This window comes from Sorex araneus, chromosome 10 (genome assembly GCF_027595985.1).
Source record: "Sorex araneus isolate mSorAra2 chromosome 10, mSorAra2.pri, whole genome shotgun sequence".
NCBI classification, from domain to species: domain Eukaryota; kingdom Metazoa; phylum Chordata; class Mammalia; order Eulipotyphla; family Soricidae; genus Sorex; species Sorex araneus.
In genome coordinates, this window is record NC_073311.1 from 48,610,922 (window position 1) to 48,681,251 (window position 70,330).

At 50.0% G+C, this 70,330-nt stretch overlaps 2 protein-coding genes and 1 non-coding gene across 3 annotated transcripts in view; all 3 read right to left on the reverse strand.

Annotated features, from left to right (window-relative positions):
* The window catches only part of RTCB (RNA 2',3'-cyclic phosphate and 5'-OH ligase), an 18,407-nt gene extending 7,247 nt beyond the window's left edge, over positions 1–11,160 (reverse strand). Inside the window, exons 1-7 of the mRNA XM_004619681.2 lie at positions 10,930–11,160; positions 8,638–8,716; positions 6,261–6,328; positions 4,980–5,079; positions 4,144–4,300; positions 2,605–2,761; positions 1,204–1,363 (exon numbers count right to left, since the gene is read on the reverse strand). Of these exons, the coding sequence (XP_004619738.1) occupies positions 1,204–1,363; positions 2,605–2,761; positions 4,144–4,300; positions 4,980–5,079; positions 6,261–6,328; positions 8,638–8,716; positions 10,930–11,022 (814 nt within the window). The 5' untranslated portion in view covers positions 11,023–11,160. The remainder of the gene's footprint in view (positions 1–1,203; positions 1,364–2,604; positions 2,762–4,143; positions 4,301–4,979; positions 5,080–6,260; positions 6,329–8,637; positions 8,717–10,929) is intronic.
* On the reverse strand, positions 5,592–5,723 carry LOC129399218 (small nucleolar RNA SNORA9). The gene has a single exon (XR_008626993.1). It is a non-coding gene; the product is annotated as a small nucleolar RNA SNORA9 (small nucleolar RNA).
* Positions 11,161–14,537: 3,377 nt separating the features above from the next.
* Positions 14,538–59,774, reverse strand: BPIFC (BPI fold containing family C). The gene is made up of 15 exons (XM_055118534.1): positions 59,651–59,774; positions 55,528–55,648; positions 51,518–51,646; positions 48,642–48,797; positions 48,455–48,518; positions 42,920–42,980; positions 37,192–37,283; positions 35,307–35,483; positions 33,875–33,928; positions 32,070–32,240; positions 31,093–31,160; positions 22,415–22,457; positions 18,638–18,701; positions 16,583–16,659; positions 14,538–14,950 (listed from the first exon to the last, which is right to left on the reverse strand). Exons 1-15 carry the CDS (start codon positions 59,772–59,774, stop codon positions 14,828–14,830), a joined length of 1,524 nt encoding a protein of 507 aa, XP_054974509.1. The 3' UTR covers positions 14,538–14,827.
* Between the last annotated feature and the right edge of the window lie 10,556 nt (positions 59,775–70,330).

A 70,330-nucleotide genomic window follows, 5' to 3' on the forward strand; every position in this document is an offset into this window, starting at 1 on the left:
CAAGGCAGGCTTTGCAGAGACCCAGGCTGGACACCAGCACTGCTGGGAGCCCCCACCCCCCAAGCCCAGAGAAGGCCCTGAGCACCTCTATGGTGTCCCTTAACAAACAATTTCAAAACCATTCTGTAAGAAAAGAAGTAAAGGGGCTGGAGTGATAGCACAGTGGGGAGGGCGTTTGCCTTGCATGCAGCTGACCCAGGTTCAATTCCCAGCATCCCATCTGGTCTCCTGAGCACCGCCAGGAGTAATTCCTGAGTACAGAGCCAGGAGCAACCCCTGTGCATTGAAGGGTGTGACCCAAACAGCAAAAAAATAAAAATAAAGGTGTCAAGAGAGGTTGGAGAGTGGGGAGGACGTTTGGCTTGTACTTGGCTAACCTGGGTTTGACCCCTGGTATCCCATATGGTCCCCTGAGCATGCCATGAATAATTCCTGAGTGCAGCGCCAAGAGTAAGCCCTGAGCACCACGGGGTGTGGCCTCCCAAAACAAAACAAGACAAACAGCATCATTTAAAAATAAAACCACAGAGAGACAGAACAGTAGACAAGACACTTGCCTGCAGCCGCCCCTGCTTTGGTTCCCAGCACTGTGTATGGTCCCCCAAGTACCCCCCGGGCCACTCTTGAGCAGAGAGAAGAATAAGCTGTAAGCCCTACCTGCTGTGGCCCCCAAACCAAATAAAACAGTGAACGAGGAAGTGTTAACACGTTTTGAAAATGAGAGTATTTTAACACTTTGAGGCTGCAGATGTTTTCCCTTACGCATCACATTCAAAGGCTTTTTAATCTGTACTTTCCCTTTTCCTAGTTTTTGGGGCACACCTGGCAAAGCTCAGGCATTACTCCTGGCTCTGTGCTCAGAATTACTCCTGGTGGTACTCAGGGGACCATATGGGAATCTCCAAACCATCCCCCGACCCTTAGTCCTATTAGGGGGAAAAAAAAACCAACAAAAGAAAAATTCAGGTGCTGTGAGGTTATTGGATTCTCGGGCCACAGCTGCCAGGTCTGAGAATCGGGTGAGAGCCCAGAGAGCACTCCCATCACGTTCTCTCCTACGTCTCCACACGGATTCCCCTGGAATGGGACATTTCTGAGCTACCTGCTGGAGAGACCAGGGCGGGGTGGTGGGGAGGAGAAAGCAGCGGTTCAGTATTTTCTATGACACTCTAGGACCGAGCCCAACATCAGGTGGGAACGTACCTGTGGCGACCTGGTGGCCCAAGCCCCGGCTTCCGCTGTGGATCATCACACACACCTGCCCCTTGTGGTCAATGCCCATCTTCTTGGCGGCGTACTCATTGAAGATTTCATCCACAACCTGGATTTCTGCATAGTGGTTGCCTGCGCCCAGGGTCCCCAACTGAAAATATGAGAATGTCCAGTGAAAGAGTCAGGACAAATCTATGCAGGGGCCGGGGCGACAGTATAGCGGGTTTGCACACAGCCAACCTGGGTTTGACCCCCCGGCACCCCCTCCGGTCCCCCAAGCATCACCAAGAGTAGTTCCTGAGTGCAGAGCCAGGAATAACTTGAATATTGCTAGTGTGGCCCCACCACCCTAACTCCCCCCAAGAGAAAAGAACAAATCTACTTAAAAGGCACACAGGTAAGAACTACCAACGCCGTAACAGATGGGCTGCAGTGTCTCACACAACAAACTAAATGTAAGCCTCGGGAATTTAAAGCAACAGACCAGACAATAAGAACTAGAGTTGGGGCTGCATCGAGGGTAGGATATTTGCCTTGCACATGGCTGGTGCAGGTTCGACCCCCAGCACACCCTAGGGTCCTCCGGGTCTAACCAGGAGTGACCCCCGAGTGCGGAGCCACGAGCACTGAGCTGAGCACTGAGCACTGCTGACCCCAAAACAACAAAGAAAAGCAAACAAGGATAATAGTGTTTAACCCTGGTTAACTGTTGTCATTATCTGCTTGTGGTACATACATTAAAAAAAAAAAAAGTTATTTATAAACCAAAAGTGATCATCAAGAGGTTCTGAGCAAAATTTTTTTTTTTTGCTTTTTGGGTCACACCCGGCAATGCACAGGGGTTACTCTACACTCTTGAATTACCCTTGGCGATGCTCAGGGGACCATATGGGATGCTGGAATACGAACCCGGGTTGGCTGCGTGTAAGGCAAACGCCCTACCCACTGTGCTATCACTCCAGCCCCGGTTCTGAACAAATTTTCAAGCATTTTGAGAGGGGTTGGAGAGACAGCTCAAAGGGCTGAGGACCTGCTTGCAGGAGGGGCTCAACCCCAGGCACTGCACAGTTCCAAGCACTGCTGGGAACAGGCCCTGAATCAGGAGAAACTGCTACGGACTCCCTAACCCCGCCTGCAAAAAACCCTCAATGTCACCAAGACCCACGTCCAAACTATTTTTGCAGGAATGGAGCGACAGGACACTGGCTAAGGCATGTGGCCAGCCCGGGTTTGATCCCCAACACCACAAAGGGTCCTCGGAGTAGCATGAGGAATGATTCTGGAGTGCAGAGCCAGCCCTGAGCACGTCTGGGCGTGGCCCCCAAACCACCACCAAACACCTGTCGGCGTTAAAAAGTATAAAAGAATAAACTCGGCGCCCGGAAGTGTTACCTGAGGCAGGCCTCTTTTCTTGGCCCTGGCAGACACCTTGTTGGGGTCGGCCTGCAGCATCCTCCCGTACTCCTCACAGTGCTCCTTGTCCTCCGCCCAGGCGTAGCCTTCCCGCAGGGACCAGTCCACGCCCATCTCCAAGGCCTCCTCCAGGTCTCTGCGCGAGTCGGAAGGGGCCAGTCAGGGACAGCCAAGAAGGCCGACAGGTGGACAGACAGGTCGCAGAGCGGAGGCCACGCACCGCTTCCTGTGTATCTCTGTGCCGCGTTCTGAGAAGGACCACGCGGCTCGACTGCAGCTGCATTCTGAAGCTGAGGGGCACACGTGCCCTCCTCTATCTATTTAATTTTCAGCTTCAGAAATATGTAATACCGTTTTCCCGGCTGGGGAAATAGCTCAAAGGGCCTTGCCCGCTGGATGCCCAAATTTGATTTGTGGCTTCGCATCGTCGCCTGTGTTCAGCTGGGGGTAATATCTGAGCACTAAAACAGGAACACCCTGACCACCACGGGGTATAATCCACCTCCCACGCCGCCCCCCCTCCCCCGGCCGAAAAAAGTAACACTCAGCTGAAAATCACATTCAGTGCAATCATTCAAAAAGGAAGCCTGCTGGGCTGGAGTGATAGTACAGCAGGTAGGTTGTTTGCCTTGCAAGCAGCTAACCCGGGTTCGATTCCAGCATCTCATATGGCCCCCCAAGCACCACCAGAAGTAATCCTGAGTGCAGACCAAGGAGTAACCCTGAGCACTGCTAAGTATGACCCCACAAAATAATAAAAATAAAATAAAATGAAGAAAGTTTTCTTCTTCTTTTTTTTAAAAAAGGAAGGTTGTACTAAGTAGACTCACTGATCTAAGGCAGTGTGGTTCAGAACAAGCTCTGAAGCCACAGGATCTTCACCGAGACTGACCATACTTTCTATGGACTGTCTTACCTCTAAACCTCAGTTTCCTTTCTTGAAAATTACGGCTACAAGGTATCATCTAGGTGAAATGACATGTTCAAAACAACACGACATCTTACATATAAGATAAAGTGCTTACATAAAGAGCTCAATTAAAAATTAGTGGATGATATGGTGACTTAATAAAAGAATTAAAAAAAAAATTAGTGGATGGCATTCTAAAATATTACTCTGTGTCAAAGTCTGTAAGAACGGGGGCCGGAGTGATAGTACAGCGGGGAGGGCATTTGCCTTGCATGTGGCCACCACTGTTCATCCCAAGCACTGCCAAAGTGCTCATCCAAATGAATGCCAGGTAAGTAATACAGGAGTAATCCCTGAGTGCTGAGCCAGGAGTAATAACCCCTGAGCATCACCAGGTGTGACCCCAAACCCAAAATAAATAAATAAAGAAGAGTTTTTGAGTGTGAACATGAGCTGATAATGCCTGCTGTAAACAGGCTGGTCCTCCTATTCATGAAACCAGCTCATAGCCGCTTCCTGGAAAGCGCAGGGCAGCCCCCCTCTCCCAAGAGTCTGTGGGGAAGAGGTGAGGCCCCTGTGGCTCTCTCTCTGGAAAGATGCGCTCTTACTTGGCATTCATCGGGATGACGCCTTTGGAGCCGACACCGACAGGGATGTGGTCAAACATGGCCTGGGCCAGCTGCTCCTTGACGGGCTGCACGTCGCTCTCGTCCAGGTTGGTTCTCAGCAGGCGCACCCCGCAGTTGATATCGAAGCCGACACCACCTGTGAAACACAGCCAGTTGGTAAACACAGTGCAGCCGGGCGGCTGAGCAGCAGCTCCCACAGTTCCCGACCACTGCTCTAGAGCTAAAAAGGAGATTGTTATTTTACAGGTGTTTATTGATTCTTTCAGGCAGGCCTTGGTGTATGGCAGGGGTGCAGCCCGGCCCTCCCGGTCCCAGCTCAGTCGCTTTTCCTCAGGCAACACTGATTCTATCACCAGTGTTCACTGCTTTGTCTTTTTTTTTTTGGCTTTTTGGGGCACAAGTGGCAATACTCAGGGGTGACTCCTGGCTCTGCACTCAGGAATCATTCCTGGCAGTGTTAGGGGACCATATGGGACGCCAGGGGGGGTCAAACCTGGGTGGGCCACGTGCAAGGAAAACGCCCTACCTGCTGTACTATGGCTCTGCCCCCTGGTTTGTCATTTTATTTGATTTCGTTGATCAATTTTTATATCCTTATATTGTATCCAGAGGTGACCTAATGCAATTCTTCCCCTTTATCTCTGATTTATTTTGCTTTATGTAAATTCAAGGATTTTATGGAAAATTAAATTGGGGCTGCAATTTTCTCAGTACCGAAAGGAAAATAAATGACAGAAGATCAGGAGGCTGAGAGATGGGCCCAGGAGCAGGGCTGCTCTCCTCAGAAACCCGGCGTGCAGACGCGGCTGCCTCACCTGGAGACACCACTGCTTCGGGGTCGCTCATGTCAAAGGCCGCCATGTTGCCAATAGCGAACCCGTACCCTGAATGGACATCTGGAAGCCCGATAGATCTCTGAAAGAGAATTTTAAAATAAAACAAGTGAGACACACAACTTCTCCACCTGAACTGCTGTTGAAGGGTCAGATACTAAGTCTCAAATAGGCTGTGGGCTGAAGCACTCTCCACAGCTAGTCTCATGAAACCTCTGCTGGTGGAAATCAGGTGTAAAGCTCTTCCTTATAAAGCAAATGGGGGCAGCGGGAAGCCTTGTGAGGCCTGACTCTGAACCAAGGACCCCTGAAAGAGAAAAGCCTCAATCTAACACGGTACTTGGAGGATCTCCTATCATTCACAGCAAACTGTGATCCATTTGATCGTATGCAGAGTATATCATTTCTGGGGTCACAGAAGGATGCCCAGGGAATGCAGGTCAGACCTGTGAGGTCACATGGAGATACCTGGACACAAATTCCTAAATGCACAAGTCACATCTTCATTACCATCCCCCACAAATGCCAAGCACAGGACTTGGCAATAGGCCCCAAACACTGACCTGACATGCTTTTTTTTTAAATCTTTATTTTTCATGTCTGAAATTTCTATAACCTTGCTCTGGATGGAGCAGGGCAAGGCCTCAAACCGTTCCATAATGTTCTTGCAAGCACTGTAGGAATGCACAGGGTCACTCCAGACCCCAGCACGCTGGAGGCTTGCAGCTGACATGCTTTAACATCTGCTGTTAATGGAATCTGAATAAGGGCTGTCCGTGCTGTCCAGGTCTACCCGTTGTCACCATTCCCTCGCCATTCCAGTCATGTCCAAGCTGTTACTCTTCCACCCCTCTCCTCAGTCCTAACCCTTGAACTTCTGACCATTCCTTTTTAACCATCCTTAGAAAGGCGGCCAGTGCAGCCTGTAGCTGCAGTACACATCAGAAATAATAATGTAAGATGATAAAGAAAGCAAAAACAGCCAGGGATGTGGTATGCCCAGTAACCAGCACGACAGGAAAAAAAAAAAATTCATCCAAAACCCAACATATACAAAATCCCCAAACCAATCAAAATGCCTCCACCAGATGACAGAACGACTTTAAAGGTGCTCCAATGTTTTCGGATTCTAGCCAAAGCAACCAGAAGCTGAGCTGTGCCCCAGGGTCTGATGATTTCTAGAACCCAAAGCCACCACGCATCCATCCGTCCAACAGTGTTTCCGAGTAGGGGAGAGGTTAAGAGTGCAGGGCGCGGACTCACATGAACAATCCCAGGCAGGGCTGCCACGTTGCCGATCTGCTTCATAGCAGGCAGGAAGCCTCCAACCCCTGAACAACAAACATTCCAAGTTAGAGACAAGAACACATTGGTCTTTTAGCTTTAAGTCTAATTGTGTTTCTAGACTGCACCGAATTAAGGAGTGGTGAGGGTGACTAAAACAAGAAGCCCCAAAGGATGTCTGAGATAGAGGTGGCGAGGGAGCTGCTCCCAGAAGGCAGCAGACCCCTAGGGTGGGGGGGTGTCAGTACCCTGTGTGCCCACCCCCGAGAACCTCTTACAAATGCCACACTGGGAGTGGCAAACCCAATGTGGTCAATTAAAAAAAAAAGTTTCCTTGGGGCCAGAGCTTGCCTTGTGTGTGGTAAAGTGTTTGCCTTGCACATGGCCGATCCAGGTTCAATCCCTGGCATCCCATATGGTCTCCTGAGCAATGCCAGGAGTGATTCCTGAATGAAGAGCCAGGAGTTAGCCCTCAGCTTTGCTGGGTGTGACCCCAAAACAGACAATCAAAAAAAAACAAAAGGAAAAAACAGGAGCCTGAGATACAGTATAGGGGTTGATTTGCATGATGCCAACCCCAGTTCAATCCCTGAGCACCATAGGTGTGGCCACAGTTTCCACCCCCATTCTCCTCAAAAAAGCAAAGACAAACATCTGAAATCACCTGAAGTTAGAAGATAGCTAGGGGCACGCATACCCTTGGAAGTGCAGGACCCCCAAACATCACTGGGTCTGGCCCTGGTGGTCCCCAGTACAGGGCCTAAGAAATACAGAGTCCTTGGGCCGAGTGTCGAAGCACCTGGCCAGGTTGGTGAACGATCACTGAGAGTGGTCTCCAGGCCCAAGACCACTTAGTTCTGGTCCCCATCTCCACTGGTCCCCTCCTCCTCCAAAGAGAGGAAAAGAAATCAAAGCTGGTTTACTGTAAGAACTAAGGAAGGGCGGTGTGGGGTTGAGACCCCGACAGGCAAATGCACCGCTCCACAGTATGTGCCAGAGAGACAGTACAAGGGTTAAGACATTTGCTTTGCAGTGGCCAACCCAGGTTTGATCCCTGACACCACAGATAATATTAATGCCCCCCCTCATCCCCCCAAGCAATTCCAGATCAGTGACCCCAGAGTGCAGAGCTGTGAGTAAGCCTGGAGTACCACAGCGTATGGTGCCCCACACTCCAAAACAAAACATTTGAAAGAGCAGTCAGGGCCATGCCTCTACTGTCAAGAGCAGGCTTTGCATGTGTGGGGCTCTGGGAAAAAAATGTCAACAAAAATCCTTACTGTTTTTAACTTTCTCTTTTATACACAACTGGGGTTTGGCGAGGCCAGTCAGTGTACAGCTAATAATACTGACTTACTACTGAACACAATGGCCACTCAACACCTTTATTGCAAACCACAACACCTAATCAGAGAGAGAGAGAACAAAAGGGAATACCCTGCCATAGTGGCAGTGTGGGGTGGGGGGAGACGGGACTGGGGAGAGGGGGAGGGATGTTGGGTTTATTGGTGGTGGAGAATGGGCACTGGTGAAGGGATGGGTTATCAAACTTTGTAAGGGAGAAACATGAGCACAAAAATGTATAAATTTGTAACTGTAAAAAAAAATAAATATTAAAAAAATTTAATAAATAAATAAATAAAGATAAAAAAAAAAATAATACTGACTTACTAAGAGCCTGTGCATACTCGGATGAACTACAGTCAGACTTTACTGAGCCTTAACTCAGGGTCTACAAAATGGAGACAGGATCCCCTTAGATATAGAAGTACTTAGCACAGTGCCTGGCACCTAGTAAGCAGTTACTGGTAGTTCTTGTTACTCTTGTCTTAGTTTTGCTGAAAGAATTAACTAGATTCTCCCAGTTTCAAAAGAATTCTACAAGGCCAGGTTGCTACTATGGCTAATACGGTTATCACACACAAAAAAAGTAACAGTGGCTTTCTGGTCTCATTTCAAGTACTGACTGTTCCTTGACTATACTTTTATGTAACTTGGGAGGGGTGGGTCTCCCACACCCAGCTGTGATTAGGGTTCACTCATGGAGGCGCTCAGACTAGACGCCGCATAGAGATAAAGTCCAGGCTGGCTGCGTGCAAGGTCAGCGCCTCACCTGCTGTACCAGCTCTCCAGTGTCAATGTTTGTTTTGTGCCATTCAGTGGTGCTCAGGGGGCCTGGGGACCTTATGGGGTGCTGGGTACTGAACCTGGGCTGGCCACATGCAAGGCAAGCGCCCTACCCTCTGTACTATTGCTCCAGTCCCAACTTTTGTATTTTTAAATGGTGATTATCTGAATCGCCATCTTTTTTCCAGGCCACAGGGAAGACACTTCGTGCCCTACTCTAGATACACACCACCACCTCGGCAGGCATTCCGCAATTCTTCGAACATTAATTTTTCCAGAGAATCGTTCACATAGAAAACGCCTTCAACCTGGGTCCAAAGAAAAAGGCAAAATTATTCCTGAACACATATACAAGATACACATGCACAGAATGGACTACAGACACCGCAACACGCACTTTGCTTTCTCTTATAAAACCCTTCAGACTACCTTAAACGCTTTTTACCAAAATCGTGAATAGTCCCATCTTTCTTTCTTATTTTGATTTTTGGGCCATACCCAGCAGCGCTTGGGGGACCATAAGGGATGCCAGAGATCCAACTTGAGTCAGCAGGTGTAAGACGTATGCCCTACCCATGGCTGTACTACCTCTCCAGCCCCTAAAGAGTTGCATCTTTATGTATTGGTTTTTGGGCTCATCCAACAGTGTCCAGGGGTTACTTCTGGCTCAGCACTCAGTAATCACTCCTGCCAGTGCTCGGGGGACCATATAAGATGCCGGGGATTGAACCTGGGTCGGCTGAGTACAGGGTAAATGCCTAAATAATTACATTTTTAAATACAGATTAAAAAAAAATTTTTTTAAACAATGCTCACAAATTGTTTTGCATATTCTTACTCAACGTCACACTTACAGAGTCTGAAGGGAAAACACCTTGTGTGTAGTGCTGCACAGGTCAAGGCAGTTACTCTGCATGTGACCAAGCCAGGCTTGATCCTCAGCATCTCACACTGTGCCCTGGGCACTAACAGGAGTATCCCTGACCAAAGAGCAAGGAGTAAGCCTGTGCTCGCCCAGGTGTGCCCCTGGAACCAAAATAAACTAAAATGTGTGTGCGTGCGTGACTTCTTCCAATTATGCTCTGATATCAAAAGTCTCAGTATTTGTAAAATACTGACGATGTTAATATAGATGATTCAAAACTTCAACCTCTAAACGTGAGGATGTAGTCACGGAGCTTTCCTGTACATTTTCTTGTACGGAATACCAAGCGTTATTCATGGCACGCCACTGTGTCCAGTGTTGATCTGCACAGCTGACAACGCCTTTGAGAAGCAGTGAGGACTTCAATTCTAACCCGCAGCTAACTGCCTGCTCTGTTGTATGATTTACATAATAATCTTGAGAGGGGATAGCAGCTTGGTAAAAGGGAATGCCCGGTCCAATTATGTAACACCGGAAAGGCAGGAACATTTTTTTTAAATCAGTGATCAAACACTATAAAGGAGCTACACGTCACACGCACGCTCCAGCAGAAGACTTAACCCTTTACTAACGGGGCAAGACCTGGAGAGGCAGCTCAAAGGGCTGGCGCCCATGCTCTGCACCCTGCAGCCCGAGTTCGAGGGTTCGATTCCCGCGCGATGTCCAATCCGGGGTCCTATGACTGAATGAAAACTTCCTAACCACAGGGGGAGGGGTGTGATGGGGTGTGTGTGTGGGGGGAGGGGAATACTGGGGACCTTGGTGGTGGGAGGTGTGCACTGGTCGAGGGTTGGGTGATCAATCACTGCATGACTGAAACTCAAACAGAAAAGCTTTATAACTGTATCTTACGGTGATTTTAAAAAGAATCATAAAATAAACATTCTGAAAAAAAATTTAAAAATATTAAAAAGGGGCTGGAGCAATAGCAGAGCGGGTAGGGCGTTTGCCTTGCACACGGCCGACCCGGGTTCGATTCCCAGCATCCCATATGGTCCCCTGAGCACCGCCAGGGGTAATTCCTGAGTGCAGAGCCAGGAGTAACCCCTGTGCGTCGCCGGGTGTGACCCAAAAAAAGCAAAAATAAGTAAATAAATAAAAATAAAAGGAAAAGAAAACTTCCTAACCTTTCTGCTTCCCTAACAGGACCTCCCCCGAGAGAGCTTGAAGAGGCTGCACCGGGGTCTCCGGGACGTCGGCGAGCCGCACCCCCGCCCCCAGGAGGTCGGTGCCCCGGAGGGAAGATTTCAACTCTCGGCCCGCGGGGTGGGGGCGGGGCGGCGCGCACTTCTCGGACCCCCAGAACTCCCGGCCCCACAACTCCGCTCACCAAGGCCACGCACACTGAACACCTCTGCAACCACGTTACCGAAACTACAACAGGGAATTTTTTTTTTTTTTTAAAGAAAGAAAAAAACCACCTCAACGGCCTAAGCGAGAATCTCGCGGCCCGACCCATCCAAGCCGCCTTCTCGCCCAGTCCCGGCTGCGAGGACGCTGAGGCGGGGCGGGGAGCCGGAGCCCGGGCGCGGGGGGCGCTCGGGGGGCGCTCGGGGGGCGCCGGCGTCCCCCGCCGGGGAGGCCCCGCCGCCTCACCTGCATGTTGGGCACGAAGCCCTTTTTGATTCTCCAGCAGTTCTTATTGATCTTTTCCAGGAACTGCAGCTCATCGTTGTAGTTGCGACTCATGGCGGCCACGACGGGGGCGACCAGGCCCGGGGTCCGCTAGGAGGATGAGGAGGAGGAGGAGGAGGAGGAGGAGGAGCTGCAGCCGCTACCTCAGCCGCCGCCGTCGCCGCGCCGCGTCCGTCCCGAGGCGGCACCTCCTTCCGCAACCCGCCGCGCAGGCGCAGTGCGCACGCGGCCGGCGCCGCGACGGGCAGTGCCGAGGCTCAAAACTCCGCAACCCAACGCGCGCGCGCTCTCCTCTCTTGCTGTTTCTCGCTCTTCCTTCCCCCCTCCCCGCCTCCGCTCCTCTTCTGACGTTTCTGGGATAACTGCCCCTACTTCCTGGGTTTGCTCAAGGAAACCCAGCCGTATGTTAGTGTCATCTAATTGTTTCCTCTTCTAGAAGTGCTTTTAAGATGAAGTCATGGAATTTGCTTAGAAGTGGATGGACATGCAGAATATCCTGCTAATTGAAATGAGTCCAAAGGAGAGGGACAGGCATAGAATGACACACGTAAATGACTCATTTGTGGAATATAGAATAGATATAGAATATGTGACTCACACCAAGGACAGAAGAGACAAGGGCCAGGAGGATTGCTCCATGGTTTGGTAGCCTGCCTCATGAGCTGAGGGAGAAGGAAGCTGGGATAGAGAAGGGATCACTAAGCCAATGATGGTTGAAGGGATCCTTCGGGAAGGGAGAGGTGGGCTGGAAGTAGATAAAGGACCGAACATGATGGCCTCCCAGTATCTATTACAATCCATCATACTGGAAAGTAGAGAGAGAGAGTAAGAAGGATTTTTTTTTTTTTGTAGGAGTACTGCTATTTACTCAGCCATTGATTAAACTGATTGAATTGGGCATGGATTCCACATTACTTAAAAAAATTTTTTTAATTGGATATCCATGAGATAGACCATTACAAAGCTGTTCATAATTGGGTTTTAGTCATACAATGAACGAGCGCCCATCCCTCCACCAGTGTACATTTCCCACGACCAATGTTCCCCATTTCTCCACCACCATCCCCCAACCTCCCACACCCTACCCCCTACCCACTTTCCTTCTTGCTCTCTCTTTCCTTTTCCTTTCATGCATTATGGTTTGCAATACAGGCGCTAAGAAGTCATGATGCTTGTTCAGGGCATTCGGTATTTTTATCAGGACGGTAAGGCTGGAGTAGCTTTTCAGTTGGGTGGATGCTTTGGGGTGTGGATGTGACTTCTGAGGCTTCCGGAAGTACAGGGAAGTGTGGGGAGGTAGCCTATTCCAACCCCAAGAAAACCTGGAGATTTCAGTCACAAAACCTGCATACCAGAATTTTCAGCAGATAATATTTTGGTGAGGTCCATCCTGAGACATGGAGTCAGGCTAGGGATATGGTAGCAATTTCGGATTGTGGAAGCAAGTAGCTGCTGGGGGCTTTGCTTGGGCAAGTCCCAGGCCAACCTGCCCCCCTCTGATTTACCCCAGTCTGTTCAGCCATGTGTGGGTCTGAGATTAACTGCTGCTTTTGTCTCTTTCGAGATTTATTGATGCAAGGCCAGTAATAGAGTGCTGGAGTTGGTTTGTGGAGGTGACTGCCAATGCTTCCATGAGTATTGGGAGGTGGGCGGAGGTAGCCCATCCCAACTCCAAGAAATCCTGGAGATTTTAGTCACAAAACCTGCGTGCCGAAATTTCAGCAGATTATATCTTGGTGAGGTCTGTCCTGAAATGGTGGAGTCAGGCTGGGGGTATGGTGGTGATTTTGGATAGTGGAAGCAAGCAGCTCCCAGGGACTCTGCTTGGGCGGGTCACCAGCCAATCCTGCCTGCCCCCCCACCCCGATTTACTCCAGTCTGTTCAGCCATGCACAGGTTTGAGATTAACTGTGGCTTTTGGTCTCTTCGAGATTTATCTATGGGTCTCTGAAATAAGGCCAATAAATGAGCTTGTAGCTGAGCTGGAGGTGGTTTGTGGGCATGGTTCCCACATACCTAACTTTTGGCTGTTTAATTTCTTGGTAAACTGGGTCCCAAGTTGTTGGGTTCTGGCCAAAGGCACAGCGACAATTTGGGGGTATCATAAAGCCTGAGGTCACAATCAGGCTGCTGATGCACTCACCCCACAGGTACAGGTTGACCTGTTGGCAGCATCATACCCCCTTAAGAAGGAAACTGTCTGCCATAGAGGCAGGGACGGTAGGGTGGGGGTGGCAGAAGGGATACTGGGGACATTGGTGGTGGAAAATGTACACTGGTGGAGGGATAGGTGTTCAATCATTGTATGACTGAAACTCAATCATGAAAGCTTTGTAACTGTATCCCACAGTGATTCAATTTCTAAAAAAAAAAAAGTGCTTTTAAGCACTTCAGAACGCACTGCATCTGCACTAGGTCCAGTTGCTCTAACGAAATGTTTGGAATTATCATTCCCCACAGATGGGAATTGGGAAAAGATGTCTGCAGTGGTGAAAAAGAAAAGTGTGGATACATAGTGTAGCTGAAATACAGTGGCTTTGTAGGTCCCCAGTTCAATTCTTTTCAAGCTGGAGAGACAACTGAAGGGGTTGGACATGCAGAGTGCATGGTTAGAGTAATGGCTGAACCTTCTGCTTGAATAGCTAGTCCTACCTTAGGTTAAAGAAGAGCATTTCTGGGGCTGAAGAGCAGACTCGGGAAGTTAGGGTTAGGTGCTCCTAAATGCATGATCTCACGCACCACAGGGCACCGCGTCGCACCAAACATGAGGAACTCAGGGTGGAGCCCCCGCCATGAGACCCCGAGTTGCTGCCCACGAACGAGCCCTCTGACTGCTGATCGAGCTGCTTATCATCCATGATCCCAGAGACTCAGAAACAAAGCTTGGAACACAGCGGCTTTGGGCAGAAATCCCTCCAGATTTAATTATTAAAACTTCAGAATTCCAAAATCTTGTGGCTGCAATAACGGCCTCACATCATCATGTGCGATTCATAATCAGCAAAAGAAAACAAATTGTCTAATGTTGCCTTCTCGGCAGATCTGAGTGTTGGGGTAAAATCCCAAATAATAACGATGGGTTTGGTGTCGAAATGTTGACTGTAGTCAAAGTAGAGAGAGAGAGTAACGTGGAAATCGTCTGCCATACAGGTAGGGGGAGGATGTGGGATGGGGGAGATACTGGGGTTTTTGGTGGTGGAAAGTGTGCACTGGTGAAGGGTCGGGTGTTTCATCATTGTATGACTGAGACTTAAACCGAAAACTCTGTAACTGCTCTCAAGGTGTTTCGATATCAATCAATCAATCAATCAATCAATCAATCAATCAAGTCTTGAGATCTGCATCACCTCAGCTTTGGGTGCTGTTAAAACTTTAAGCCCCCCCCTGTGTTCCCTCTATTCTTATGGAGATAGAAAATGCAGAGATAGGAAAATTTTCAGATAAAAACACAAGGTTGACTTTGATAGAAAACAATTTTAATTAAATATCGGGGACAGTAACAGTAAATACAAAACAGGAAATTCAAAACAGCGAAGGGGCATGTGGGCGGGCACGGGGAGGGCTGCAGGGTCTCCACGGACACCGACTGGTGCAAGTATGCGCCTGAAGAGCTTCAGTACCTGCTTGCACCTGGCTCCAGAATCTTACCGACATGGAAACACACAGCAGACATTCAACAGCAACACACACTCAAACATCCCGCCCCACCTAAGTCGCTCTTCACCCAGCTTTCCTCTCTGTACATCCCTGAGGGTTGGAGAAAGAACACTTTCACTTTCGGCCTCCAGGCTTCACCGTGGCTTCACCATTAGGCGTGTCCCGAGGCGGGCACTCCCAGGAGTCCTTCCGGAACCTGCCGTTAGGGTGCTGGCTTCTTCCTCCACAGCTCGTGAAACAGGGGTAGGCCTTCCCAGCCATAGAAACTCGGCTGTTGCTTCGAGGACGTTTCATGCTTCAGGTCCGTGGAAATCAAAAGGAAGCCCTGAGGGGTAGGATAAGGTAATGTCACACTCTGGGCCTGGCCCGCCGTGGCCCGTCCAGGTCCCTCTGAAGACTTCATGGTCAAGTGAGAGCCCTCTGCTCTCCCCGGGCCCCTTGAGTCAGTCACTAGACTGTGGAATAAGCCACTGTAGCCACGACTCAAGCCACCGAAGAAGGAGGAGGTGCAGGCTACAGGAGTGGAGAATCCACCCGAATCTTACTGCTATCTTTGCAAGCTTGACGAGACCCCCCAAAGGAAGTGAACAAAGGTGTTCTGAAGTTTGTTTCAAGAACGGAAGCAGGACTGGAGACTTAGTGCAGGGCGTGATCCCTGGCATCACAGACGGGCCTCTGAGCACCTCCAGGAGTGATCCCTGGGCATTGGGTCACGAATAAGTCTTAAGAACTACCGGGGATCAAACATCAAACAAACAAAAAATTGATCAGTTCATAAAGAACTGGGAGCTCAGAGTGGGGTCTTTACTAGGGGCAAAAGTTTGTGGGAGTATGGGAAGGATCAGTGTGGCCTTAGCCAATGCCCTTTGACAGCCGTTAAGATACTTCCCCCATCTTCATCTTAGTCTCCTCATCTGTACAATGGGACGAAGAACCCCAGCATCACAGGTTGCCTGATAAAACGAAATAAAACAAGCCACACTGCCTTCTAGTGGGGTGAGGAAAAGTTTGACTACAAAGGGGAATCTGCCTCAGTCTATTTTGGGGGAGGTATGTGGGTCAAATCTGACTGTGATCAGGGGCCTGAAAATACAGTGAATAGAGCGTTTGTTTGCCTTGCACACATTGGCCCAGGTCTGATCTTCGGCATCCCACATGTGCTCTGGAGCTCACCATCAGCGATCCATGAGTGCAGAGCCAGGAGTAAGCCCTGAACGGCGCCGGGTGACCCAAAACCAAAAAGCAAACAAAGAATCTGACTCCAGGGTTACTTCTTGCTCTGTGTTTAGGGAACCACACACAGGGTCAGGATTGAACCACCACCAGCCTTAGGCAAGATGGCACCTTAAACCCTGCACAATTTCTCCCCACCAGTACCACAGGAGGCTGGGGGTGGGGTGGGGGGTGGTGGAGGAGGATGCAGACCCTGGAGCACTACCCTGACAGAAGCCCCTAGAATAGAGAAGGCCACTCACTGACAGGACTTGGGCCTGGAGTAACTGACCTTGGTTTTTTTTTTTTTTTTTTGCACTTTTTGGGTCACACCTGGGTTACTCCTGGATCATGCACTCAGGAATCACTCCTGGCCTCCTGGCGGTGCTCAGGGGACCATATGGGATGCTGGGAATCGAACCCAGGTCGACCGCATGCAAGGCAAACGCCCTACCCGCTGTGCTATCGCTCCAGCCCCCTGAAGCTTGCAACCCTCATATTGATATACAAACGTATTGAATTGTCATGGGTTGTCTTGCTTGGCAAATGTTTGGACTCTTGACTTCGAACTCAAGTTAGAAGTCAGTGCTTCTCACTGCTAACTGCAAGCAACATTGTTTGCAAAAGTCCTCAGGCCCGTGCGGTGGGGGAAAAGGAGCAGAACAAATGTAAACCAGGAAGAAGCCAGAGAAGCAGAGTTATTTTCCAACCAAAGGAAGCCCGGAGAGCAGGGTCAAATGCTTACCTCAAGGACTTCAATCTCCGATTTGGTCAGGGAGATATTGTATGGGTTGGGCAGGGGAATTCCTTGCTGCAATTTGGCTAACGTATGGAATGAGAGAATTATAAAATGATTAGACAACAAGCACAGAAATTTGGGCAGACTTTCTCTTAAGAAACATGGGCGGTATTTTAATGATTTCCTCTTAAACGCTACCTAGTTTCCAGTTTTGCTGTGATATGTCCCAGGCATTCCCCTGGAGGGATAGTTACAGAGTCCTTAGAAGAGCCAATCAGGCAACTCCCAGGGCGGAAACTGGCAAGAAGTGCAATTTACATTCTGAAAATGCCTTGAAGAGCGGGGTTCTGAGGTTCAAGACAAAAACATTTCTGTCTTGAATATAAAAATAGTTTAATTTTGGGTGGGGGACTGCTGGGGGGATTGACCCTATCACCTCCTGCACTAGGAACATTCACCCTATCACGTCCAAGCACCAGGAAAAAAGCTTCTTTCTTTCTTTCTTTCTTTCTTTCTTTCTTTCTTTCTTTCTTTCTTTCTTTCTTTCTTTCTTTCTTTCTTTCTTTCTTTCTTTCTTTCTTTCTTTCTTTCTTTCTTTCTTTCTCTTTCTTTCTTTCTTCCTTCCTTCCTTCCTTCCTTCCTTCCTTCCTTCCTTCCTTCCTTCCTTCCTTCCTTCCTTCCTTCCTTCCTTCCTTCCTTCCTTCCTTTCTTTCTTTCTTTCTTTCTTTCTTTCTTTCTTTCTTTCTTTCTTTCTTTCTTTCTTTCTGCCTTGGGGCCACACCCGACTTGTACTCAGGGGTTGGTTACTCCTGGCTCTGTGCTCAGGTCACTCCTGGTGGGGGCTCGGGGAACCTTAGATGGTGCTAGGTTCTGAAGGCAAGTGCCTTAACTCACTGTACTCTCTCTCTCTGGCCTTCACAAGAAGTGGTTAAATAAGCAAAACCCAAGATGCTGCAGTTTGTGGTGTTCTTTGCGTTTTATTTTGGTGCCACACCCAGGGTGGTTAGGGGCTACTCCCAGCTCTGTATTCTAGGGTCATGTCTGGCAGTGCTCAGGGGACCATGCCGTGCTGGGCATTGAGCCTGGGCCTCCAACATGTATAGCAAGTGCTTAGTCCGTTGGGCTATATACCAGCCCGAAGGTGCTGCGGTTTATAAATAATTCCAGTGCATCAAGCAGGCAGGTCCGGGATCGCCATTCATTAAATTGCTGTTTTCCCTGATGGTGGAGCTGGGCCCCTTCCCTTCCCTCCTCTCCCCTCCCCTCCCCTCCTCTCCCCTCCTTCCTCATTCTCTTTCCTTCCGTCCTGGCTGTGCTCAGGGTTTCCTCCTGGTGGGCTCAGTGAACCATACAGGGTCCCTCCCTGTGGTGGGGAGATTGTGATGGCAGGGATCGAACCCGTGGCTCCTACTGCAGTAAGTACCCTGCCCATTGTCTTATCTCTCCGACCTGAGACTTTCTACTTTCGAAGGAAAATGGTTTCAATTTTTAAAACTTGACCCTAGTTAGCCATGTTTGCTGAATTTGCAAAGAGGGTTGAACTCCCATGGCTTGTGCCTGGAATAATTGACGTTGCAATCCTGTTATTGATGGTACAGATGTTTTTTTTCTAAGTTTTGGCGCTAGCCTGGGTTCATCCTAACAGTCTCAGAGGAGAAGCTTCAGGGTGAAAAGTCCCTGACAACTGCAATCTGATGCCTTCATCAGAGTCCCTTCCATTCTATTTCCTCCGTCCCTTCCTCCCTCTCTCTCTCTTCCTCTCTCCCTCCCTCCCTCCCTCCCTCCCTCCCTCCCTCCCTCCCTCTCTCCCTCCCTCCCTCCCTCCTCTCTCCCTCCCTCTGTTTTTGCTTTCAGTTTTGGGGCTACTCCTGTAGTGCTCAGGGGCTATGCCCAACCTGCTGCTTGAAAATAAAAATATAAATTTTTATATCACTTCTGGTGGTGCTCAGGGATCACGCAGTGCTGGGGGTTGAACCCAGACCTCCAGCATCCAAGCATGCACTCTGCCCCCTGACCATCCCTCTGATCCCCAGGCCACCTCGTGTATGGACAATCCCTTACCGTTGGCCAGTGGGAGGACACCGAAGTGGAGAATAGAAGACAGAATATTCTCAAACCTCAGGACCTGAAATGAAAGGGGAAACAAAGTCAGTAGCCCAAGCAAGACACTTTGCAAGCACCAGCTAGGTTGGACATGCCTTCCCCAGGCCAGGAGAATCACCCCTTGGAAGCTGGGGGCACGGAAAGCTCCCGGTGGGAACCATTCCTCAGCCTATCTGCTCCAGGCGATGGACATTTCCTCCTTCTTTCCTTCCTTCCTTCCTTCCTTCCTTCCTTCCTTCCTTCCTTCCTTCCTTCCTTCCTTCCTTCCTTCCTTCCTTCCTTCCTTTCTTTTTTCTTTCTTTCTCTCCCTTCCTTCCTTCCTTCCTTCCTTCCTTCCTTTCTCTCTCTCCTTCCTTCCTTCCTTCCTTCCTTCCTTCCTTCCTTCCTTCCTTCCTTCCTTCCTTCCTTCCTTCCTTCCTTCCTTCTTTCTTTCTTTCTTTCTTTCTTTCTTTCTTTCTTTCTTTCTTTCTTTCTCTTTCTGAGTCACACCCAGGATGCTCAGGGGTTACTCCTGGTTCATGCACTCAGAAATTACTCCTGGTGGTGCTCAGGGGACTGTATGGGATGCTGGGGATTGAACCCGGGTCAACCGCGTGCAAGGCAAATGCCCTCCCCACTTCAGAGGGACCACACGTGGGGGGGTGGGGGGGAATGTACTGAGGCATTTACCAAGCAAGACAATCCATGACAATTTGAAACTGAAAACCTTGATACCATAAACACTAGGGTTGCAAGGTTAGTTACTCCAGGCCCTAGCCATGTCAGTTTGTGGTCTTCTCTGTTTGGGGGGGCTTCTCCCCATGGTGCTGGTGGGGAGACTCTGGTGCCAGGGATCGAACCTGAGGCTCTGGCATGAAAACTGTGTGCTCCAGCCCTTGAAGCCGTGCTCCCAGCCCTGGTTTTGCTTTTCTTTTATGCGGTGGGGGTTGGGCCACATCCAGTAATGATTGGGCTTACTCCTGGCTCTGTGCTCAGGGCTCACTCCTGGTGGTACCAGGGGCATCCATACCTGGCTCTGTACTCACCTCATGCCTTGCTGCCTGCTCTGGTTTTTTTTTTTAACTGCCCTTGAACCTTCTTTTTTTTTTTTCCTTTTTTGGGTCACACCCAGCGATGCTCAGGGGTTACTCCTGGATCTGTGCTCAGGAATTACTCCTGGCAGTGCTTGGGGGACCATATGTGATGCCGGGGATTGAACCTGGGTCAGCCGTGTGCAAGTCAAACGCCCTACCTGCTGTACTATCACTCTGGCCCCATGCCCTTGAACCTTCTGCACAGGTAATTTTTATTGTTTAGTTGTTTATCTGTTCTCTGTTGTCCTCACTATGTCACACACCCATACATACACTCACACATGTAACCGTCACACGAAACCTGCAAACATCCTCACATACTCACATGTGCACACACACACAACACACACATATACACACACACACTCTGGAAGGGGGCTTTCCCACAGTGGCACCATTGACATTGAGGGACACTGTTCTTTGTTGCAGGGGGATAGGGGACATCCTTGGCCTCTGCAAATGCCCACAGCACCCCTGGCACTCACTCTAGCGTGTTCTCCAGAAACGCCTTCAGACATCGTCAAATGTCCCAGGAGGTGGGGGCAAGATGAAGGTCAGTAGGAAACCCCCCAATATAGGGCCCAGCTTCTAAAACAGGGGGTTGTGGACCTCTAGGTTACATAACTGAATGTGCAGCAGTGAAATATTCGGCCACAGTGAAAGGTTTCTGACTTCCTAGTGACAAATGTGCCATGAATTGAGGAGTTTCTGCTACGGGGTGGAGCACGTGCTTCACATGCAGGAGGTTCTGGCTTGATTCCCGGTGCTGGGAGTCGCCCATGAGTACCGCTGGGTGTGGCCCTCCAACAATACACTTAAGGAAAGAAGCCCTGTTAGAAGGACACCTAGGAATCGGTCTTATTGATCTCTCTCTCTCATTTTTATTTTGTTTTTTTGGGTCACACCTGGTGATGTTCAGGGCTTACTCCTGGCAGTGCTCGAGGGACTACATGGAATGCTGGGGCCTGAACCTGGGTCGGTTGCATGCGAGATGAACACCTTAGCTGCTGTGCTATTGCTCCAGCCCCTGGTCTGGTTGATCTCCCAAAGCTTATGGAAAAACTTCCAAGTCACACTTGGGATTTTTCCTCCAAGAAGGAGGTCACTGGGTTCCTTGCCCGCCCCCCCCACCCCGCCCCGTCCCAAATGGTACTCCTGGGGCCAGAGCGATAGTACAGTGGGTAGGGTGCTTGCTTTCCATGCGACAGACCTGGTTTTGATCCCTGGAATCCCAGGTGGTCCCCTGAACACCACAAGTAGTAATTCCCGAGTTCAGAGTCAGGAGTAATCCCTGAGCATGCTCAGGTATAGCCCCCAAATGAAACAAAACAAAAAAATGATATTCCTACAACCCATCTGGCCTAGGTTTAGATATGAAAAAAGTCTTTGAAGAGCAAACATAATCTAGACCTAATTAATTACAGATAACCTCTTCCTTTCGGAGTTTGCATTTTATTAATATATATTTATATCTATCTATCTATCTATATCTGTCTATCTATTGGTTTTGGAGACATGCCTGACAGTGCTCAGGGGTTAATCCTGGTTCTGGACTCAGGAATCACCCTTAGCATGCTCAGGGTACCATATGGGATGTCAGAGATTGAATGCAGGTTGGCAGCATGCAAGGCAAGTACCCTACTCACTGTACTATCATTCTAGCCAAGCACCTACCCACTGCACTATCGCTCTAGCCCTGTGAGTTTTCATTTTAAATGTAGCTCTGGAGTATTATTTAATCCCAGAAATAAAATCTCTCCTAAATATTCTCCAAATTTTCCTTTCTTGGGAGGGGTTTGTTGGTTACACCCAGTGGTTCTCAGAGGCTACTTTCAGCCCAGTGTTGGGGGTCACTCGTGGGGGTGATCCTGGACCATGATCACGGTTGGGATCCATCTGGGATTGGACCCATGCAAGGCAAATGCCTTAAACCTTGTAGTATTTCTCTGGCCCCGACAATGCACATTTCCTCCAACTTTATACAAAGTCTTGACAGTCTTCTGAATTCTTTTTTTTGTTTGTTTTTGTTTTTGGGTCACACCTGGCGATGCACAGGGGTTACTCCTGGCTCACGCACTCAGGAATCACTCCTGGCAGTGCTCGGGGGACCATATGGGATGCTGGGATTCGAACCCGAGTCGACTGCGTGCAAGCAAACGCCCTACCCGCTGTGCTATTGCTCCAGCCCCAGTCTTCTGAATTCTTTCGAAAGTTTTTCTGCGCAGATAAAAGTGAATTCCAGAGTTCCTTTCGTGTTTGTGGTGGGGTTTGTGGACATGAAGAACTTAAAAGTTAAAGCCTATATTCTTGGGACCAGGGGAGTATCTCTAAAGGCTCGAGTGTGAGGCCCCGAGTTTGATTCCCGGCACCTCATGCCCAGCACCAGTGGGCATAGCCCAGGAGCACCCACACATCATAGGATTTGGCCCTGGAGACCACAAGTGGCCCCTGTTCTCTGGGTCTGGGCAGCACCGCCTGGCTCGGCCCACACACCACAGTGTCAGGCCTGCACAACTGTTCTGTGTACTGCTGGATGCACCCTGCATCCTCCAAACATCACTGAGAAGGCCCCTACTCAAAACCAAACACCAAACGCTTCCCTCCGGAAGAACCCACGTTTCTACATCATTAAACAGCCACTCAGGGCATGGGAAATGCCTACCTCAATATTGCTGCGATCGATCTCCGGCAGAGAAAGGCGGAATCTGAAACAAAAGCCAAAACACACAGGAAATGGTCAAAGGAAGTTTAAAAAATAGACAAATATGTGAGCTTAATTTTTTTTTAATTTTTTTAAAAAAAATTTGGAGCCCAGCTCTGCTCAGGGCTTACTCCTGGCTCTGTGCTCAGGGACCACTGCTGGTGGGCCTTCGGGGGGCACCATATAAGATGCCAGGGATAAAGGAAAGTGTGTTTGAAAATTACCATCTGAGTGGAAGGCCAAATATGTAAAGAGGAGTTTTGGTTTATTTTTGGCCCACATCCAACTGTGCTTAGGACTTACTCTTTTGTTGTTTTATTTGGGAGCCCTCTGCAGCGGTGCTCAGGGCTTACTCCTGGTTCTACTCTCAGGGACCACTCCTGGTGGGTTCAGAGGACCAGATGGGGTGACAGGGAGCAAACCTGGGTTGGCCGTGTGCAAGATAATCAGGGCTTGCGCTATAATCAGTGAACCATATCTGGAGTCAGGGATGGAATCCAGGCGGGCCATGTGAGAGGCAAGTGCCTTACCTACTGTATGATCTCCTTGGCCCCAGGGAAGGGATTTTTAAAAACTTAATAACTCTGCCCAGAGAGATAGTTCAGGGGTTAAGGCATTATATATATATATATATATATATATATATATATATATATACACATATATATATGACAATGCGCTTTCCTTAACCCCTGAGTGGGCTGCAGGTAGGTTCCTCGCATTGTATATGGTCGCCAAGCAGGGAGTGACCGCTGAGCACACCGCCAGGAATATGCCCTGAGCACGCCCAGGTGTGGTCCAAACCCCAATCCCTAAGAAGGAACGTATTTGTGAGTTTCTTATTTCCCTTAGGATTCTGGACCACACCCACCATGGTCAGGAGCTACTCCCTGTGGCTCAGGGACCACGTGGTGCCAGGGGGTTACACCCAGCCTCTCGCGCGCCCCGCACGCTCACTAGCCCTTGGGACTACCTCCTCTGCCCCGGAGTTTCCTTTCAGACCAAGTCCTGATGGCACTTCCTGAATGAACCCTCTGGAGATCTCCCAAGAACCAGACTACCTTTCCGCGAAAGACCCTCTTCTTTCTCTCTCTGGTTCTCTGCCCACCCGCAGCAGGTCACCGCTCATTCATTATTGTTGGAAGTGGGGCAGGGGCAAACAGCACAAACTCCCAGTCTTGGTTCTGAAAAACGTGCAGCTCAACTTATAAACCACTAGGTGGCGCCTGAGTTCAGTTCTTAGACTCAAGTCCTCTAGCCAACCACATACTCGGTTCTTCAAACTATTTGAAGTAGGTAGGTGTGTGTGTGTGTGTGTGTGTGTGTGTGTGTGTGTGTGTGTGTGTGTGTGTGTGTGTGTGTGCGCGCGTGTGTGTGTGTACGCGTGCACGCATATACATATATGTATATGTATGTATATATACATATATATACTTTCAGGTGAAAATCTATTACAACTTTCTTTTCACCATCAAAACTATAATCTCGGATTTTCCTTCTTGCCTTGCACAAGCCAAAAAAGCGACATCAGGGGTTGGAGCGATATCACAGCGGGTAGGGCGTTTGCCTTGCATGCGGCTGACCCGGGTTCGATCCCCAGCATCCCATATGGTCCCCTGAGCACTGCCAGGAGTAATTCTTGAGTGCAGAGCTAGGAGTAACCCCTGTGCATTGCCAGGTGTGACCCAAAAAGCAAAAAAAAAAAAAAAGCGACATCAACTATTTTGGGAACTTTAAAGCAGACTGCAGAAATGTCACCAACATCCTGGACTTTGCAAACCAAATCCAGCAACCAGAACTTCATCGTTGTCCTCAATAAAATTTCAAGCAGTTCTAGATCAGCTGGACTTAGATAAAATTCCTTTTTTTTCCCCGTTTGTTTTTTGGGCTACAACCAGCTATGCTAAGGTGCTTAGTCCTGGCTCTGTGCTCAGGGGTCACTCCTGAGGGGGCTCAGGGAGCCATATGGGGTGGTGGGGAACAAACCCAGGTCAGCCGTGTGCAAGGCAAGCAAGTGCCTTATCCGCTATACTAGTTTGCTGACCCCCATGACACACTTCCTGAGAGCAGAATGTGGCTGTTAGCTTCAGCCTGACTTCCCAGCCAAGCATCTCCAGCCCTGGGCCCACGTGGGCTTTCTTGTACTGTTAATGCTGCCACTCCTGACCTTGCCAGAGCAGCAAAAGACCACCACACCCACCATGCCCATAACTCAGGCCTGAGTCAATGAGCTGTTTTATTACATAACCAAAGTCATGGAAGAGAAAGGAAGCTCCGTCAGCCACACCGTGAAAATAGGTGAAATTGGGGCCAGAGAGACTGTACAGCGAGTAGGGTGTCCGCCTTGCATGCAGCAACCCCGGGTTCGATCTCTGGCGTCCCATATGGTCCCCTGAGCACCACCAGGAGTGATTCCTCAGTGCAGAGCCAGGAGTAGGTCCTGAGCATCACTGGGCATGAGCTCAAAAGCCAAAAAAGCCAATATATGTGTGTATATATATATATACACATATGTGTGTATATATATATATACACACATATATATGTATGTATACACACATGTGAAAGGACAATACATCATGTACAAGAGTCAGTTTCTTAGGCTGATGGAAGACCAGAGACCAAGTTCAAATTCTGTTTTTTCTTTGAAAGGGGGGAGAGGATGGAAACCGGGTGATGGCACAACCATTGGTGCTCAGGACCAGCTCTTGAGGGGGAACCCTAAGGGTGCTGGGGATCCAACCAGGTTCAGCTGCATACTATCTCTCTGCCCAGCCCCATGCAAATTTTTAAGCATGGCAAACATGACATAATGTAGGTCAAGGGCACCAAAGCTCAGGCCCCCAGAATGCTAATCCTCAACCTTGTGGCAATGGCAGACATTGAAAATCAGCCCATACCCAATTCCTTATTGAACATGGTTAGATGGTTCATCCTGCCTGGCAGAGCCTGGCAAGCTATCTGAGGCGTATTTGATATGCCAAAAACAGTAGCAATTAAGTCTCACAATGGAGACATTACTGGTGCCCGCTTGAGCAAATTAATGAACAATGGGATGACAGTGCTACAGTGCTAGTGGTTCATCTCTTTGCCTTCTCTGAGCTCCTTGGGGGTGGAGAGCCAGTATTAATTCCCGTGCATTCCCAGACTTGAGTACGCAGCATATTTTGGTCCTCAGAGTTAGTTCATTTATTCATTCATCCCACAGATGACAGATGATTCATCCCACAGATGACAGATGAACACCCAAGGTAGGTGAGCTCTGGGACAGATACTGGAGACACAATTTTGGGCCAAACCTGGTGGTGCTCAGGGCTTAGTCCTGCTCTATGCTCAGAAATCACTCCCAGTGGGACTCAAGGGACCATAGGGAATCGAACCACGGTTGGCTGCATGCAAGGCGAGTGAGTGCCCTACCGGATGTGCGATTGCTCTGGCCCCGGAGACTCAGTTTTGAGTCGAACCAGACACAGCCACACTCGCACGTCGCCTGCAGCCTGACCCAGGTGGCAGCTTTTTACCAAAGGGTCCCACTGGCTCAGGGTTAATTACAGAATGAGATGGAGGCTCAGGAGGCAGAAGAGAGAGATCTGAGGGAACGCGGAGGGCTTGGGTGGGAAGGGCAGAAGGGAAGCACAGCCTTGAGCTGAGAAAGAGGAGCAGGAGCAAAAGGGCCAAGTGGGGGAGCAAGCAGGAAAGAGTCCCGGGGTTGGGGGGAGGGTGCAAAGGCCACAAAGAGAGAAGAGAAGGTGAGGGAGGGGTGACAGAGGGCGATGCTGGCGAGGCAGGTGGTGGGAAGCGGCAGGGGCTCTTGGAACACTGGAATTTCGCTATTTACCCCAAGAACAAAGAGTCCATGGAGGTCCCTAAGGAACTGATGCTAGTTTTCTGCCTCACCCCTCTGATGCTGCCGGGAGGAAGTTCCCACCCCCCCATGGTAACCCTGAGGTGTGAAAAGAGGGGGCTGGAGTGATAGCACAGCAGGTAGGGCGTTTGCCTTGCACGTGGCCAACCCGAGTTCAATCCCCGGCATCCCATATGGTCTCCCGAGCACCGTCAGGGGTAATTCCTGAGTGCAGAGCCGGGAGTAGTCCCTGAGCATCGCCTGAGCATCGCTGGGTATGACCCAAAAAGCAAAAAACAAAACAAAACAAGGTGGAAAGACAGCAGAGTGGGCTGGGCTTGCACACACATGCATGAGACCTGGGGAACGGCCTTTTGGGCAGTGGCTCTCTGTCCCTCAGCATCTAGCTCAGTCCCTGTGTGCTAACCGGGCTCATCTCCACACCAGCCCTGAATCCAGACGGCGGAAAGCCAGGGGCTTCTTGCTGCTCTGTGTCCAGAACAGAGCGGAGCGGGCAACACCCAGACATGCCCATTCGTGCATGCGTGCAGAAACGAGCAGGGCAGGGAACTGGTGGGGAGCGGCTGCTGGAATTGAGGTCACTTGGAGGCAGGACCAAGGTGATGGTCACTTGAGCCCCCAGGCTGGGAGGGGCTTTGCACCAGGGGAAGGTCCCAGGGAAGGAAGGATGCGTGGAACCCCTTCCAGTTACGGAAGCGACCCCCAATGTTTTCACATACTCATTCCCCCCCCAAGTCTGGGAGAAGCAGAAGTTATTGGGGGGCTTCTAACCTTTGAGGGGGCCAGCCCCTCGTAGCAATCCTTTGTTCCAGCTTCCCCAATGGCCCTGGGATGGGTGGGGAGGGCAGCGTGCCAGGGCCTGCGCCTGCTGACCGGGTCACGAGCCCAACCACCTCCCCAAACCTGTTTTCCGCTGGGGGGTTCTTTCCAGGTGGCCCCGTTGGGAAATGCTTATCTGCCCAAGCCAGGAGCCCGGGAGGGGCCAGCCTTCAGCTTGGAGGCAGCTCTCCTAGGTGTTTTGGCAGTGTGTGTGTGTGTGTGTATGTGTGTGTGCGCGCACACACGAACGCACATGGGATATGTGTGTACGCACACGAGAGCATCTGTCTCTGCAGTGGATTGCCTTGAGCTTTGCATGTGACTTGAAGACAGGTCAGACAGAACCCTGACCTGTCACTTGGATGAGCATGAAGAACAGGAAAGTGCCATTGAACTTGGCCTCTGAATTCATTCAAAAAATACCCACAATGTAGACCGACCTGCCAAAGAGAGCTGGCTGTCAAGAAAGCAGTGAGGATTTGATTTACGGTGGGGTGTGTGTGTGTGTGTGTGTGTGTGTGTGTGTGTGTGTGTGTGTGTGTGTATGAGATGACACGGGAGAACTGTACCTTTTTTTGGGAGAGGGCTGGGGCATATCTGGTGCTGCCCAGGGCTTATTCCTGACTCTGCATTCAGGGATCACACCTGGCAGGGCTCAGGGGACCATACGAGGTGCTGGGGACCAAACCCCAATTTGGGAGTGTACAAGGCAAATGCCCTACCCACTGTACTATCTTTCTGGCCCTATATTCTCATTTTACAAAGAAGGAATCTGAGGCACAGAGAGATTGCCTGGGATCCCACAGGTGATGAATGCCAGGGCTGGGATTTGTTTGTTTGGGGGTCATATCCAGCTGTGCTCAGAACCTACTCCCAGTTTCCCAGTTCAGTGCTTGGGGGGGGGTCGCTGCCACCAATGTTGGGGATCAGACAGTGCCAAGGCCCTTGTATACCGAGCAGGCACGGGAGCCTTCTGAGTAAGCCCCCTGGTCCCAGGGCTGGGATTCAAACCATCCAATGCCATGATCTCTTTGACTCTCTAAGCTTGCCATTCATGCAGCTGACCCTGGTTCCATCCCCGCACCTATATGGTCCCCTGAGCCTTGCCAGGAGTGAGCCTTGAGTGCAGAGCTAGGAGTAGCCCCTGAGCACCACCAGGTATGGCCCCCAAACAAACAAACACCATCCCAAGACCCCCTAAACTGTTCACTCCTAGAGGTTGCATCTGCTTTTTGTGGTTCTTATCTCTGTGGCCAGCCCTAAGCAGGGGCTGGTAGGAGGTGATGGAACTCTATCACTGTATCACTGCATCACTGTCATCCTGTTGATCATTTTGCTCGAGCAGGTGCCAGTAACGTCTCCATTCATCCTAGCCCTGAGATTTTAGCAGCCTCTCCTTACTTGTCCTTCCCGGCAATTGGAGGCTCTTTCGGGGTCAGGGGAATGAGACCCATCATTGTTACTGTATTTGGCATACCAAATATGTCACAGAGAGCTTGCCAGGCTCTGCTGTATGGGCAGGATGCTCTCGGTACCTTGCCAGGTTCTCTTGAGAAGGAGAACTAGGCTATAAAAGGTTGCGAGCTTCTGGGAGCATTGTTTTATAGTCTCTGGATGGTCATTGATGGGATTACACGGCGGGGGGGGCAGTTTGTGGGTGTGACTGCCAAGCTAATGGAAAATGGGGGATCTGGGTGGAGGAGGTTCAGTTCCAATCCGAGCAGTCTTGGAGATCTCAGCCCCGGGTCCCGCACACTTGGGCTCCTCTGCTGGTTCCTTCATGAGTGAGGCTCATCCGAGTGTGTGGAGAGGGGCCTTGAGCATGGCTGTGGCTGGGTTCCGGAGGTCTTCAGCTGCCGGGGCTCTCTTGGAGGGAAACTCAACCCTTCCTGCTCTGAGGGACCCCAGTGAAGACAGCCAGGGGCGGGGGCAAGAGACTCTGCTGATGGGACTCTATAGTGCGATATTGGGGGACTCTGAGCCTCCCTCCTCTCAGGGAGGCTTCACTGATCCCTGCCCCTGCTCCCCTCCACCAAACTTGACATCTTTCCTGCCCTGTCTCCCTGGCATTGCCAAACCAGCTTAACCTGAAAAGCAACAGCTAGTGGGGTACATTAGGAAGAGCCGGCTGGGTGCCCCGTCTGGAAGGCAGGGCCCCCCACTTGCTGTCTGGGGTGAAGTGTGTCCTCTGGGATAGCTGTGCTCCTTGGCCACCTCTTGCCTGTAGTTGGCTGTCACAGGCCCGAGTGAGGCCTGGCCCATCTGCCTCACCTTCCCCAGCAGCCCTCCAGGTTTGCTGCAGCCCCCACCTCTTGCAGAAGCCCCCTCTCTCTGATTCCACGCACATGGCTGGTGCGGAAGGACTGGCTCTGGCTGGTTTAGAGGAGCCCCAGCCTCAGTTGGACCAGGCACCCCCCCCGCCCCCCAGTAAAACCATCTTGAAGTCTTTCTGTCTGGGAAGCCACACGTTCTGTTGGTTCCTTTTCCATCTATGTGTGGCACTGGGGGATTGACTCACACTTGCAGGTAGGTGCTGTATGTGCCACAGTCACATCTCTGGCCCCACGAGAAGCACTTTAAGGGGATGAAACCACCTGAATTTCACACCCTCCTGGAACTCCTCGTGTGTGATTCTCTCCCGTGCTCTGATGGAAGGCAAGTCCTCACCACAGAGCATTGGTTGTGCATTTCTGTACCCCACAGACTCTCTTTGTAGCGTGAAACACGCCCCGTGTTTCACAATAGTCTTCATAGCCATTGAGTTGACTTACTAGGATTGACTTCCTTCTTTTTATCTCCTATTATTATTATTGTTGTTACTGCTGGTATTTGGAGGGTCACACCCAACAGTGCTCATGGCTCACTCCTGGATCTGTGCTCAGGAATCACTCTTCGGGGGCTTCAGGAAACCATAAGGTAGTGCTGGGGATGGGAGCTGGGTTGGGTGTGTGTAAGACAAGTGTCCTACCATTGTATTATCTCTCTGGCCTTTGGTTTCCTATATTTTTTTGGGTGGGGAGAGGCCACATGGCAATGCTCAGGGGTTGCTCCTGGCTCTATACTCAGGAATTACTCCTGGTGGTGCTCAGGGTGCCATATGGGGCACAAGGGATCCAACCCAGGTTGGCCACGTGCAAGGCAAGTACTCTTCTCTGTGCTATCACTCTGGCCCCTGGTTTCCTATTCCTTTTGGACTGTCACAGGCTGGTTTTGCTCCCTTTTCTCTCTCTGGGATTTAGTCTGAGTCAGCCTGTTCTGTGTATCCTTCCTCACATCATCTGGCTCACGGCCTCACCCACCAGCCTCTGAGGCTGAGAAAATGTACGTTGTAGGTGGATCTTCCAAGTGGCAATTGAGCGCTCCGTAGTAGATGTATAAAATCCTACCACATCCTTTTCAGACTGTGCGACTTGCCATGAGCCAGCAAAACTGAGTCTTATAAAAATCTGTGTTCTAGTAATGGGATCAGCGTGCGGGGGCTGGAAGGTGCCTCGGAGATGATTCAGTCCAACTTCCTACTTGACAATTAAGGAGAGGGAGGCTCAGAGCAGAGAGTAAACTAAATCACAGCTGCAGAAGAGAGGAGGAGGGATCTAAAATGCCTCCCCTCAAGTCTCATGGGTGGAGAGTATCCTTCCTGCATTTGTTGGGCAGGTTTATATTGCTTTACCATTAGCGTGTGCATTTCTGTTGCCATAACTTACACTTATTTTCTGCCCATTTAATCTTTTGGTTGGTTTGTTTTTGTCTGGGGGCCCGACCTGGCTGTGTTCAGGACTTATTCCTGGCTTCGTGATCTAGAGTCACTCCTGGCAGGGCTTGGTGGACCCTCTGTCACACTGGGGATTGACCTGGGGCCGGCTGTGTACTAGGCAAGAACCTTGCCCACCGTCCTATCTCTCCGATCCGACCTTTGATTACTAGAGTTCCCAAAGGTGCCCTCAATGGTTCTTACCTGTTCAGAGACAAGGAGCAGATCAGTTTTTGTCCCAAGATGACGAGGCCCACACTGGTGCTGGCAACCTGTGGACCACAAAAGCATGGTTATCAAGGGGAGCCAATCAGCCCTACTGGCCACAAGTGATTGTAATAGCGGAGACACCCTAAGCTCCACTTTCCCCCTTATTTCCAGATTTACTGGAGGGGCTGAAACGACCCAGCATCCCATATGGTCCCCTGTGCACCACCAGGAGTAATTTCTGAGTGCAGAGCCAGGAGTAGCCCCCAAGCACCACTGGGTGTGACCGTCCCTCCCCCCTGCCACCAAAAAAAAAAATAGATTTACTAGAAAGGGGAGGGAAAAGCCTGAAAATACTGTCTTTCAGGTAGGGAAACTAATGATAAGCTTTTTTGGGGTTGAGGATCATCTTTTTTTTTTTTTTTTTTTTTTGGGTCACACAGGAGGTATCCAGAATCACTCCTGGAGGTACTCAGGGGACCATATGGAATGCTGGGAATCGAACCGGGTCAGCCACGTGCAAGGCAAAAACACCCTACCCGCTGTACTATCGATCCAGCCCAAGGATATTCTTTATATCATTTCCCCATTTTCTCCTCATGTGACAGTGCATGTATGTGTGCGAATGTGTGTGTGTGTGTATGTATGTGAGTTGTGTGTGAACACTTTTCATAAGTTAATTGAATTAGTCCCTTTCCATTGGATCACATTTGGCCTTCATCTGCCTGTTAAGCTTGAATTCCCCCTTGACAGAGTTCCTCCAGGGCTAAAAGAAATCCAGCTCTCAGTGTAATAATGAAGCAGAGAAGGCTGGCTGGCTATTGGACCAGAAAGGTCTGAGACCGCCTCTGAAACCTTCCCCAAGCCCAGTCTCACCCCTCACGGACCGGTCCTCTCCTCTGCCTAAACACTGGTGGCCTGCTTCAGGGACAGGCCTGCTACCCTCTGGCTGCCCGCCTGTCCTGTGGACTTACGAAGTCCATGGAGACAATGTTCTCTGTGGTCGCGTTCTCAGTCTTGGTGAGAATCATGATGGAGGCCGGGATGTCCAGGGTGAAGTTGCCAGGTAGCAAATGGACAATGGGAGGCTCCGTGGCCATGATCCGCATCATGAAGGGCTGTGACAAGATGTAGCTCTCAGCGATCTGCCACATCGGGAGAGAGAAGCACAGATCATGACGGTGGGAGCTGGTTAGGGGAGACGCCAAATTGGGGTGCCCTGCGGGGAGAAAGGCGCTGATGCCGGTGCTGTTATTTGTGTTAATGAAGACACATGCAAGGGAGAGTCATTGGTGGTACCCTCTGGAGCCAACAGGTGAAATTTCACATCTTGCAGGTATAATAGAAAAAGGCCCTTTGATAAATATAAGAAAATAAAGAAAATAATAATAGCTGATATCGCTTCAGCTGCTCCCGTGTGGCAAGCAACAGTCCCAAGACTCCTGCACGATCCTATTCGATCTCCACCAGACTCCCCGTGAGGCAAGTTTTATCAGGATACCCGTTTCATCCCCAAAGAACGTGAGCTGTAGAGGGGCCGGAGCAACAGTGCAGCAGATAGGGCACTTGCCTTGCATGTGGCCGACCCAGGTTCAATCCCTGAGTGCAGAGTCAAGAGTCAACCCTGAGCATCTATTTATTTTTTTTGGTTTTTGGGTCACACCTGGCAATGCACAGGGGTTACTCCTGGCTCTGCACTCAGGAATCACTCCTGGCGGTGCTCAGGGAACCATATGGGATGCTGGGAATCGAACCCGGGTCGACCTCGTGCAAGGAAAATGCCCTACCCGCTGTGCTATCGCTCCAGCCCCAACCTGAGCATCTTGCTGGGCGTTGTTCTGCTCCCCACCCCCAAAGAAAAAGTCAGCTGCAGAGAGCCAAATAATTTTTCCAGGGCCCAGTGAGGGACCGGGGAGGAAGCCCACAAGACTAGAGTGTAGGTTTTGCATGCTGGAACCCCAGGTTTGCTCCCCAGCACCGTACAGTCCCCTGAGCATCTTTGGAAGGGAATTCTGAGCACTGAGCCAAGAGTAATCCCAGTAGCCATGGGTGTGGTCCCTAAACCAAATCACCCTTTCCCTAAAGGAGTTTCCACATTGTAGGGCTGTGGTTCAGACCTCTGCCTGTCTGGGCCGAGAGCCTTGTTCTAGAAGTGGGGTGCAGGTGAGACTGCAGCGGATGGCTCCCCGTCCTCACGCCTTTCTGGCTGCTGTGCACCAAATTCAGGGGCACTCAAGGCATGCCAGCAAGACTTCGCCTTACTAAAGTCAGGAACGAGGCTGCTGCTCCTGCATTTCCTAGTCAAGCTCTTTATTTATTTATTTTTTTTTTTTGCTTTTTGGGTCACACCCAGCGATGCTCAGGGGTTACTCCTGGTTTTGCAATCAGGAATTACTCCTGGCAGTGCTTGGGGGACCATATGGGATGCCGGGGATCGAACCCGGGTCGGCCGCATGCAAGGCAAACGCCCTACCCGCTGTGCTATCACTTCGGCCCCAAGCTCTTTATTTTTTAACATGGTGGCGCCTTAGGAGGGACTAAAGATGTTATTTGGTGGACTTACAATGCCTTCCATTGTAACTTCTTCAATAAATATTTGTGAGTTTTTTTTTTATTGAAAGGAAAACATAACATTCGGAATGGAAAGACGGACTCAGAAAGGAACAGAAAGAACCCGTAAGTCTCCCGGAAGGAATTCCCACGAAACCAAATCCATTATCAAGGAGTTTCACCCTCCCACCCAGCCACCCACCTCCGCGCCCTGACCGGCTGGACTCACCCAGGAGAGCATGTTGCCAATGCCTGGAGAATTCTGAGCAAAGTGCTTGGAAATCTGCAATAACAAAACCATAGTGCTATTGCCCAAAATTTTCATTTGAGCTTTCTTTTTTATTTTTTTTTTTAGTGGAAAATCTAGCTTCTCCTGTGATTTCTAGGGCTTGAGAAGATACTGCATGATAAAATATTTGTGATTGAAGGTGACCTATTATCTGTATAGCCAAACCATAAGACACCTGAGGCCCCGAGAGGTCAGGAACTTGCCTTTGGTATAACCTGAACATGGACATGCTACAGTCTTTGGACAGTCAGTCATGAGCCATTGCCCTTGTTTTCAGAGACGACTGAGACACGAGCACTGGGCTACTCTACCTTCACAGATAAAAGGTTTCTGGAGTGATAGCACAGCAGTAGGGCGTTTGTCTTGCACGAGGCCGACCCAGGTTCGATTCCTTTGTCCCTCTCGGAGAGCCCGGCAAGCTACGGAGAGTATCTCGCCCACACGACAGAGCCTGGCAACCTACCCATGGTGTATTCAATATGCCCAAAACAGTAACAAGTCTCACACTGGAGATGTTACTGGTGCCCGCTTGAACAAATCAATGAGCAATGGGATGACAGTGACAGTGACCTCCGAAGCCAGAAGCAGCTGATTCTAAGCAGGGCACGGTGACACTGAGGAATGGGAACCTGAGATTGATAGCTCCCTGTCAAGTTGTAATTACACCGTGTAGAATGAAGAGATCCATCAGGATGCTCAATAAAACCGGTTGGTTGAGTGTCTGCGGAGAGTGTTTTCATTAGAAGAGGAAGGGGTGGGGTAAAGGTAGTTAATGAGTATCTGTTTTATTACTGGTTGTTGTAGATAAATCAGGTACAAGTACCAACAGGAGAAAGCTTTTGGGTGTCTGGGGCAGGGAGTAATAATAGCCGGGACAAAGTGTAGCAGCTAGAGAGGGCTTGCTCGGGGGAGGCGCTGGGCTCCCGGCTGCAATTCCTTTCAGTGTTCCTAGGAAAAGTGCTCTCACTTCCCCCAGAGGCAGAAAATTACTGCAAATTGAGGGCAAGATGCTGTGTCCATGTATGCATGTATGGGATGTTCTGGAGTTTTCTTTTTCCTTTTTTCTTTTCTTTTGCAATGCCAAAGATTGAACCTGGGTCCTTCGCACATGAGGTGTGTGCTTGGGCTGCTGAAGTTCACCTTGGTGTTACTTAAGATCAGGCGGGAACAGGGGCGAGTGCCACAGACAATGAGAGGAGCAGAACAGGAAGCTCAACAACTCCTCAGCTAATAGCAACACGACTCATCCTGTCAGTCCCTTTGGTCCTGCTCGTCGGAACAGTCTAGAAAGGGCCAGTGATGGAAACTCTATTGGGCTTCTTCCAGTCAGGCTAAATCCCCCGCTGCCTGCTGGCCGCTCACAAACTCTCACCTCTTCCGTGGACAGGGTGACGTTGAAGGCCCCCGCCATAAAGTGAGCGAAGGACGCAGACTTCAGGAAATACTCAGAGATGGCCACGTAGAGCATTGAATTAGTGAGTTCTGGGAGCACCAAGGGGGCTGGGGAGAAGGGCGGGTCAGAGAGGTTTTGCAGTGGGTAGAAGACCCCCTGTGGAAAAAATCAGAGAAACAGTGTCCAGTGGAGACTCAAACAGTTAGAGTGAAAGGAATTCTAAAGAAAGTTCCAGAAACTCAGTAGGGACGGGGGAGAAAAATAAAAGATAACACCTTGGAATTCTTGGCTAGTGACGGTGCTCCAAGTGTTGAGTGACTTCCGTGCATATTGGGGCATAGTCCGGGGGGGCTCCCGGGACATTTCAGGGGGTCCCTTTATCAGGAAAAGGGAGGCAGTGCCTCGGCAGGGAAGACAGCTCTGACTGGCTCTGACTGGCTCCTTGAGTGTCGGGTGCACATGCCACCACCTTGACATACAACCTTTGTTACACAGAGCTTCTGGGGTGTCACAAGAAGACCCAGAAAGGTATATTCTCCACCCTGGAGTCACCCGCATCTCAGCCTGAGACGTGCGGTTCCTCTCTTTGCCAGGGTACGGCATGTGCTTGCATGCAGCTGGCCTTTGTTTGATCCCTGACACCTGACCCCCAAACACGGCTGGGAGTGACCACGGGGCACAGAACCAGGAGTAGTCCCTGAGTACCCCAGGTGTGTCCCGTCCTCCACAGAGTAGACTCAGAAGGACCCAGGGCTGAGCAGGCTGTGGCATCCTTGCTCCTGCCTTGATTAGCTGTCCAGAGTTAGTATAAAATGACACTTGCGTAGGGGCTGGAGCAATAGCACAGCGGGTAGGGCGTTTGCCTTGCACGCGGCCGACCCGGGTTTGAATCCCAGCATCCCATATGGTCCCCTGAGCACTGCCAGGGGTGGTTCCTGAGTGCAGAGCCAGGAGTGACCCCTGTGCATCACCGGGTGCGACCCAAAAAGCAAAAAAAAAAAAAAAAAAAAGACACTGCGTTGCACTAACAGATTGGAATGACTTGGAAGTAGAAGCCTAGGGGCACTTTCAAGATAATATTAATTTTGGGCTGAACCTATACCTAAATACAACTAGCGGCTATCCAAGAATCTGCAAACCCCATTTTCATCTTCTAATGATGCTAACGAACACTAGCACCCCCCCATTGGATTGACTAAACTGAGTGAAGAAGAGACTTCCTCTGGGACCCCAGCTGGAGGGTTAGGTTGAACCAGAGAAGACCCCTCAGTCGGACCCTCCCAGTCCCAGCAGCACACCCAGAAGCACAGGCAGAGCCACACCCTTTCCTGAAGGAAGAAGATATTTTCTGTAAAGTATGGGAAAAACTTTTGAGGTTTTTTTTTTTTTGATGGTGGTGGTGGGGGTTCAAAACCCAGCAGTGCTCAGGGCTTACTCCTGATTCTGTGCTCAGGGCTCACTCCTGGCGGTGTTCAGGAGACTCTATGTAGTGCCAGGAATCACACCAGGCTCAGCATCACGCAAGTCAATCGCCTCACCCACTGCATCCAGCAGACTTTTGAAAGAACACGAACAGGAGCTTGAAAGAAGTGATGTTATTTGGTGAGTGTGTGGCTGTACCTCCTTCTGTGCATAGTAGCTATTCCCTGAAAGCTTCCTGAATGGGCAGGGATCCTGTTTTTGTTGTTTGTTTGGGGGTCACCCTTGGTGGTGCTAGGGGGCTGTTGCCGACACATTGCTTGGGGGTCACTCCTGGTGAGGATCAGGGGCTTGAACCCAGGCCCCCTGCGTGCAAAGGGTGCTCAGTCTCTTGAGCTATCTCTCAGCCCCAGGGTGAATGAAGTCTCTGATGTTGACAAGTTACCTTCAAATTCAGATCCATGTAATTCTCAGCAACTTCTGGAAAACTGATTAGGGAATAATCCAGTATAGTATAGTTGTCGATCTTGGTTAACACTAAATGGCAAAGAAAAAGGGATATTTGAATTCACTGTAGACATAGCACAATATAATGTCCACCTAGAAAAATATAATTTTGAATTCTCTCTTGTTTAAATTAACAATTATTCTATTTCCTAATTCGTGCTTACTTTTCTAAGCCCAGGAAATGTAGATAAGTCAAAGGAATAACCCAACGTGTCGGAGTTGAACAATAAAATGTTTTTCTTAAGGACTGGAGCGGTAGCACAGCGAGTGGGTAGGGCATTTGCTTTGCACTCCGCCACCCCGGGTTCGATTCCTCAGTCCCTCTCAGAGAGACCAGCAAGCTACTGAGAGTATCCCGCCCACACAACAGAGCCTGGCAAGCTCCCTGTGGCATATTTGATATGCCAAAAACAGTTACAAACAAGTCTCACAATGGAGACGTTACTGGTGCCCACTTGAGCAAATCGATGAACAATGGGAAGACAGTGCTATAGAAGAAACACCAATAAAACCCTGATGCTTGAGGCTTCATGTGCATTTGTATACAAACACATACACAATGCATATACGCATTTAAACCAAACGAAATTAGGGGCTTGGAGGGGAGGATACAGAGGTTAAGGTGTTTGCTTTGCATGCAACCAATTCCAGCCTCATCTCCAGCATCTGGTTTTCCCACGCACTGTCAGGGGTCTCTCCTGAGCACACAACCAGGAAGGACCCTGGAGCATCACTGGATGTGCTCCCCCTCCCCGGCAAAAGAAAGAAGGAAAGAAAAGAAAGAAAGAAAGAAGGAAAGAAAGGAAGAAAGAAAGGAAGGAAGGAAGGAAGGAAAGAAGGAAGAAAAGAAAGAAAGAAAGAAAGAAAGAAAGAAAGAAAGAAAGAAAGAAAGAAAGAAAGAAAGAAAGAAAAAAGAAAGAAGGAAAGGAAGGAAGGAAGGAAGGAAGGAATAAGGAAAGAAAGAAAGGAAGAAAGGAAGGAAGAAAGAAAGAAAGAAAGGAAGGAAGAAAGGAAGGAAGGAAGGAAGGAAGGAAGAAAGAAAGGAAGGAAGAAAGAAAGGAAGAAAGAAAGAAAGGAAGAAAGGAAGGAAGGAAGAAAGAAAGGAAGAAAGGAAGGAAGGAAGGAAGAAAGAAAGGAAGAAAGGAAGAAAGGAAGGAAGGAAGGAAGAAAGGAAGGAAGAAAGGAAGGAAGGAAGGAAGGAAGGAAGGAAGGAAGGAAGGAAGGAAGGAAGGAAGGAAGGAAGGAAGGAAGGAAGGAAGAAAGGAAGAAAGAAGATTACAAGATGACAGGTGACTGGTAGATGGACTGATGGACGGAAGGGGAGAAAACAGCTGGGAGGTGAGGGATGGGAAAGAGACGACATAGGAGGAAAAAGCTCCTGAATTCCTAGGTGTGAGTGAGTCTTGGAGAGTTACTGAGCTCTGAGAGCTTGACTCCCCTCCTCTGAGAAAGGGGCACCTGCCTGCTTCCTGTCAGGCTGGTGACGGGGTTTAAAAAAATTGTAGGGGCTGGAGTGAGAGTATAGTGGGGAGGGCGTTTGCCTTGCATGCGGCTGACCCAGGTTCGATCCTTGGCATCCCATATGGTCCCCCAAGCACCGCCAGGAGTAATTCCTGAGTGCAGAGTCAGGAGGAACCCCTGAGCACCGCTGGGTGTGACCCAAATAATGAGGGGCCTAAGAGATAGCACAGGACTTATGGAGCTGCATGAGGTCCCCTCAGCAGGGCCAGGAGTGATCCCTGAGCACTAGCGGGTGTGTGGCCTCCAGGTCCCAAACCAACAATCAAAAAGGTAGTGACGAGGGTGGAATTGTTCCCCACCTTCGGAAACTCCCCTTGTTCTCTGAGTCCCTTAAATAAACTGGACATGCGGTGGGAGGGGAGAAGACGGGGCCTTCCTGGAGCAGGCGCCAGTTTTTATCCTGAGCACTCGCTGAGAGCAGGAGAGCACCTTTGGGCCAGGGCTGGACCCCAAGCACTGCTCCTGCCCGCTCAGCCTGGCTCGGGCCCGGGACCCTGCATTTCCCGCCTAGCCCTGGCCCTCTAGTGCCCCAGACTTGAATGGGCAGCACTGTTGCCAAGAGCATCTGTTTAGTCTGTCTCATCGTCTCTTTTTCTTCCCCACCCTGATTACTTCTCTCTCTCTCTTTCATTTTCTTTGGGCCACGGAATAGCTCAGGGTCCCCCTCCGGGCTCGCCGCGCAGGGGTCACTCCTGGCAGTGCTCAGGGGACCATTTGTAGTGCCGAGGAGCTCGCTGGGGCGGGCTGCATCAAGGCGAGTGCCTTCATCCCTGTTCTCTCTGTTGCTTCCTTCGCAATCCAATATTGCGAACACGGGCATGTTAGGGAACGTGCCAAGGGCTGGGGACACCAGCCTAATTCAAAGGAGCCTTGACGAGGAGCCTCCAAGCAGACAGAAACAGCTCCCGGGTCACAACATGGTATGAGCAGAAGGAAATCTGAGCTCAAGAAAAAAAACTATTTTCTTTTTTTTCCATTTGCTTCTGGGCCACACACAACAGTGCTCAGGGAACCCTGTGGTGCTAGGAATAGAACTTAGTTCTCCTGCATGCAAAGCCTGCAGTTAGCCTTTTGAGTTATTTCTCTGGCTGCCTCCAGACCCATTCTGCCCAGCTTGGAAAATGCTAATTCTATTCCAATATTCTCCCTGCTCGGGGCAGAGACCTGGGGTCATTTTTAACTCTCCTGCCCAGCCACAGCCACGGAGCCAGCAGATATTGCTGTCTCCACCTTAGCCGCGTGAACTCAGGGTCTTCACTCTCAGCAATGAAAAGAAATTATTAAATGATGCCTTTTCAGCAGGCCTGATTGTTGGGGGGAAATTCCAAACAGTAATAGTGAATTCTCTATTGAAATATTGAATGTATTCAAAGTATAGAGAGAATAAAGGGAGTATCATTAGCTACTTAGGTAGGGGTGGGTGGGAGGGGGTATATTGGGGTTCTTGGTGGTGGAACATGTGCACCGGTGAAGGGATGGGGGTTTAATCAGTATATGACTGAGACTTAAACCTGGAAGCTTTGTAATTTTTTTTCACGGTGATTCAATAAAATAAAAACTTAAAAAAAAAAAAGAACGGCCTCACCATCTCCACCAGTCAAGCCAGGCCAGCTGCCACCACTGGCCGGGAGCCACGGAGGGGACGGGTCTCCCTGCTTCCATGCTTGCCCCCTTCCTGCCTATTATTATTATCATCCAAAGTGAGTCATTACTTTTCAAAAATGGATGGTTTTGAATGTTTGGGTGTTGAATGTTGTATTGACCTCTGGAGAGAAGACAGGATCGTCACCAAATGTTCTATCCCCGCCAACTACTGGGCTGTTGACCATCTTCCTCTCTGGTAACACCGTTCTGTTGCCTAAACTAAATCTAAATATTTTGCTTCTGTTTCATTCTTTTTTTTTTTTTCTTTTTGGGTCACACCTGGCGATGCACAGGGCTTACTCCTGGCTCTGCACTCAGGAATTACCCCTGGCCGTGCTCAGGGGACCATATGGGATGCTGGGATTTGAACCCGGGTCGGCCGCGTGCAAGGCAAACGCCCTACCCGCTGTGCTATCTCTCCAGCCCCCAGCTTCTGTTTCATTCTGCTTGTTCATTGGCTTCGCTTCTCAATCTTCTGCGTGTGGGTGAGCGTGTGGGTGAGCTCCTGTGCTATTTGTCCCTTCCCGTCCACAACAAATAGACGGATGTCAGAGGGACACTTCCTTGGAATAGGAGTGGGATCATGGTGGCCTTGTGTGGAGCTCTCCGAAGGCTTCCCCTGTAGACCGAGAGCTGCCCTGGGCAGTGACCCAGAGTCCTGGCCATCTGACCCCAGCAAGTGCCACTCCCCGCCCTCCCTTGGCTGGCACTGAGGCCCCTCTGGTGGACGGCCACACTCCCCTCAGAGCTTTGGAGCGGGCAATAACTGATTTCTTGGAACATTCTTCCCATAGGCGCAGGAGCTGCGCACTTTCTGCTTCCTCCTCCTTCTAACCTAATGACACGCGTTCCTTACGTGGTGCCTTTCAGGTCCTGCGATTTGAAGCGGAAATCTCCCTCAGCCTTGGGTTGAGGAAACAGAGTACCTTGCCTTGCACGTAGCTGAATGGGGTTAAATCCCTGGCACCCCCCAGGGCCCCCCAAGCACTCCCAGGAGGGATTCCCGAGTTGCAGAGCCAGGAGTAAGCCCTGAGCATTACAGGGTGTGGTCCCCAAACAAAACCAAAGAAGTCTTCCCCAATCTCTTCCCTGTTTCATTTGTCTTGTTTGTTTTCAGGTCCACATTCAGAATCCTCAAGGGCTCCTCTCAGTGCTCAGGAGTCGTCCTGGAGGTGCTTGGAGGAACTTGCCCTGCTGGGGATTGAACCTGGGCTTTCTGCAGGCAAGAACACGCACGCAGCCCTTTGGTAGCTCCCTGGTTCCAGCAGGCCCTAATTTTCCTTACCATCTTGCTTGCTGTCCACCTCCTCCCACCAGTCCCATGAAGGCAGGGATTGCCATCCCTTGGCTTATGGCTGTACCCTCACACCAAGAACCCCTCACACCCCTATGTCCCCACATAGATGTGCTCAGTGTGTCATTGGTGCATGAACAGATGGAGTGGGAGAGATTCATGCCGAGTATCATGGAATCCTAGAGGAGCCAACACATGGGACAGGGCGATCAGTTAAGATTCTTTTCCTTGTGTGCGTGTGTGTGTGGGAGGTAGGTGGGGTATTGGGGTGCCACACCTGTAGATGCTCAGGACTTACTCCTGGATATCTGCTCAGAGATAATTCCTGATAGGACTGGGGGACCACATGGGGTATGAGGGATCAAAGTTGGTCAACCTTGTGCAAGGCAAGCGGCTTCCTCACTGTGCTATCACTCCAGCCTTAACTTAGATTTCTCGGTAGGGAGTCTGTGATGGAGTATTCAACTCTGTTCCATTGGTCTGCAGGTCTCTTTCTAGCCCAATACCATGCTGTTTTAATTACTACTGCTTTGTAGTACAGACAAAGGACCAAATGTGATAGCCTCTCAGTATCTATATTGCAAACCTTAATGCACAAAAGGAGAGAGAGAGAGAGAGTATGGGGGAAATTGTCTGCCATAGAGGCAGAGGGAAGGTTGGAAGTGGGGGATAAAACTGGGGACGTGGGTGGTGGAGGATGTGCACTGGTGGAGGGATGGGTGTTCGATCAATTGTATGACTGAAACTCAAACATGAAAGTTTTGTAACTGTATCTCACGGTGATTCAATTTAAAAAGAAGTTGGATATTTGGAGGGGAGGGAGGATTATTACTTCATATAAATTAAACAGCATTTGATAAAAAAAATTTCTTGGTAAGGACTGGACATATAAGATGAGCTGGAAGGGAGCAGTGACCAGGACAGAGAAAGGGATTGTGCCCTCCAGATCCCCCAGGGCTTAGGGCTTAGTGCGGTGCCCATAGCTGCCAACCAGAGATGGCATCGGGGCTGCTGGACATCCAATTCTCTGACCTGGGTTCAGCACCTGGGTTCTGAAGCCAGCCCCAGACACAGGCTGTGTTCATCCCCGACCCCCGAGTGCAGGGCAGAGCGCCAGAGCCAGACGGCTGGGAGAGCCTGGGGCAGGATGGGGACGGGGGGGGGAGGGGGCAGGCAAGCACCGGCAAGAGGCTGTCTCGGGACTCACCCTCCAGCATGCTGAGGTTGGCGTTCAGGGCTTCCACCTCGCTGGTGACGATGGGGCACAGCTGGCCAGGAAAAAAGAACGGGGAAAACGAAGGTTAGGCTCTCAGTCCCAAAACTCTCAATTTCTTTTTCTTTTCTTCCTCCCTCCTTCCTTCCTTCCTTCCTTCCTTCCTTCCTTCCTTCCTTCCTTCCTTCCTTCCTTCCTTCCTTCCTTCCTTCCTTCCTTCCTTTCTTTCTTTCTTTCTTTCTTTCTTTCTTACAGTGAAAACTCATCATATTCAACTCGTCAAGCAGATACTGAGTAATGCCTGAATAGTTTTGAAATTTTAAGTAGCACTGTCTGTCACTGTAGCACTGTTGTCCCGTTGTTCATCGATTTGCTGGAGCGGGCACTAGTAACGTCTCCATTGTGAGACTTGTTGTTACTGTTTTTGGCATATCGAATATGCCATGGGGAGCTTGCCAGGTTCTGCTCTGCAGGCGGGATACTCTTGGTAGCATGCCGGGCTCTCCGAGAGGGACGGAGGAATCGAACCCGGGTCAGCCACGTGCAAGGCAAATGCCCTACCTGCTATTAAAGACATGCATCTCTTATAGACCTGGCAAATAGTTTTCTGATACCCGCAGACTTGTCTTTGCCCTTTTTTGCTTTTGGGGGCCACATCTGGCAATGGTCTGGGCTTACTCCCTTACTTCTGGCTTACTTCTGGCTCTGTGTCCATGGACTCTCCTGGTGGTGCTGGGGATCAAACCTGGGTCTGCCATGTGCAAGGCAAGAGCCCTGCCTGCTGTACCTGCTCTCTGTTCTTAACTATTTTTTCCTTAAATGTAGGAGTGCTGCTATTTATTCAGTCATTGATTAAGTTGATTGAATTGGGCATGAACTCCATATTACTTTTTTAAAAAAAATTCAGAATGTTAATTTTATTACTGTTATTATTATTATTTAACCACTGTAAGATACAGTTACAAAGCTTTCCTGTTTGACAAATTGGAATGTCCTGCCACAGAGGCAGGGTGGGGTGGGGGGATGGGATTGGGGGGTGGGAGGGATACTGGGTTCATTGGTGGTAGAGAATGGACACTGGTGGAGGGATGAGCTCCCGAACACTGTATGAGGGAAAAACAAGCACGAAATGTTTGAATCTGTAACTGTACCTCACTAATTAAAGTAAATAAATAAAAGTAAATAAATAAATAAAAAAAAACCAAAAAAAAAAAACCCAAAGCTTTCCTGTTTGAGTTTCGGTCATACAATGCTCGATCACCCAGCCCTCCACCAGTGCACATCTTCCACCACCAAGAACCCCAGTATCCCCCCCATCCTACCTCTCCCTCTGCTTCTATGGTGGACAATCTCCCCCATACTCTCTTTTGTATTGCTTGTTATGAATAGCATAAGATGTTATTCCAAGATGCTCCTGGAACTCCAAAATTCCAGATAATTAGGATCTGGAGAAATCTCCACAATGAGCTGCTTGGTTAGCAGATTCTTTTTTTTTTTTTTTTTTGCATCACACCTGTGGGGGTTACTCCTGGCTCTGCACTCAGGAATTACCCCTGGCGGTGCTCAGGGAACCATATGGGATGCTGGGAATCAACCCGGGTTGGCTGCGTGCAAGGCAAACGCCCTACCCGCTGTGCTATTGCTCCAGCCCCGATTCTTTAGTGTGTGCCTGGATTTATGGCTGCCAAAGAGCTTAAGTAGCAGCCAGAGGCAGTTTGTGTGCATGACCTCCAGGGTCCCATGGGGACAGGGGGATGAGAAGGACCAGCCCATCCCCTATCCCTTGAGGCCTGAATTTCTGACCCTCCATTTCTGACGCTGCCTCTGACGGCCTTCCGGGTTAGCCTGGGCCTACCTCCCTCTCACCAGGACTTTCCCTGAAGTGACGTGCCGCCTCTGGGCCTTGACTTGCTACGTCAGGGAGACCTGTCATCCATGACGGGGAAAGTTCAGAGCCACTGGGCCACTCCCAGCCCGTCGCAGGGAGGAGAGAGCCCTGGGCACTCTCTGGGACGCCGTGGCACATGTGGCTAGTCCAGGCTCGTGCTGTCCCACCCGTGGAACCTGCTCGGCCTTTCCAGTGAGGCCGGCACCTCCCAACTCGCCTCCTCCCTGGGCAGTGCCAGGCCCGGCCGGGAGTGATCGGGACCTGGCCCTGCTTCCCACTCGGCCGATTGGAGCCCCGAGGGGCTCAGACATCTGGGGAGCAGTCCTTCAGAAACCGGCCTGGAGTCACCCAGACACCCCTTCAGGAGGAAGGGAGGGTGCCGGGAGCCAGGGCCTGCCGTGTGCTGAGCACTGGGGTGCCCGCAGCCTCCCTGTGTGGCCTTTCGCCTCTACTCGGCCCTCAGTGCCCCCCTCCAGCCGGAGGGTCCTCACTGTCTGTACCTCACTGGGTGTCCTGAGTGGACACTGAAGTGCCAGCTCACAATAAGCCCTCTGGAAGTAGGGACGGTTTGCTCTGTTTTTCTTCTTTGGGGCCAAACCTGCCAATGATCAGGGGCGATTTCAGGAAATCACTCCTGATGGTGCTCGGGGGAGATTCCGTGGGATGACGGGGATCGAACGGGGGTGGGCAAGGGGCCAACTTGCCGTACTATCACTCTGGCCCCCGGGCTGTTTTATTTTCTCTTGGGGGCTCTCTAGAGTTATGTCTGGAGGTTCTCGGGAGGCCATGGACTGCCCCCTGCACGTACTGATGTGCTCCAGCCCTCCGGAGCTCTCTCCCCGGCCGCACGGCAGCTGCCTTGGTCCCGTCTTCTCCTCACTGGAACCTGGGATCAGGCAGCCCCTGGCTCTCACACTGCAGTCACACTCTCCAGGTAGGGACGGTGAGGCTCCGAGAGGTGCCGTGAGTCTCCGGGAGTTCTCTGGAGCCTGGTTCCACGCCACCAGTAGAAAGCACATTCTGCCATGTTTTCTAAAAGTGGCCGGGAAGACTCACAGAGGCAAATGATCCCGAAGCCCTCTGGAGCCCCAGGGCTGAGCTGACTCCTGCCTCCGCTCAGAGGCCAGAGCACTGTGCTCCTTCAGGACACAGGGATGTGGCCGGCAGGGTGTCTGCAGTGGGTCTGCTCTGTCCTAGTAACTGTTTCATCTGCGGGGGCAGCACTGCCTGCTAAGGGGGAGTGGAAGGGAGTTTCCTGCTCTGCTGGCAGCCTGGTGGACATGCTGCCTATTATTTCTGTTTTTTGCTTTTTTTTTTTTTTTTTTTTTTGCTTTTTGGGTCACACCTGGTGATGCTCAGGGGTTACTCCTGTCTCTGCACTCAGGAATTACTCCTGGCGGTGCTCAGGGGACCATATGGGATGCTGGGAATTGAACCCAGTTCGGCCGCATGCAAGAAAAATACCCTACCTGCTGTGCTATTGCTCCAGCCCCTGCCTATTATTTCTAAGTGTATTATTACTGTTGTCCAGTTGTTCATTGATTTGCTTGAGTGGACACCAGTAACATCTCCACTGTGAGACTTGTTGTTGCTGTTTTTGGCATATCGAGTACGCCACGGGGAGCTTGCCAGGCTCTGCCGTGAAATTAAATTAATTAAAAAAATTTTTTTATTGGTGGGGGAACATATCAGGCAGTGCTCAGGGCCTACTCCTGGCTCTGTGCCCAAGGATTACTCCTGGCGGGCTCAGGGAATCATATGGCATGTGGGGGATCAAATCTAGGTTGGTTGTGTACAAGGCACTCTACCCACTGTCTATCACTTTGGCTCAGTTCTGAGCTTTGATTTCCTCCCCGTATCCTTGAGGGACCAACTGCCTGCCAGTGTAGAGCTCGGCACCAGGTGACCAATGGAGCCCCACACTGGACTAGCCCCTTCTGCCAGAAAAATTCTGTTTGTCCATTCCTTATCCTCCTCTCCTTATTCCCTCCAAAACATGGGGAAAGAGTTCAGTGGATCGTGGTCAGGCTGGGAAAGAAGGTCACACAGTCCGTTCTTCATTTCCCTTCCCCAAACGCTGACTTCCGGAATTGAGATTCCAAAGCATCTTAGCTGGCGCCTCCTTACTGACTCAGCTACCCTCCCTGCTTCCCCATCCCCGACTGTCCAAGCCCAACCAAGACTTTAGGGGCCAGTTCAACTCCTGTGTCATCTAAATCATTGTCTCCGGGACACTTCCAACCTGTCTATATTTAGTCTCACCGTGTCTTGGATCTCCTGCGGTTCAAGCTCACACTCATCAAAGTATGCATGGAACCAAGGTCTTACTTTGCAGCTAGATTTTGGTTTCTAGAAAAAGAAATTTCCTATTCTTCTCTCATGCCCAGCCCCCTTATCTAGTCGGGGAAGGGGGCATGCAGTAAGGGTATTACAGGGCAGTTCCTTGGATGGCTTGCCTGCCTCGTGACAGATAGCATTACGGAATGCTGCTTTAGGAGGCATCACTGCACCCCAGAATCTGCCCCCGGTGTTTCACACACAGTAGTTACTTGAGAGACTGTTGGTAGGTTGCAAAAGGGTGTGCATGCAGCAGTTTTGCTGCTGAACGACCAGGATCCAGAGCCAGCTATATTACTTCTGGTCCCAGCAAGTGCTTGCAGCCATGTCTCCAGACTGTGAACTAAGCTTTTGCCCAACGCCGGCTAAGGGGGGAAATATCCTTCCTTGGTTTTTCTTCCCTCTGAAAAAAAGCGGTGTGGCGTCCGCCATATTATGGAACTTTTAAACAGGTATGAACTTGGTGGCGTGGGAAAAAAAATGTGTTTTGAACTTGAAACAGCGGGACGCTTGAGTAGTCTCGGGCCGGGGCCAGTACCGGCTCGCGCTCTGCCGAGATTCGACCCGGGTGACCATGCCTTGCACAGCCGCTTTCCTGCTGAACGACCAGGATCCAGAGCCAGCTATATTACTTCTGGTCCCAGCAAGTGCTTGCAGCCATGTCTCCAGACTGTGAACTAAGCTTTTGCTCCATGCTGCCCCAGGATGGGAAATGATGCAATTTTCAACTTAAATCTCCCTGGACTTAATTACTAAAATACAGAAATCATAAACTGCGCGCAGTAGTGGCCGTGCGACTTTATATCTCTTTATTCTCATCAATGGAAAACTAATTATCAAATGTTTGCTTGTCAATAGGGCCGTATTTTTTGGGGATAAACTCCAACAAGAATAGTGAGTTCTGTGTTGAAACTCCAACAATAGTGAGTTTTGTGTTGAAATATGGAATGTAATCGAGGTAAAGAGAAAATGTAGTGAAATTTGTCAGTTATGCAGGTGGGGGTGGGGGGTTGGGGGCCGGGGGGGATGGGAGGTATACTGGGGTTTCTTTTTTTTGGTGGTGGAATATGGGCACTGGTGAAAGGACGGGTGTTTGAGCATTGTATAACTGAGACATAAGCCTGAGAACTTTGTAACTTTCCACATGGTGATTCAATAAAATAAATTTAAAAAAAAAAGAGTGTGCATGGAAGGACTTAGGAAATTCCTAGCATCCAGTAGGTGCCCTACCAAGGTTTACTGACTCGGCAGAAAGACTGATTTGGTGAAGCCAGTGTGCGGTAATGCCATCTCTAAAGACTTACCATTTCGTTTAAATTCTTTAAAATGGGTTTCTCCATGGGTTCAGCGAAGGAGTTATACAGGACACTAGGAAACAAAAGAGAGAGAAAGGGGGGAGGTTGTACTCAGAGACCAGAATCTGCAGTTAGAAACCAGAATCTACCTGCATCATCGCCAGCCACAGATGAGCCACTGGCCGAGTTGCCTCACCTGAGCTCTCCGGAGAATGTGACGTGGGCGTGGCTCACTTGGGCGTGGCAGTCCTGGAGCTTCAGGATTGGGTGGCCAAAGTCATTCTGGGTCAGGACAACAGTGCCCGAGAAGAAGACCCCAGAGAGGAACAGATCAGCCCCTCCAAAATCTTGGCTGTGGGGAGGCAGAGGGCAAGGTTACTTAGGGTTGAAGAAGCCTGGGTCAGTGTCGGGGCAGAACCCTCCCATAGAACCATCATCGTTCCTTCTGCGTCCCACCACTGCGCACAGGGAGAAGAGGGGGCAAGGAAGGAGCACTTTATGAGTGAGTGAATGAAAGAATGAAGTGATGCTGAGGAGCATGAGCAGCTGTGGGAACCTTGTGGTTTTTCCCCCCATGCACTGACTCTTACAGCAGTCAAGCTTACATTGAGCACCCTTCATGATTGAGTACTTCCCGGTGAGTTTTTATTTGCTTCATTTTAATTTTTGCTTCTGTGCCACACCTTGCAATTATTCAGGATTCTCTCCTGGCTCTGCACTCAGGGATCACTCACGGGGGTGAGGGGGGGTCAGAGGACTCTATGCTATATGGGGTGCCTGGGCTCGAACTCGGGTCAGCCGTGTGCAAGGTAAGCACCTGAGCCCCTGTACCGTCTCTCCAGCTTCTTGGATACTTTCTGGAGGGAATGTAGGGGTGCAGTGGGCCTTCTTTAGGAGGGGCACAGACACAGGGTGGCACTAGAATATCGTGGCACTGAGAACTCTCTGAGGGAGGAAGTGGAGCATGTGGTTTTCATCTCTGTCTCCAGGAGTTAGCTCCTGGCCTGACACAGAATAAACACTTCGTGTATGGGTGATGAATGAGTTAGTGAGGAAATGAATAAATGGCTGAATCTATAGTACTTGTGTGTGTGTGTGTTTTCTTTTCTGTATTTGGAGGGAGATTTGGAGCCATTCCTGGTGTTGCTCTGCCTGTTCCTGACTCTCTGACTCTGGGCTCAGTACTCCCAGCAGTGATGGGGAGGTTATGTGGTGTGGGGACTTGAACCAGAGTCAGCCGCATGAAAGGCAAATGCCTTAAGCCCTATTCTACCTCTCTGCTAGAAATATGTTTTTTTTTTTTTAGATTTTTCTGGCTGCACCCAGCAGTACTCAGGACTTACTCCTGGCTCCATGCTCAGGGATCACTCTTGGTGGAGCCTGGGAGACCATCTGGGGTGCAAGGATTAAAGCCAAGTTGACCATGTCAAGGCAAATACCCTGTATTATTACTTTGGACCCACTAAGTATGTTCAACAGTTAACAAGACTGGAATTCTTGGACGGTCCTCAGTATCCCTTATAAATAGATACATCTCACTAAGTGCTGGTTGAACGACACTCTTGACGAGTGAATGACTGGGTTATTCTGGGGCACTCGGACAGGTGGGTTAGAGCCATGCCAGGGCCTTGCCCAAATAGGGGGTCTGACCTGTGCCTTACACTTGTTCTCTCTTTTTCTAGTAGAGGTGCAAGAGTCTTTGGTAGGGAAAAAACTGGCTTCAAACTCACTACCCTCCTCCTACCCATGTTGAGTTAGGATGGCTATATTCCCCTCCAGCTGCCTTTACAGATGGGGAAGAATATTGGAAGACAGGGTAAGAACAAAAAGTGATTCCAGGTCAAATGCTGAGATCAGGGGCCAGAGTGATAGCACAGAGGGTAGGGCTTGCACTCGGCAGACCTGGGTTCAATCCCGGGCATCCCATATCATCCCCGAGGCCTCTGGGAGTGATTTCTGAACACAGAGCCAGTCCTTAGCATTGCCAGGTATGACCCTTTCCCACAAAATTTAAAAACTAAATAAAACTGAGCACAGGTCCCTTCTCCTAATATTGTAAGAAATCTTGAATTAGGAACTGGAGCAATAATACAACGGGGAGGGCGTTTGCCTTGCATGTGATTGACCTGGGTTCATTCCCTAGCATCCCATATGGTCCATTGAGCACTGCCAGGAGTAATTTCTGAGTGCAGAGCCAGGAGTAACCCCTGAACATCGCTAGGTGTGGGGTCCAAAAAGCCAAAGAAAAAAAAAGAAAGAAAACCAAACAAAGAAAATCTTAAATTATGTATGTGTATATATGTGTGCATGTATGTGTGTGTAGATGTATGTGTGTGTGTATGTATAGAGGGGGGGGCACACCTGGTCAGTGCTGCTTAGGGAACACTCTTGGCTAATTGCTCAGGGGTTGTTCCAGGTGCTGCTAGGAGGACCTTGAGGTACCAGGAACGGAACCCAGACCACCAACACACAAAGCCCGAGCTCCATCCCTCTGAGTCATCTCCACGGCCCCAGCTGACTTTTCTTTTTCTTTTTTATTTCTCTTCAGTTGATTTGTTACTCTTTCTCTAAAGGAGGGTTGCTTCCCAGCCCTTTCCCTTCTCCTTCCCCTCTTCTGTAGAAGGGATTTTCTTATTTACATTTCCATTGGGTCAAAAAGAGAATTCTTGAGGAAGATTTAATAGCTGAGGGGGACCAAAGAGATCTACAGGTCAGGTGCTTGCCTAACATGAGCGGACTCCAGTTTGATGTTCAGCACCACAGATGGTCCCCTGAGCACTGCCAGGAGTGATCCTCTGAGCACAGAACCAGGAGTAGCACCTGAGCACTTCTGAGTGTGGCCCCAAAGCCAAACAGCAACAACAAGGGAAGGAAAGAAGCCCAAGGTAAGGAACGCATCAGACGGCCAGGGAGAAAGTTCAAAGGGCTGGAGGTCTGCGCTCAATCCAGGGCACTGCAAGTTGCCTTGAGTCGCATAGAACTGAGGTGTAAGCAAGGCATCAGCACCCAGGGCGTGGCCCACCCCCACCCTTGTCCCCCAGAAGAGCCACTGCGTGTTGTGGGGACACTTACAAGAGTGGAGACTTGAATTCCCAGTTGGTGCTGATGTTGGCGGTGCCGTGGTTGGTCAGGGCTCTGATTCCCACCCCAGGCACGAAGGTCAATGACGTGTTTGGAAATGAAAAGGCATTGATCGATATGCTGTGAAACAAGACACGGAGGGTTAGTGCGACTCTCCAAGCACAGGGCTGAGACAACAGAAACCAGAAACCGGTTCTAGAGTTCCCACTGGGAAGGGCTCCTCCGGGTGCTGCCTTTACCTCTCCATCCCATGCTAGGAATCCCCTCGTGTCTCATCTAGTCCCCCGTATGTCAGGGAGAGAAAAAAGCGTGTTCAGAATAATTCTGCTACGGGCAGGAGAGATGGCTCAAATGGGTGCAGTGCATGCGCTGCATACGGGAGGCCCTCGGTTGGATCCCGGGCACCACACGGAGCACAGGACCAGCACTTCAGGCCAAACACATAAGTAAAAACAAATCTTTCTTTTGGCCACAACTGACTGCACTCAGGGCCTACTCCTGGCTCTGGCACTAAAGGATTACTCCTGGCGCGTTCAGGGAACCATATGGGTGCCAGGTATTGAACTGAGGCTGACCACATGAAAGGCAAGCTACCTTACCACTGTACTGTCTCTCTGGATTCTAAGTCTTCCTCCCTCTCTCCCTCCCACCCTTCCTTCCTTCCTTCCTTCCTTCCTTCCTTCCTTCCTTCCTTCCTTCCTTCCTTCCTTCCTTCCTTCCTTCCTTCCTTCCTTCCTTCCTTCCTCTTTCCCTCCCTCCCTCCCTCCCTCCCTCCCTCCCTTCCTTCCTTCCTTCCTTCCTTCCTTCTTTCCTTCCTTCTTCCTTCCTTCCTTTTCTTTCTCTCCTTTCTCCCTCCCTCCCTCCCTCCCTCCCTCCCTCCCTCCCTCCCTTCCTTCCTCCCTCCCTCCCTCCCTCCCTTCCTTCCTTCCTTCCTTCCTTCCTTCCTTCCTTCCTTCCTTCCTTCCTTCCTTCCTTCCTTCCTTCCTTCCTTCCTTCCTCTTTCCCTCCCTCCCTCCCTCCCTCCCTCCCTTCCTTCCTTCCTTCCTTCCTTCCTTCCTTCCTTCCTTCCTTCCTCTTTCCCTCCCTCCCTCCCTCCCTCCCTCCCTTCCTTCCTTCCTTCCTTCCTTCCTTCCTTCCTTCCTTCCTTCCTTCCTTCCTTCCTTCCTTCCTTCCTTCCTTCTTCCTTCCTTCCTTTTCTTTCTCTCCTTTCTCCCTCCCTCCCTCCCTCCCTCCCTCCCTCCCTCCCTCCCTCCCTCCCTTCCTTCCTTCCTTCCTTCCTTCCTCCCTCCCTCCCTCCCTCCCTTCCTTCCTTCCTTCCTTCCTTCCTTCCTTCCTTCCTTCCTTCCTTCCTTCCTTTTCTTTCTCTCCTTTCTCCCTCCCTCCCTCCCTTTTCTTTCTCTCCTTTCTCCCTCCCTCCCTCCCTCCCTCCCTCCCTCCCTCCCTTCCTTCCTTCCTTCCTTCCTTCCTTCCTTCCTTCCTTCCTTCCTTCCTTCCTTCCTTCCTTCCTTCCTTCCTTCCTTCCTTCTTCCTTCCTTCCTTTTCTTTCTCTCCTTTCTCCCTCCCTCCCTCCCTCCCTCCCTCCCTCCCTTCCTCCCTCCCTCCCTTCCTTCCTTCCTTCCTTCCTTCCTTCCTTCCTTCCTTCCTTCCTTCCTTCCTTCCTTCCTTCCTTTTCTTTCTCTCCTTTCTCCCTTCCTTCCTTCCTTTTCTTTCTCTCCTTTCTCCCTTCCTTCCTTCCTTTTCTTTCTCTCCTTTCTCCCTCCCTCCCTCCCTTTTCTTTCTCTCCTTTCTCCCTCCCTCCCTCCCTCCCTCCCTCCCTCCCTCCCTCCCTCCCTCCCTCCCTCCCTCCCTCCCTTCCTTCCTTCCTTCCTTCCTTCCTTCCTTCCTTCCTTCCTTCCTTCCTTCCTTCCTTCCTTCCTTCCTTCTTTCCCTCCTTCTCTCTCTCTCCTTTCTCCATCCCTTCCTTCCTTCTTTCCTCTCTTCCTCTCATTCTTTCTTTGCTCAGGGCTTTTTACTCCTGGCTCTGTGCTCAGGGGTGGCTCCTGGTGGTGCTTAGGACCACATGTGGTGCTGGGGATTGCTATAGGGCTAGCCATACTCAAGGCAAGCACTTTAAGTCTTATACTATCTCTCCAGCCCAAAAGCTGATTTCTTTGGTTCTTTGTTTATAGACAAAGGAGATACAACGTTACCAGTATTAGTTTTTTCCCCTCCAGCTTTCCAGTGTTTCTCATAGGGATAGGGTCATTACTATTTTGGGTGGGATACACAACTATCTTTGTGATGGACCGTTAAAGATTTAGCAAATGTACCAACTCGCAGCACTCCTCCACACACCCCGGGGCTGTCTGACGGTGCCTTTTTGGGTGCCTTTTTGATTCCAAATGCCCATGGGCTCAGGACATTCCTTAGTGGAGAAATTTATTTTAGAGACTGAACTTGCCCTACAGTTGCTCTAAGCTGCTAGACAGAAAACTAGGAGGCAGATGTCTGTACGGAATTCTGTAAGCCACATTGCTTGTGCTCAATGACTATGACAGCTTTGAGGATTCCTCCCTGCCAGGCACTGTGTATGTGCATTAACTCATTTGAACCCTCCTGATAGTCCCAGGAGGCCAGTGCTGGTTTCTCAATTTGCATTCCAGACACAAAACGATAAGGAACTTGGCTGGAGTCCCTGCAAGTTGTAGAACCAGACCTGGCCCTCTCTCAGTCTGTCTTTGGACGATGCTCCTAGCAGGAGGCAGTTCCCACTGGGCTCTCTTAGCATTTTTGCAAAGGGCACTTGACGTGGAGCTGAGTTTTGTGCTGGCTGCGCACCCTTGGGTGAGGCCCTTCATGTCATAGGGAGAGAGAGCACAGTAGGTAAGATGCTTGTCCTGCAGGTGGCCGACCTGGGTTCATCTCTGACATCCCATATGGCCCCCCAGCACTGCCAGGAGTGATTCCTGAGTGCAGAGCCAGGAGTAAGCCCTGAGCACCACAGGATAGGGCCTCCTGATCCACAGAATGGTACTTCACCTTCTTCAGCTGCTCACTCAGAGTCAGTGGTCCTCAAGGTGGGGGGAAGACAAAATGGGATCATGTGCATGTAACTGGGGCCCAGGATGAGACCATGTGTGTAACTGTCTGAGGAATGGGATCGTGTCTGTGTCTGTGTTCTCAGAATGGGATCATGTGTATGTAACTGTGTCCCAGGAATGGAAGTGTGTGTGTGTGTGTGTGTGTGTGTGTGTGTGTGTGTGTGTGCATCTGTCTCAGGGCTGAGGCACTGTCACAGACTTTGGGGGAAACCGCAGAGTATGAGACCAAGAGAAGACACTTCCATTACTTCAGGGCGTCGCTAGCTAATAAGAGGATGAAAAATCACGTGCCCTGTAACCCATTTAGTAGCTTCTGAAGTCTGGATTAATGAAAAGTCAGTACAGAGTGGATTAAGCAATTAAAGAAGTCTGGATTAAAGTTAGGCAAATACAGTCTGGGTTAAAGTAGTAAAAGAAGTCTGGTAGAGCACAGGCTTGCATTATAAAGTCCCTTGCCCTTGATCCTCTGCCCTGTCAAGATGAACTAAGGTGCTGACTAATACGAGTCTTGATGGGCATAGATTCGCTGCTGAGACTGCACTTGGATTCTGCATGTAGAAGTATGGGGGAACTGCAGCAAGGGAATAACTAGAATGTCATTTAACATTGGCGGGGCATCGTGAATGCATCCACATTGAACTGGAACCCTCATTTTAGGGACAAAGCAGGAACGTGAAAATTCTCATCAGAGAAGCCCTCAACCAGTGAGCCGTCCGGGTGGGACTAGGGCCCCGATGCCACATCTTTGTCCACTTGAGGGTTCCTTCCTCGGGTTGTTTTTCAGAGCAGCTTCTCACCACAGGCTGCCAAGGCTACTGTGCTGGTTGTGGGACCCCACCAGAGCACAGGGGGCCGCATCCACCACCCTGGGGGTCTCAGATGAGTTTCACAGCTGAAATTGCTCTTCTGGCTTCAACTTACTTTGAAAAGTTGTAGTCCACATAATCAACCTTCAGAAATTCCAGGGTTTCCGAGCCCTTTAAGTCCGGGATGTTTCTCTCCTTGAGCATTTGCTCCATCATCTCCAGCCCAGCTTGGACACCTGGGAAGAAAGCAAAGGCAGAGTGTCTTGAGAACCAACACAACAGCACTGACCCCATGAGTCAGTTGCATTGAGTAGGACAGGGCCCCGCACGTAGAGAAGGGAAACCTGCAGAGTGGGCCACTGTGCTTGGTTCGCAGATGAAAACACTGATCTTTGGACAGGCTGAGGAATAGGGCCACATCCCCAGAGCTAGCAGCGGGGGAGAAGCTCACTGTGCGGCCTGCACAAAAGAATGTCCTCATGGGACAGCATTTTAGGAATATCCTCCTTACCCACATTTCCAGGAGGATGCGACTAAGCTTCAAGGAGGTTCATTGTTTCAGCCTAAGTCACCCAATTGAGATTGAGGGACCCACAGGTCAAATCAGGACAATCTTGCCAGAGTAAACACGCCTCACCCCCAGGCCCAGAGATCCCTCACATTCTCCTCCTCTCACCTCCTCTTAATGTTTGAAGCTCAGGAATTTCTGACCTAAGATGGACTACTGTGAACTCTTGAACCTTCTGAAGGTTTAATAAAAATGTGTGTGTGTTGGGGCCGGAGCGATAGCACAGCCGGTAAGGCGTTTGCCTTGCACGCGGCCAACCCGGGTTCGATCCCCGGCATCCCATATGGTCCCCCAAGCACCGCCAGGAGTAATTACTGAGTGCAAAGCCAGGCATAACCCCTGAGCATCGCTGGGTGTGACCCAAAAAGCAAAAAAATTAAAAAAAATGTGTGTGTCAACACCTAATCAGAGAGAGAGAACAAAAGGAAATACCCTGCCATAGTGGCAGGGTGGGGTGGGGGGAGACGGGACTGGGGAGGGGGGGAGGGATGTTGGGTTTACTAGTGGTGGAGAATGGGCACTGGTGAAGGGATGGGTTATCGAACTTTGTATGGGGGAAACATGAGCACAAAGATGTATGGATCTGTAACTGTACCCTCACGATGACTCTCTAATTAAAAATAAACTAATAAAAAAAATGTGTGTGTGACTGTGTGAGAGCACACGCGCATGCAGGCACACATGCACATACACACATTTCTTATTCTTCAGGGGAGAGGCCCACATTTTCCCCATTAGCTAAATCAGATTCTCTGAGTCTCCTATAATCCCAAAAAGGTTAGTAAGCACTCTTCTCTTTCTCTCTCTCTTTTTTTTTTGGTCACACCCAATGTGTGATACACAGAAGTTACTCCTGGCTCATGCACTCAGGAGTTACTCCTGGTGGTGCTTGGGGGACCGTATGGGATGCTGGGAATTGAACCCATGTCGGTCGCGTGCAAGGCAAACACCCTACCCGCTGTACTATTGCTCCAGCCCACCACTTTCTTTTTTTTCTTTCTATTGCTTTTTTTGGTCACACCTGGCGATGCACAGGGGTTACACCTGGCTCTGTACTCAGGAATTACTCCTGGCAGTGCTCAGGGGACCATATGGAATACTGGAGATTGAACCCGGGTCGGCCGCGTGCAAGGCAAACACCTTCCCCACTGTACTATCGCTCCAGCCTCCCACCACTCTCTTTTTGAATTCTAGAATAATGCCAACCATGACTCTGTGAGTTTATTAGCCCCTCTTCCCTTATCTATGATGGAGTCTTTAGTAATCATGAAAAGGTCTGTATAAGTATGAAAGTACATTAACTGTCAATTTTGGACAATAGTTATTGTGTGTTGTACAATAGAGGGGTCCTAGAATAGCCCCATGGACAGGGACTCTTACTTCGAGCCCTGTTTTACTAAGTATCTACTGATAATATACACATCTAATTTACAGGAAAAAATTAGGGGCTGGAGAAATAGCATAGAAATTAAGGTGCTTGGAGGCTGACCTTGTTTCTATCCCTGACAGTCCAACTAGTCCCCTGGGCATCATTAGGAGTCACTACTGAGCACACTAGTGGTGCCCGGGAATAGCCCCTGAGCATCGTTAGGTGTGGCCCAAACTGTCCCCTCATACACACAAAGAATAAAAGAAAGGTGAGATAAAATGTTAAGGTTTGTAATGAGTGTATGTGCCACGACTGTGTATACTCTCCACACAGCTCTCCCTCAGCTCATCTATAATCTATCTAGATTATTTTCATTCTTTTTTTCCCCTTGGCTTAACCAGGCATTTCTTCGGGGTTATTTCTGGCTCTGCACTCAGGAATTACTCCTGACATGCTCAGGGGAAAGAAAGGGTGGCAGGGATTGAATCCTGATTGGCCACATGCAAGGCAAGTGCCTTTGTCACTATGTTGTCTCTCCATTCCCCTCTCGACCTGTGTTTTTGGTGGGTTTGGGGGTTGAATGCCTTTCAAATACAAGACAAATGCTCTGCTGTTCATCTACATCCTTGGTCCCACACTTTCTCTCCTTTGTCACTCTATGATAGAATTCTCTAATCCTAGGTAACATGACCGCTATTTTCATAGAGAAGGGAGCTAACGCCTGAAGAGAAGTACTAATATACTCCAGAGCCAAGAGTAGTGACTGATTTTCTTTAGGACAACAGAGTGTAGGTTTTGAGGTTGGGCCAAATAGACCTGAGTTAATATCGTTTTTGCTTGTTTGTTTTTGGGCCATGATTGATGATGATACTCAGGGTTTACTATTGGCTCTGCATTCAGGAATCACTCTTGGCTGTGCTGAGTTTACATCTTGATGCGAAAAATTGCTTTGGTCCCTTTTAAGGCCCAGACTTATCCTCTGTCAAAGGACGATGCTGTTTCCACTATGTTGTTGGAATCAGACCCACCTAGGACCCCTCAGGTATGTGTCAAAGAGCCTGGACACAGTCGATGTTCAAGAAATGGCTCATACTCCAGCTCAAGGTGGTATCTGGGGCCAAGGGACAGAACTCAGCCATCAAGTGGATGGCTTCAGCTCTGTTCTTCACCCTTATTTTCTTTATTGGTGACTGGGATGGAACCCAGGGCCTCGAGTATACAGGGCAAGCAGTGCTCTAGTGCTGAGCCACATCCCCGGCCTCTTTAGATCTGTTCTTTCAATTGCTCTGATCTTGGGAGCAAAACAAGCTACATGCAAAAAAACTTTGATACTGTGGCCAGATGCCTATTTCTAATGAGCATTTCTGTGGACATCAATAGAGTTACAAGATACACATGCGTATTTTCAACTCACACATTTTTGCACATATCACACGCAATTGTGCAAGATGGAATCAGTTTTAGGTTCCCTATGCCAGATGAGATCCTGTAAAAGGATTTTCCCCAAAACCAATCCTTTCACCCTCCTACACTTCCTTCTTTCCTTCCTCTCCTTCTCGGTGTAGCAGGAGAAGCATTTCTTAGTAATATTTAGGCCTTTCTTAGATTTATAGCGTGTGGGTTGTTTGCTTTAATTTAAAAAGTCTGGGAGCGACCTATCAGGCTCCGTTAGCTGAACTCAGGCAAATATGCACAGGGTTAAAATGGGCTCATAGACTTGGATTTTTACACTTCACTTCCTCTACTTGATTTGTGCCCATTCAACTTAGCCCAAGGAAAAATCTCCATCCAATATTTTCCTTTCTCGAGTGTTAGCGGACTCTGAGTTCCTTTCAAAATCAAGCTCCTTCTGAAGCTCTATGTTTTCTGTTTGTTTTATTTTTAGGTTTGGGGTCATTCATTCCTCCTCCTCCTCCTCCTCCTTCTTCTTCTACTCTCCCAATGTATTTATATTTTATTTATATTTTAAACTCTTTTATTGCAGCATTGTGATATAGACCATTACAAAGCTGTTCATGATTGGATTTCAGTCGTACAGTACTCCGATTTCTTTTACTCAGCCTCGCATGCTGTCCCTTTTAGAGGAAAGGCTTGTGAAGCATGCGCTGTGGAGAGAGGGAAACCTGAGCTTGTGTCTGGATATGCCTCAAGCAACATGAACTCTTCCCAGCCGCCCTTATAGGCTTACAGGGGACTGACGTTCTCCCAGTAGTGCATCTCAGTCTTGAGGCGACAGGAGCCTCTGGGCTTGGGCCCTGGACCCTCCCTGCTGCAGCCCAGCTGCTGAAAGCATCAACTCACCATAGTCCAGAGCCCGCTGTGTAATCCTGGCCTTGATTCCAGGGTAAGCAGCCTCAGAGGAGGAGGCGTAGACATTCCACAGGAGGAAACATCCCCAGAGCACCGGGACCGCCTTGGCATGCATCTGCAATCAAACAACAGATACGGTTCATCCAGCCTGCCTAGGTTTTCTTTTTCTTTTTTTATTTTAATGAATCACCATGAGATATAGTTACAGACTTACAAACGTCCATGATTGGGTTTCAGTCAAACAATGTTCGAATACCCATTGATCACATGTCCAGGTTTTTTGCATGTGATTCTGCACATGAAAAGTTTCAGTTTTGAAGGATTTCAGTTTTTACATACAAATTTCCACGTGCGAACAACTTTCCGTTTTCCACATGCAGAATTCAATGGGCTCATCCACTCACCCATCAGTTATGGATCATAAAAGAACATGTTTAAGGTGCTGAGGCTGGAGACCAGAATATAGATGCCTGGTCCTTGACTTCCGCTTTCCACAGATAGTGGAGGAGTCACATGCATGCAAGGCTGAGTATAACACACATAACGTAATGTAAAAGCCATGTAATAAAATGATGCAATGATTGGGGTAAGTCTGGGAATGGCGCTGGGTGTGAGGTGGGGGTGGGGGAGGGATACTTGATGGTTCTAGAATAGCTGAGCGAATACTTTTGAAAGGTGATCTCAGGGCCAGATAGGGTGTTTGTCTTGCACGCAGCCCACCTGCGTTTGATCCCTGTCATCCTACAAGGTCCCCCAAGCCCACCAGGAGTAAACCCCGAGAACCACCAGGTGTGGGCAAGGATACCCTATGCAGTGCCTGGGATTGGCCACGTGCCAGGCCTTAGGTGCTGTTCTCTCTCTCTGGCCCCTTCACAGACTTCTCTCAAATTCCTACCCCCACCATCGGTCCAAGTGGCTGTGCTGAGTCAGTCACCCCGAGCACTTTGCTAGTCCCCACCTGGCCTGTTTTCCCACAACGGAGGATTTTGGTTTAATTGCCCAATGAAAACACACACATACATCACACCCACTCTCTCTGCTGCTTCCCTTCTCCCTCGGCAACCTACATTCCCATTGTGTCAGGAGACTGGAAAAACAGGAAGGGGTCAGGCGCTTGTCTGGCTCATGGTTTAATCCCCGGCGTCCCATTGGGCCCCGGAGCACCTTCAGGAGTGAATTTGCACACAGAGCCCGAGTAAGCCCAGAGCACCACTGGGTGAGGCCCACCTCCAAATAAGTAAAAATATTTAAAAATATACTTGCCCTTCGATCTCAAGGCAATGAGTCAGATTCCTGGTGATGCCCACTTGTGCCAACCTTGGTGCTGCCAACTCTGCTGTCTGGGACCCCCGGCATCATAACAAAGTGTGTGCACACAGCCAGGTGCACGCAACCCCTCCCTCTTCCACCAAGTGAGCACAACTAGAGGATGTGTGAACTCTGCCCCAATCCCAAACGTGTGTGAGTGCCGTTGACCCCATGAGCCACGATCCCCCGAGTTTCTAACACTATAACTGAGTGTGTGTGACTCTCATTATGGCTGTAACAACAGTGACAAGGGGAAGGACGGGGAAATAAAATAAAAGGAAGTTGGATCATGTCACCCCTGACCTTGTAGAGGGGCTCCCCATCTTACTGCATGTAAAGAGGCAGAACTCTAGGGGCTGGAGAGATGGCACGGTGGGTAGGGCACTTGCTCTATATGCAGCTGATCCTGGTTCTATCTATGGTACCATGCATGGTCCCCTGAGCACCACTAGGAGTGAACCCTGAGCACAGAGTCAGGAATAAGCCCTGAGCACCACCAGGTGTGTTGCCCAAGCCCTCTCTTTCACTGAAAGGTAAATCCGGGAATGGGTGAGAGAACGTTTCCACCAGGCAGCTAAGCCCCTCCAGGCCTCCCCTTGCTCATGAATGTTCCTCCCATGTGCAGAGGCCAGGCTGGCCTAGCCCAAATCTCAAGGGACAACTGATCCTTCTAGAACACTCTGAGCAGCTTGTAGCCCAGCATCTTTGGGCTTGTCCCCCAGCCTGGACCAGCCATCCTCCAGAGAGCCACAAAGCTTTCTCTTTGCTCAGACAGGTGGCCTCCAGGAAGCCTTTCTACATTCTACACTAAATAATCACCCTCTCAAATCCTCATATTCCTCTGCCCCAGCTTAATTTTCCAACATGTACCACCATCGAGCTTAGTCTGCAGCGCTATTGACTGTCGGTCTATGCCGCGGGAATGTGCCGGGCTCCTGGGGAAGGACTGTCCCTTGAACAGGGGTAGACGCCAGGGACAATCTCGCAGGACTGACTCTGGGGATGGGTGGGAGAATCTTTCCTCAGGGTCAGGTGCACCCTTTTGGGTTCCCACCATATGTGGCAGCCTGGAGGTTTGAAGGGGTCACCGGTGGTGGAAATCTTTTTTCCCCCTTAATTTTATTGAATCACCGTGAGATGGTTACAAGCTTTCATGTTTGGGTTACAATCCACAATGATCAAACACCCATCCCTCCACCAGTGCACATTTCCCACCTTTCCCATCCTCCCCCTGCCTCCATGGCAGACAATATTCCCCTTACTCTCTCTCTACTTTTTGGCATTATGGCTTGCAACACAGACACTGAGAGGTCATCATGTTTGGTCCATTATCTACTTTTGGCATGCATCTCCCATCCCAACTGGTTCCTCCAGCCACCATTCTCTTAGTGATCCTTTCTCTATTCCATCTGCCTTCTCTCCTCTGCTCATGAAGCAGGCTTCCAGCTATGGGGCAATCCTCCTGGCCCTTGTATCTACTGTCCTTGGGTGTCAGCCTCATGTGTGGTGGGAATATCTTAACAGCCTGTCCCCTGTCCAGGCTGTCCAGGACCTGTGTTGTCTACATTCACTCCATAGTCTGGCACGATGAGTGCCACATAGTACACACACACACACACACACACACACACACTCCATAAGCCATCCGAGGAGAAGACCTCCTCCCCATGGTGTCATCAGAGTTGGCCTGGGAGAGATGCTTAGGGAAGCTGGGTTGGTGGCGACCCGCCTTCAGTTGACAAGGCTCCAGTGGGGACTGCACAGGGGAGGTGACGTGTCCTCCATGACAGCTCGCTGAGTCACAGATCTGGGAGCATAGAGCCTGGGCGTGCCACTGCGGCCACATTCCCACATGCCAGGGCCCACGGGTGACAGGTGCCCACTGAGTCCACACACAAGCATGAACCCAGACAGGGTAGCATTTATGGGGGTGGGCAGGGAAGAGGAAGTGGTGGGATACCCCACGAAGGCAGAGGGAGGGGCAGGAGGGTGGGGTGCAGGCTGGGGTTGGGGCATAGGCTGGGGTTAGGGCATAGGCTGGGGCTCAGGTACAGGCAGGGGTTCGGGTGGAGGCTGGGGTTCAGGTTCAGGCAGGGGTTCGGGTGGAGGCTGAGTTTGGGTAGAGGCTGGAGTGTGGTGCTCCATGGAGATCCGGCTGCTCTGGGCACAGAGACACCCATGAGGTGTGCTTTGGGCAAACCTCCACCATGCCATCTGTTTAGGCGGGTGCACAGACCTCCCACATTCGCCCCTTGGGGGCCCAGAGTGTGGCACAAGCTGCCCTGCCTGGACGGTGGCTCTGGTTGAGGTCAGTGCGTGCTTGCGGGGCAGGGGGTCAGGCAGCTGAGAATTAGAGTCTTGACCTGCCCACGCTGTGGAGCATATTTACTGGCTCAGTCCACCCGCTGGCCACACAGCCCAGCCCCCGCCCCGCCCAGCCTCCCAGGAACCTCTGTGCAGAGAAACGGTCCCGAAACACAGGCCAGGCTCCTGTGGCCTCCCTTTGCCCAACTGGCTCCCTCTGCCTAGGGCCCAGAGGCAGAGGAAGACGGGCTGTCCTTGCCTGCCACCTGTTTCCACGCTCCGCTCTGTTCCAGGACCTCAGGTCCCACATTCTGCCCTGCGCCCAGATCTCCTGCTCCCACTCTGCCCTGCGCCCCGACGGCCCAGGCAGTACTCAGGGGGACGGCACCCCTCCCAGAGACCCTGGTGGTCCAATGGTTCAATGCAAGGGCCCAAGGATGTGGTGCTGGGGGTTCCCCTGAACCACCTCAGTGCTGCTCAGGCTCTCCCAGGGTCACACCCTGACATCCTCAGGGTCCATCTATTTTTCTTTCATTTACTAATTAAAATACCATGGTATAATTATTGTTCATACTTTATCAAATATTTTGCATAGAAGATAAGTCATGCAAAAATGAAAATAATTGCCAGGATGACTTTTTAAAATTAAAATTTGTTTCCCTCTTTTGTTGATTGAGGTTCTGTGACTTACAATACCATTACTGATAGTTTCCCATAATTGGGGAAAACTAAGCTTCTTTCCTTCCTCCCTCCCTCCCTCTCTCCCTCCCTCCCTCTCTCCCTTCATCCCTTCCTTCCTTCCTTCCTTCCTTCCTTCCTTCCTTCCTTCCTTCCTTCCTTCCTTCCTTCCTTCCTTCCTTCCTTCCTTCCTTCCTTCCTTCCTTCCTTCCTTCCTTCCTTCCTTATTGGGCCATACTGGTGATGCTCAGGGTTTACTCCTGGCCCTGCACTCAGGAATCACTCCTGGCAGTGCTCGGGGGACCATACAGGATGCCGGGAATGGACCCCAGGTTGTCCGTGTGCAGGCAAGTGCCCTGCCTGCTGTACTCTCGCTCCGGCCCTTGGATGCTTATGTTCTTGCTAATTGCCTCTCCTTGGAGAATATACAGATGAGGAGGGCAGAGACCTGGTACCTGTCCTAGAGCTTGACTCTGAGACTCAGACATAATGAAGGCCAGCAGGTGCTAGCAGAGCACGTCAGCTAATGGGTGAGAGCAGCAGTGGCCTTGCCCCACTCGACCTTGTACCGCACTTCTGGGTAGAGGTGAAGCGTGTGTTCACCAGCAAGACGGGCACCTTGCACGGCAGATGCTGACTTGAGTCCTGGGCCGGGCTGGGGAGGCTCATGACTGAATCATGGGGAGAATGGGGGGTGATGCTCAGAGAAGTATCAGTAGAAGGCCAGTGTGGTAAGGGTGCTGAGGGCAGAAGGTGGGAAGGCAGAAGTTACTGAGGGCAAGTAATGACTATGCGCTGTCAGATACGGGGGTATTTCCTCTGTATTTGGGCTGTACAGGGCAATCTCCAGAGAGAACCCGGCTGGATAGAGGGTGGGATGTGACTCAGTGCCTTGCCTGCGTGAGGTCCTGGGTTCAATTCCCTGCACAGCATGGTTCTCCTGGCATCCACCTGGGAGGAGCATCTGAGCACCACTGGTGTGACCCCAAAACCAACCAACCAATTCACCAAATCAACAAGACCCCCCAAACCCAAAAAGCACCTGGTGGTGGTACTGGGGGCCAAACCAAGGATAGGTGAAAAACAATCGAGGTGCTGACACTACTACAGGAATCCCAGAAGACTGAGAGCCTAGGGCAAGGAGGGGCCGTGAGCGAGGACTGTGGGGTGCAGGGCTCTGCGCATGGGCAGCTCCACTTTCCGGAATGTTCATGTCAGTGGACATCAACAACACCTTCCCTTCCTTTGGGACAGCCGCCGGCCAGCCTAGCTGCTGTGGCAGCAACTTCCTTGAAGTGTTAGTTTTCCTGGGGGTGGTCAAGGAATCTTTTGACTATGTCCAAACACTCAAGTCCTTTAAACCAAGGGTATATACAACTGTTGCCCATGGTTGTATATGGCCCACAACTATTTTATCTAACACATTTGTTTTTGTTTTGTTTTTTTGCTTTTCAGGTCACACCCAGCGATGCACAGGGGTTACTCCTGGCTCTGCACTCAGGAATTACTCCTGTCAGTGCTCAGGGGACCATATGGGATGCTGGGAATCGAACTCGGGTTGGCTGTGTGCAAGGCAAATGCCCTACCCGCTGTGCTATTGCTCCAGCCCCTTATCTAACACATTTAATCAGCCAATCAGACTCAAACCCAACCCTGTCTATACAGAGAAAAGGACAACGATAGGCTGTAAGCCACATTTGGATAATGTGAAGGAGAAATGGGCAATGCACACAAAACTGAAACCAGTCAAAAGGGACAAGGTGGGTCAGGGCTAACCAATGCAGGAAAAGCCTCTGACTTGACTTCCCTCCATCCTCTTCAGGTTTATGCTGCACAAATTACTCACCAGTGGGCAGTTCCAGCTTGTCTTATTCTACCTGCTTCAAGTGATGGTAAAGTTACTTATTTAATAAGAGCTATATGTGGGAAGGGGGTTGTTTCCAATGGGAGGCAAGGGGTGCCTGGTCCAAAGTGGGGAGAGGAGGACGACGAAGGGAGTGAGGGCCAACTCCTGGCACCTCGAGTATTTATTTCCACATCACCAAAACGGTGAGGTCATGCTGGTGAGTGGCATATTACCAAGGCCAAGAGTTATAAAAGGATGCATCATGCTGAGGCAGGCAGGGGAGCAAGTTTTTAACAAGAGGAAAACATTTTCCCAACCCTGGAAAGCAGGACCCAGTAGCCGGTGTCCATGACATTGTATGCAAACTAAGGTCTGATGCACAGCTCTGCCCCGGACGTTTGCTAATTCATCTACTGACTGGCCTATTAGATTAGAGATAACTGAGAAAAGTTCCGGGAAGTTTCAAAAACAACCTAAGAGGGCCGAAGCAATAGTACAGTGGGTAAAGCATTTGTCTTGGACGTGGCCGACCCAAGTTCAATCCACCGCATCCCATATGGTTCCCCAAGCACCACCAGGAGTAATTTCTGAGTGCAGAGCACTGGGTAGTACTGTGGCCCCGTGACAGCGGGCACAAGTAACGTCTCCATTGTGAGATTTCTTGTTACTGTTTTGTGCATATTGAATGCACCACGGGTAGCTTGCCAGGCTTTGCCTGTGCGGGCGAGATACTCTCGGTAGCTTTCCAGGCTCTCTGAGAGGCACGGAGGAATCAAACCCAGGATGGCCGCGTGCAAGGCAAATGTCTTACTCGTTGTGCTATTGCTCCAGCGTTGGTGGTATAGTGGTGAGCGTCACTGGGTATGACCCAAAGAGCAACAAAATAAACAAACAAAAAACAAAAAACAATCTAAGAAAATGGAACCTGCACGTGAAGGGTGATTTCAACAGGGACAAAGCACTAAAAGGCAAAGTAGAGATGTTACTTGTAAATGGCACAGTGACTAGCAGACATTTTAATTATTTTTTGGGGGAGGGGCTGGGACACAGCTGGCGGTGCTCAGGGCTTATTTGTGGCTCAGTGTTCATGGATCACTACTGACAGTGCTTAAGGGTAAATGGTCCTGAGGATCAAATGGGAGTGGCCATTCGCAAGGCAAGCACCTGTACTGTCTGTCCAGCCCACATCAGGGGACAACGTTAGCACATTTTATTTATTTATTTTTTTATTTGCTTTTTGGGTCACACTCGGAGATGCACAGGGGACACTCCTGGATCTGCACTCTGAAATTACTCCTGGTGGTGCTTGGGGGACCCTTTGGAATGCTGGGAATTGAACCCCGGTCAGCCTTGTGCAAGACAAATATCCTACCCACTGTGCTAATGCTCCAGCCCCGATTAGCACATTTTTTGGGGGGGGAATAAAAACAACAAAATCATTGTAGATATTGCCATTGTCTGCCACCCCCTACCCCTCTTTATAGACATGAGTCTATATACAGTCAAAAGGCCAAATGTCTGGTCCAGGCACCCTGGAAGTCACCCTGGAAATCAACCCCCCTCTCTCTCCCACAGGAATGAAACCTTGTGTACCCAGTTCCTAGTGTTTGCACCTATAAACTGTGTTTTCAGGTAATGACAGGATGACTGCTCGGCCTCTTCATTCTCACCTGGGACTTGGACAGAGCCTTTGCCTGAGGCCATCTTTTAGGTGGAAGATCCGTAGAGCATCTGGAAATTTCCAATCACCCAATGCAAATGCCTATGTATGTTTTCGGGCCACCAAAAGAATATTAAATTCCCTTGTGGCAACCATCTTGGGTAAAGGGATTGCTAAAGTGGTGGACGTCAGCGGAGCTCAGGAACTCCACACGATACATCAAAACACATTTTCTCTTTCCTCTAGAGATTTTATGAGCGGATAAAATGCCTGGGCTCTAGACATGGATTGCAGGTAACTTTCAGTGAGTTGCTTGGTCAGGAGGATTAATGGGTAGGGGAGGAGAACAGCCCTATCAAACAGAACGATGACTCCTAAAAGGTTAAGTAATCTGTCTGACAAGTAAGGGCAGGGTGATTGCTTTTGAAAAGGGCTTCAAGGAGATCTGAAAACCTTGCCAACAAGTTACCTAGTTTTTTGGAATTTGTTTTGCTTTGTTTGTTTTGCTTCTGAGGAATTGCTTCTTTCCAAGATTCAGAGTCTCCAAATTCATTACATTTCCCTGCCGATCTAAGGGCAAGCTGGCATTTCTGAATGGAAGCGGCCTTTCCCTGAGTCATTTGAGGATGGGGAATAAGAATTCTGGTACAACTGAAATACTTCCGGGACTCACATATTGACTCACTATTATTGCTCATCCAGGAGAGAGATTTGACAAACTGCAAAAGTGGATTAAAGGAGAGATGAATTAAAATAAAAATAAGTTGATTTCAAAACAGAGGCCAGGCTGGCCCAGGGATGGCTCATGGCAGGAGTACCTGCCTTGCAACTCTGAGGCCCTGAGTTCGGTCCCAGGGACTGCCCATGTATGCCTAATGCAGTCCCTGCATTTGCAAATACCATCCCCACATATGCCGAGTGCAGCCCCCATATATGCTGAGTGCAGTCACTGCATATGTTGAGTGCATTGCGCGTGTTTGCCAAATGCAGTTCTGGCAACTCTGTCATCCGGGGTCCCTGGCGCCACATCAGAGTATGCGACTCCAGCACGGACAGGTGTACATGAGCACCACAACTGACAATGTGTGTGCACGGTGGTCAGGTGTGTGTGGGAAAACCCTGTCATCAAAAGAATAAGGACTAGAGGTGGATAAAAACAAGTGAGCTTTGGGGGCCAGAGAGATAGTACAGTGGGTAAGGTGCTTGCCTTGCACACAGAGCTCAGTCCCTGAGACTGTACATGGTCCTTTAAGCCCTGACAGGAGTGATCCCTGAGCATAGAGCCAGGAGCAAGCCTTGTGCACAACGAGAACAAAGAGTATAACTTCAAAAAATTAAGTTCAGGGAAGTTAAAGAAGCCCAGACTATAAAAATATTTCGATGCAAGGATGAGGATAAAATGTATGTAAAAAGTCTGCATCTAGAGGACTGTACCACGGGTAGAATTCAAAAGGTTCAGCACCCCCTTCCCCATGGAGTTGCATAGCAAGATCTCTTTTTTGACTTTTAGGCCACATTTGGCAGTGTCAGAGCTTATGCTGTGTTCACAGACCACTCCTGGTCACGCTCAAGAGATTGTATGTGGGGGGCTGGAGCGATAGTACAGCGGGTAGCATGTTTGCCTTGCATGTAGCTGACCTGAGTTTGATTCCCAGCATCCCAAGTGTTCCCCTGAGCATTTCCAGGAGTAATTCTTGAGTGTAAAGCCAGAAGTAAACTCTGTGCATTGCTAGATGTGACCCAAAAAGCAGAGAGAGAGAGAGACAGAGACAGAGACAGAGACAGAGACAGAGACAGAGATAGAGACAGATTGTATGTGGTGCCAGGGATTAAACAGCGTAAACCACAGGCAAAGCAAACTGCCTACTCTCTTTCCCACCCCATCCAGCAAGATTTCTCAGGACCAGAATCTTGAAGGTTCAGTCTTCCCTTCCCAAGCTTCGTGCTGAACACAGACAAGTTAAACGACCTGGCTAGTGGAAGGCGGTTACTGGGGCAGGATCTAGGTCACTGACTGGATTTTTGACAGAGATCTCAGCAGTTCCTCCGTCCTAACCCCACTGATGGAGAGATGGAGAGAATCTTCCCCTGGGCTGTATCCTCCGGAAATTGGAGGTCAAGACCAGGGCTGATTCTGGAGAGGCCCTCTTAGCATCCCCAGTGGAAAGATTTCTCCCGCGTTCCACAGAACACCCCTCTCCTCCTTAACACTAAACACATCTCTTGCCTAAGGCACCTTCGAGTGACAAAAAAGCAAAGATCCAAAACAGCAAGCATGACCCAGAAATACCAAGGCAGCCAGAGTCACTCACAAAAGGTGACATCTGGCTGTTTAAGGTGTCCTACCAGATCTAGGTGATCTCCAGCGGGACAGCTGTCCTGTCCCCCCCGCTGGCAGAGCGTCGGAGACAGCCGTGGTGGCAATCTTTACCTGGAGCAGAGGAAGTATCCGAAGTCCGGCAGCGCCTTCTTTCCTCTGCCTTTGAAGTCAGGGTGTTCTCCCTTTGAGCCGTGAACTCAGCTGCTGCAAGGTTAATTAAGACTGAGTCACCTCCTTCTGGATTTTGTTTTAAATGCCTCTTTCAAAATGTGATACACAGTTGCTTCACTTCAATTACCCAATGGCATGAATGAAGACTCTAGTCTCTACCGAGGTAGCCGACAGTGCCACCTCTGTATTAATTACCTCCCTGCAAAACACACACACACACACACACACACACACACACACACACACACACACAGCCCTACACGGACACTTGTACTAGGGGTTATTATGAAATCGTTACGGCTCCTTCACCGAAGTGAGTTAAGATTTCTATTGTATCGATAAAGTTGTTTTTTAAAAAAGGTGACTTGAACTAGGAGAAATTGC

Bases quoted from the DNA above. Each gene is read 5' to 3' on its own strand.
- BPIFC (XM_055118534.1), bottom strand. From the start codon at position 59,774: ATGCATGCCAAGGCGGTCCCGGTGCTCTGGGGATGTTTCCTCCTGTGG. The intron at 51,647-55,527 runs GTAAGTTGAAGC...CTTGTTTCACAG, and splicing joins GTGGACTACAACTTTTCAAA to CATATCGATCAATGCCTTTT. The intron at 35,484-37,191 runs GTAACTTGTCAA...TTTTTTCCACAG, and splicing joins ACATGGATCTGAATTTGAAG to GGGGTCTTCTACCCACTGCA.